At 43.6% G+C, this 72,089-nt stretch overlaps 3 protein-coding genes and 1 long non-coding RNA gene across 6 annotated transcripts; all 4 read left to right on the top strand.

Annotated features, from left to right (window-relative positions):
- Positions 1 to 8,080: 8,080 nt before the first annotated feature.
- Positions 8,081 to 31,025, top strand: LOC132454149 (sphingosine kinase 1). Of its 2 annotated transcripts, XR_009524881.1 has the most exons (6): positions 8,081 to 8,540; positions 18,213 to 18,362; positions 21,931 to 22,025; positions 23,379 to 23,494; positions 26,865 to 28,063; positions 28,171 to 31,025. XR_009524881.1 is itself a non-coding variant. In XM_060047356.1 (5 exons), exons 1-5 carry the CDS (start codon positions 8,111 to 8,113, stop codon positions 27,664 to 27,666), a joined length of 1,593 nt encoding a protein of 530 aa, XP_059903339.1. In that variant the 5' UTR covers positions 8,081 to 8,110; the 3' UTR covers positions 27,667 to 31,025. The 2 variants fall into 2 exon arrangements, 1 of the variants encoding a protein (XP_059903339.1); XM_060047356.1 differs by having other exon boundaries at positions 26,865 to 31,025.
- A 2,132-nt stretch (positions 31,026 to 33,157) lies between these two features.
- Positions 33,158 to 39,196, top strand: LOC132454150 (HEPACAM family member 2-like). Of its 2 annotated transcripts, none has more exons than XM_060047357.1 (9): positions 33,158 to 33,734; positions 33,949 to 34,044; positions 34,785 to 35,156; positions 35,317 to 35,532; positions 35,670 to 35,927; positions 36,112 to 36,217; positions 36,304 to 36,361; positions 36,908 to 37,143; positions 37,229 to 39,196. In XM_060047357.1, the coding sequence occupies exons 1-9, from the start codon at positions 33,689 to 33,691 to the stop codon at positions 37,308 to 37,310; spliced, it is 1,470 nt and encodes a 489-aa protein (XP_059903340.1). In that variant the 5' UTR covers positions 33,158 to 33,688; the 3' UTR covers positions 37,311 to 39,196. The 2 variants fall into 2 exon arrangements, with proteins under 2 accessions (XP_059903340.1, XP_059903341.1); XM_060047358.1 differs by having other exon boundaries at positions 33,952 to 34,044.
- A 7,101-nt stretch (positions 39,197 to 46,297) lies between these two features.
- Positions 46,298 to 48,489, top strand: LOC132454155 (uncharacterized). Its single transcript, XR_009524883.1, has 2 exons — positions 46,298 to 47,628; positions 47,814 to 48,489. It is a non-coding gene; the product is annotated as an uncharacterized LOC132454155 (long non-coding RNA).
- Positions 48,490 to 52,195: 3,706 nt separating this feature from the next.
- LOC132453738 (sialoadhesin-like) lies at positions 52,196 to 58,120 on the top strand. The gene is made up of 6 exons (XM_060046683.1): positions 52,196 to 52,400; positions 53,525 to 53,908; positions 54,064 to 54,279; positions 54,412 to 54,831; positions 56,935 to 56,986; positions 57,997 to 58,120. The coding sequence occupies exons 1-6, from the start codon at positions 52,346 to 52,348 to the stop codon at positions 58,118 to 58,120; spliced, it is 1,251 nt and encodes a 416-aa protein (XP_059902666.1). The 5' UTR covers positions 52,196 to 52,345.
- Positions 58,121 to 72,089: the final 13,969 nt, after the last annotated feature.

The following is a 72,089-nucleotide window of genomic DNA, read 5'->3' on the forward strand; positions in this document are numbered from 1 at the left end:
CTTTACTGATTTGTTTCCCTCAGTAAAAAACCCTCACAATTTACTTCTGTGACAGTCTCACTCCATGTCGAGCATTTGGGTTCACTCAATCTACTTCCTTAACATATGTAGTTTTAAACCCCCCCATCATTTCACTTCTGTATCAACATAAATACTATCCTTATCATTGAAAGGGCCGGCACACTCTGTGAAAGAATCCGATTTTATTTTCTCAGTAATAATGGCCTCTTTGTCCTGTAAATGAACTGCAGCCGGCTGGAGCAAGCCTATTTACAGCACTGGCTGCAAGCTCTGTGGGTTGAGATAATAAATAAAAACATCAACTAATAAAGTAAGTTATGATCATAAATAAACGTTAGTTATAAAATGTTATATGAAAATTCAGAAGTTCTGACATTTTTGCCATTTAGCCGTTGCTTCCTTCTTTTTTCACTGCAAAACCGTCCCGGTTTAATTGAAACATAAACCCGCCCACAGATTGTTCTTCACAGCCGAGAGAGCGAAGAATTACAACTTGTTCTTATTGGCTGTTCAAAGGGATTTTCGTGTCTAAATCCTACAGGTAGTCCATCTAACTGCCCGCCTGATGGGAGTAAGGCTGATGCTCTAAATCAGGCCAGAATTATCTGGTGGGGCAGAGGGGTAAGCGATAGAAGTTGTTTGTATCAGATTATTGTTTTAATTAATTTCTATACATTTTTGTACTGCCTGTACAAATTAAAGTTGCATTGATCTATCTGACTAAAGACGTGTTGAATAAAAAAAAATACTCTTTATGAAAATGTGCTTCCTAATGTAGTACTTTATAACCAAGAAAATTACTAGTGGTGCAATAAAAATGTTTGGGCTACAAGGGGCTGCCATATATTTTCAGCTGGGGAAAAATGTTATCAAGGACCGGCTCAGATCATAAGCTACCTATCATTTTTTGGCATATTTATGGTCTTTAGTGCATTGCGAAAGCATTATGCATGCAAATCTGTTCTCTTTGTCAATAAATAGCCTTATGAATCCTCCATTATCTACACGCTGCCAAAACTCACAAAAAAGTGGCAAGGCCATACACCTTGCTGTCGGTCTGGGTAACTATTTGGTTTCTATTTTAGGAAGCCTGCCCACCTTTCTGTCTGTCAGAGACTCACAGAGAGGAGCAGAAACTGGGAGACAAACTAGGCTGGCTAAATATTTTATTAAGCAACCTCCGTGTTGTGACCTGAGGTAAACAGAACCCTAGACACTCTAAATCATGAATGCCTTCATTTGTCATTTCGTCCTTTCATCTTCTGTTTGTTGCAAATCCTGTTCACACACACACACACACACACACACACACACACACACACACACACACACACACACACACACACACACACACACACACACACACACACACACACACACACACACACACTATAGAATATGGTGAGATGATCACAGTATTTTGCGTTGCTTTGTGGGTGTGTGTTCATGGGTTTGCTTGTCATTTTCCGAGTGGCTGTGTTTTGATACACCTAGGGCACTATTAAGCTTTTCATGTTTGACTTTTCTCTTTAGAAATACCCAGTAAATGAGCTTCTGATTGGCTGCCAAAATAATATATCAACAGAAATTCTGTTGTGTCCTATTTGTTATCAAATTACATGTTTTTCATGCATTCATGACACAAAAAGGATAGCAAGACAAACAACAGCAAACAAATAATAAAAAATGCTGAAATATTTACTATAATATCAAATATGGTAGGTTTGTAGGTCAATATATTTCCGTTAAACGAACTGAAGAGAGTTCTAAAATTTGAAAGTGTGATGAAAATCAACCGATTATTTTCAATATCAGTGATGAAAACCCCTTGGACTGGAGCAGCATTGACCAGGAGGAGATCTACGTTTCCCTTGTGACATGGGGCTTCGACTACTTCGACGCTGTGATAAAGTGGCCACAAGCACCTCTCAGGTTCTGGCCTTGGTTGCATTCAAAGATTCTGCTTTTTTACAATATTTTTTTTACAATATTCTTTACAATAAACCAAGTTGTTATTTTAGTTATGGTCAAATTTTCTAACAATAAATCTCCATACAAACAGTGCTATATCCAGTGCAAAACAGACTACTTCACATCTAGTACCGACGCGCACATGATGGGACTGCAGAGGCATATTCATGATCACGGGCACGCTCACGAGCGCGCTCACGTGCACGCTCACATTCACGCACAGGGACCAAAGTCTCCAGACAATCCTCTGTTATTTCCTGCCTGATTAAATATGTGATTCAATTCCTTCTTGATATTGTTGTTGTTTTGCTGCGGTTGCCCTGGGGATAATGCTGTGCTTCTCCAATGCCCCGTCCGCAGGGACCGAGGCCGGAGCGCCGCACACTAGTTTCACCCCAAAAAAAAAAAAGAAGAGGAACAGAAAACCCAACCTCTGTGACGGGAATTCTGCACGGTGCAATATGCATCCACTCTATTAGGAAGTCTGTTATTACAAATGGCTTGTTGTTTGCCATCGCAACCGCTGTGTACACAATCCCCTCGCACCTTGGTCCGCTCTGGCAGAGGACGCGGGAACGTAATGAAGCTAATATGTCTCCAGGGTTCTTGCCTCAGTGTGCCAGCCACCCACTCTGAATCCACCTGTGTAATAAAACGAGTGAATAGGACACAAAGCATGCACAACAGCACATAATAGTTTGGGATGAAAACACATCTCTGCTTTGCCCCTGGCCACCGATGATGAGGGCCACGTATGCCCCATAACCAGGTGGAGGGGCAGCTTCAATGCGCTGGGTTGAAGTGGGTTATAATGAGTAGGATCTTTCTTCTCGGCGCAGGGCAGCACTAGCTATTCATTGTGTCCACTTAACTCCTTAATGAGGACTCCCCGGAACAGAACACCTGAAGACCTTGGCCAAGGATAATAAGAGATAAAAGCAATATGACGGGACCTTTCTTCTGCGTTGATTCTGCAGTGACGGTTAAGATTCTTATTGGTGCGCGGAAAGTGAAAATGAAAGTGGCGGAGCGTCTATGGACATTAGACTTCGGGTCAATGTCACAGTTGCTGTTGTGAAAGCATTCTTCATATAGCACTGTAGCATGCAGGTAACATGCTTGTTTCTTTCAGGGTTTCTTTTAATGGACTGGATGGAAAAATGAACACATACACTCAGAGAACACCTGCTTTGTTTTGAAAGTTCGAAGGAATCAAATCATGTTCATTCCACACCTACCTTTTTACTTAGGAGGGGGGCATACTTAGAATATGAATGTATTATTGAGTAAAAAATGTTAACCGTGTTGCAAGAATATCATATCCATTTAGGAGCCACTTCCGCCCAACCTGCCCACGGATCCCCCACCTCTCGCTATTGGCTCGGCGGCAGCCCCCCCGTCCCCCGCTGCCCTATGGAGAGATTATCAGGACTTTGAATATTGTGATCGGCCGGGAACTCCCCAGCCAGCCAGCCAGAGAGCAGCACAGAGCCAGCAGGCGAGGGCCTCCTGCCAGGACTGGGGAATACTGATAGGATGGCATCAGGACGGCTATTAGTGCCCACCAGCAACAAACAACCAAGCCCTTTCGCTGAGAATAAAATCACCGCAAAACCAATGAGAAGCTCTACTGGGCAGACTTTAAGATAAAATAGATTATTCAAGCTAAGATAGATTTAAACTCTCAGAAATATCTTTGCATAATTTAACATATGATACGCTTGAGGTATGTTCAATGGACAATTGCTTAGGTGCACCTAAACATTGTTATTGTCATTGAGAAATCATGTCACACAGGCATTTCGTTTGGAGGCAACCCTTGCATATGATTTGCATACATTTCAATAATGGCATGTGACACGTTCTACCTGTGATGTTATAAGGTGTGCTTGCATATAGACATCCCCATTTGGAAAAGTAATGCAACTATAACGACTTTTGCTGTACAATCATCTGTTATATTCTTGGTGTGATCTGGTGGACACCAGTTTGTGGCGCATAACAGACAAAGGTGAAACCTCAGGAACAGCATAAAGTCGAGTCCATTAAAAGGAAGAGATTGATGGCTCATATCTCCATGGATACATAATGAACCCCGCTGGCTGTGTCACTGGATCATCATTGGAAGCATTTCTTCATGCAAATCCAAAACAAAGCAGCAAGACCTCCCTGATGAACGCACTGACGCGGGCCGCCCCGTTCAAGGCACTTTAAGCAGACTTATGCGGACGACAGCTCACAGGCCGGCAAACAAAGAAGCGCCGACCTAATGAATGAATTGACCCCCCCCATAAACACCAAACCCACTGAGTCATGCAGTGATCTGCCCACTGGATCGCGCATTTCTGCGGCTGGGTCAACCGTGCCGCATCTCAGGAGTTAAATGGAGTCCCCCTAACCGGGACGGGCACGTTGGCTGAGCCGTTACTGGAGGCTGGCTACATACCACTGCACATATCAATCTGCCCGCTGGCGTCTCCCCTCCCAACCCAGCCGTCAGTCACGCCAACTATCCATGGGGCACTACCCTGGTCTGGAGTGGGCGGGGAGTTGACATAATGCTGTGCACATAACCCCCCCCCCCCCCACACACACACACACACACACACACACCCACACACACACACACACACCCACACATAACCCCCCCCCCCCACACACACACACACACACACACACACACACACACACACACACACACACACACACACACACACATAATCCCCCCCTCATACACACACTCCTACACACATGCACACACCAAACACACAGACAACCCCCACACACATACACACATCACTGCCTGAGGGCTAATCATGCTTATTGCCGAGATCGCCATAACGCCGAAAGATGGAGATGGGGGTTTTGAGGTAAACATGCAGCTTGAATCACAAATATTGTGCTAGATAATAAGCCGATTAGGCTCCCAAAAGCCGGCCAACATTGCATACCTATTATATAGAGTATGTAACTACTTTTTTGGACTACTTTGCTTTGTAACACCAAAAGAGCATATAATATGAAGATGACTATTATATGACAATTAAATTTGCTCAAAGATTGAATTAAAAGATTTGTGACGTTTCTTCTACTGCTAGCATCTTCCACCATTGTCCTTTATGAAACACTTTCATCCACAGGGACCCACATTAATGTGTAGATACATGTCCCTGACAGGCGAGTAAAGAGGCCTTTACGGAGAAGGCCTAAAGGTGTACCGCGCACCTTGGGTATTGTGTTCTCCAGCCAATATTCTGAACCAGCATGAGGGATGAGGTTGCATTGCAACACAGCTCTACCCCACATCTTACTGCTGCCACTTGGCCGGGGGAAAGATTTAGCAGCCCAAATCTGACTGCAAGTTCTCCCTGGAGAGGCTTTTTATGACGGCAACACAAGATGCTGTTCCCAGGTACACGGAGTAGGCAACAAGGTATTATTATATCATAATGTTGTGTATTTCTATTTCAATGAATAATATTGCACATTATTGTGCAAGTATACGTTTCTGTGTGTGAGTGAGTGTGTGTCTTTGAGAATGTGTGTACATATATTTCATATGATTGGTTTATAAAGGTAACGGACCAAGCAGTGTCAGTTTACGGCTCTTGGTATGTAACCCTAGTTAGCCTACAAGTCTAACTGATTTGACCATACTGATCAGCCCTGAGAAAACATACATACAGTGATGTTCTTGAAATGGTTTTGTTATGGCCCATACGTTAATCAGATAAAACCAGATGGCAGGAAAGACAACGGAATTGAATTGACATGCGAAACGATGCCGTGCGCACATACAGTTGTGTTAACTTCCTTGTAAAAGTATGTTTCTCAGGGGCCCTAAGAGAGCGCTCAGCGCTGCGTGGGCGTGTCTCTGGCCCCGTGGACTGAAGTGTCTTCTATTGATGGCCTTCCTATATCCACTCTGAAGTACCGAGAGAAGGACACACAGCTGGAGAATATTGGAAGTGAAAGCCGGTCGCCGTTTTCAACTCCTCTCCTCAGCTGTGCCGTTTTAAATCAATAGCGTTTAGGAAATCCACATCTACCCTCCCGCACTGCATGAAAAGGGGGCTTTTGTTGGGAGTTCAAGAGAGTCAGCCATGATCTGTCGCCTACAGCCACGCGCTCGATAAACAGCCATTTCCCCTGCGCCCCATTCTGTAGCGGGCTTTTCAGGCGTATGAAAGTAGCACAGGACTCGCATGTGAATAATATCACTTGGTTTGGCTTCTGGGCCCAGGTGTTTACTGGGACTGCTAATTACCATCTGCATATAGTTGACGATGCTAACCTCCTCCATAACCTCCCACTCCTGCGCTTTTCTGCTCGGCGGATCTTGTGTGCCAATGCCTAAAGCCAGAACACACATTGAGTGTAAAAAAAAACATCAACATAGCAACACACAGAACTCACTTTAACGTGAATCCAAGGATGACCCCATTTAGGCCTACTTATTCTGGTAAGTATCCCATCACATTAAATCCTTACTAGAGCGGCAAACAGTAGGTCTATGCTTTGCAAAAATCACTCGCACCCCTCATTTAATTACTCGGTTATTTAATACAGGTTACAAATCTAACTTGGTCTGTCGACTGCTCTGCGCCACCACCGTAGGCTATTAATTAATTTCAAGGTAATACGCTATGATCCCATCGCCTTTACTTATACATGAGCATAGGCCTATATATAGTACATTACCGCCATCTGTCGGTTGTTTTTATACAGCCATACTTTTCTATCACGTACAATAAAAAAATGATAAGCTTCATTTATATTGCTAATAAGTAGGAAGGCGTTTAAAAAGTCTTTGCAAAGTGTATAGACTGAAAGGCACAATGAAATATATATAGCATATCCATGAGAAAATTAATAAAAGCAATGGCCACTGAAGGCAGGGAAACGACGATATATAGGCTACATAAATAACATATAGTGACGTAGGAATATAAAATATAAAATAAATACAAGTTAAAACTACACTAAAAAACAGCATGAAAGTAAATGAAATTAAGCATGAAAAAATATTTCCGAATAAATTAGCATTTCGAAACGTAGCCTATGAGCAAATACTACCATTACTAATATATTCTTAAACTATGTTGTTGTTTTTTTGGTTCAATAATATAGGCCTACGTTCTTTGTAATCTTTCATAATGTTAATATACAATTGCCAAGAAAGATCATAACGATGACTTCATCAGATTAATTGTGTAATTCAATTGTATTTGTATTGCCCCATTAGTCACAGGTACAGGTCTCGAAGGGCTTAAAAGGCCATATATATATAGACCCTAGCCCACCAGAGGGCAATACTAGGCTACTCCCATAGCAGCAAGGAAGAAATCTTGAGCAGGGACGCAGAGTGGGGAATCCCTCCTTCCAGGGATTATCATGAGTGCAATGGGTGCCATAATTGACGTACATGCAAAACATTTGAAATGTTTAGTTTATAAAAGTGATGTATATTATTACCAAACATTCAGTTGCAGTCACTGCTGCGACATGCCAGGCATCCAGTTGGAGTCCCCGCAAGACGCTAAAACAGACAGAATAATTAATTAGAAGGGGTAAGTCCATACAGATGTAGATAGTTTACCACGACAACTTGAGCGCTTGCATTAATTGTTGGAGCCATGATACTTGCTCTCTGGACCCTCAGAACTAGCATCACCTGCTCTATGGATCGTTTGTGGGGGCGCATGTTGGCTGGTGATGACCACCAGCGCGCCCAGAGCTACGGATGGACTGCTGGTTCATCGTTGAAGTCAGTTCCAAAACATGTTATTTTGAAGCGCACATTATCCTGCTACCCCATTACCCCTAAAGAATATATCCACATTTTTTAATGAGGTACAAAATATTTGGATTTGTAACTGCAACGAAGAAAATAATAAATTATTTCTTTATTCTCATCTACTCGGCAATTCTTCCATTGGGCCACTAGAGAGCGACATTTGCTATCTTTACACACGAGCAACCCAAATGCTGAACGGCGGTGGAGCTCCTAAATGCAGTTGTGCACGCTGCTGCTTTGTTGAGTCTGACATCCTAGGCGCTCGGCTGGTATATGAGCGTGTGCGCAACGGTCCGCGGATCGTCTCCCCGTCCGCTCAAGATGGAACCGAAGAAGGTAGACCCGTCTTTAATCAACGACAGCAGCCAGGTGGTACTGTACGGGGAATTCCTCGCCGCGGACAACCCAAAAGTCAAGTTCGTCGTCAGCTTGACCGAGACGGACCTCGCGGTCCAAAAGCTCCTCGCGCCCTCACCTGTCCTCGGGCGGAGCAGGCAAACGTTCAATTTAAAGGACTGCGTCGGTGCTCGTTCTTACCGGGAAGATGACAACGAAGACTCGGGGGCATACTTTTCGGTCTACTTTTATCCTCTGAAGAAGCGGTGGATGTCCACCGGTGTTTCGAGGCAGCGGGTGGAGCAGTGTTTCCAGGTCGCGTCGGTCCAGGACCCGCGCGCTAACCTGGAAGAGGCGGATAAATGGGCTCGAGCGATCCAACAGCGTATGGGACTCCTGCAGCCCTCCAGAGACGGTGTGTAACCTGTTTAAGGTCAAAGTAACACTATGTTATTGTTCATTGGGTTTATTAAGACCTAAATGATGGCCAAAGGAGGTCCTAGTTTGTTGCATTAAGGCACTCTACTTTTTGCGCAGTTTTCCATTTGTATTATTAGGTGTATTCTGCTCTTTTCAATTGACTGTTTTTAAAGGTAACTCTATCCTATTCAGTAACTAGGTTAATGGATCTTTTGGAACTGGTTGCTAGACTTTAGCTTAAACCCTAACGCATCTCTCGAATGGTTTCCTTTTACTCATCTCTTATGAATGAAACATTCGACCCGGACATACAAGGAATCGCATCATTAAAGCATGATGCACACTAGCCGGTTATCACTCTCAAGACGAAAACAATAGCCCATACAAATGTGCTTTGATAATGACAGACCTGTCCAATGACAATCATCACTCATAGTCTAATTGAGGGGGTTAGATAAGGAATCTCATGTATGGTTTTTTTCTGTACAAACTTATTCTTGACTTGATGGCATTATGTTGAGGACACGTGATGACCTTCATAGCATTTCCCCGTTTTGTAGAAATACATTTGATATTTAAGGGTTAGGGTAAACAGGTTTTCTAATCCATTTGCTTTGGCACACTCAAACCATACATCATACATGACCACTTTCCTGGCCCTGAGCAGCTAAAGGCATTCCCTTCACACGCCCATGTTTTTTAAATGTGGTGGCTTCCAGTGGAGAATATATTTTGCATTATGTTGCTAATAGGGAGATTAGCCTATTCCTACATTTAATTCAATCCTATCCATGACCCTGCAGTTCTTGGAATTTGACATTTTTCCAGGAGGGAAAACGGTATACCCAAATATTCCCCAAAGTCAGCTTTTGATACAAATGGTGGGAAACACAATCAAGGGGTCAATCCCCATAGTGAACTGTTGATGGAACCATATCTGTATGAATTGATTACCTGCTTGACCTGCTTACTCCCTACGGTTTGGTTTGAATATACCTTCCCCGAACAAGTCCTCCTGTCCTGGTGTTACCTTACACTTGACCTGCTGCACAGTGTCTCTAAACAGCTCCACCTTTGTGTGGATAGCCTTTCCTCCTTGTGCAACAAGTGCTTGAGTGCTTGAAGTGCACAACATGTTACACTTGTTTTTATTTTCACCAAGTCAAACACAATGCAGACCTCTTTTTGGATTAACACCTTCCGTAAACATTTGTCTCGCTCAGATAGCTATTGCACGCACGCACGCACTCACAGAAAAGCCAGTTTCATGATGTTTGCCAAGACTTACTAATGAAGGTCTAAAGGCCTCTGGCCTATGAGCCATGAAAACCATTTAGAATGTAACACACTGTGCATCATCTTCAAATTGCAGATGATGAGGACATCCGCTTTATGTTGAAATATACAATACACCATTATATTACCACTGAATGCGGTGATACCACTGAATGCGGCTGTGATCAAATCAGAAATGAGCTGCATACTTAATGTCGAGCCAGGATCAAAAGAGCCCAGAATGGATGTCAGTCCTTGGCTAGAGAGCATTACATGAAGATGCCATCGGCCGCGGCTGACGGGTGGTTATTGATCTCAGAACAATAGGGCCAACAACATACAACCTGCACAAGCCAGGGCAGACCTACCTCTAGTAATTAATTAAACAACCGTGTGTGTGTGTGTGTGTGTGTGTGTGTGTGTGTGTGTGTGTGTGTGTGTGTGTGTGTGTGTGTGTGTGTGTGTGTGTGTGTGTGTGTGTGTGTGTGTGTGTGTGTGTGTGTGTGTGTGTGTGTGTGTGTGTGTGTTTTTTCTTTTTTTCTCTTTGTATCACAGGATGGCCAAAACATTAATTTACTCTGCTTCAATCCCCATCCCCAATGGATATAAATGACAATTGTGAGGCAAAGCTCAAGCTTTGTGGAGAGTGCCAGAGGTGTCTGTGTCACTGGTGTGGGACCCGTTTCATTAAATTCTGTCTCCTTTCTATCGCTCTGTAACTCCAAATTACATTTTCAACCTTGTCAGACTTCTCTCTCTCTGTTTCTGTCTGTATTTGTATCTCTGTCATTCATCTTCTGAAGGAGAACACTGCTGTCGCACTTGGAAAACACTACAACTCCAAATCAAAGAAAATGCCCACTGATACTATGCCATATTCAGTCAGTCAGACAGGCTTATGTTACATTTCTTCCCCAGTTGAAACGGCCTAATATGGTATTTCAACTTACACTGTTACACTGCTGCTGCGTTCATTCGTCTTTGCTATACAGATATTGACATGGTCACATGTATTGCGTAGCCGTGTAGAAAAATGCTGCAGAGCGTGCTTCACTCTGAAGCGCTCGCCTATGATAAGACAATCCATTCACCGACAGGCGGAGGCCACTGATTGGCCACTGGGTCTCTCAAAGGGAGTCCCGGGGTTCCTCCTCAGGGAGGGAAATGTGGTTGTGGTCGTATCTCACGGTGGGCAGTCCATTTCCTGCCCATGAAGTCAGAGGTTCATTTTAAGTGTCTGCGTTGGCCTCCTTCACTGCTGTGTTTGGTTCACAGAGGGTGTGATGCATGTGTGCAGAGCCAAGAGCCAAAAGTAGACTTATACAGGGGAAAACTGAAGAGGCTGGTTAGAACGACACAGTGCCGTAGTTCAGTAAGCAGCACAACGAAAGGGGAACAAATGAGACGGCAGGTCGCTTCATCTCTTTCATCAGTAATCCAGTCAGTCTGTCGGCGCATCCGTTCGTCCCACTGTATGTCTATTTGTTTATCAGTTAGACCGATGGGCTTTTGCAGTTAGCGATGAGTCTTCGGTCTCATCTTATATTAAACTGACTTGCAACGCCCACAAACTCTTCTTTCTTGTTGCGCTAGTCTCGCCCTTCATTTTCTTCTCAATATAGCTCTGCAGACAGTTTACCACAACCTCCCGACTCCTGCTCCGTCTGCTCCTCCTCCTCCCCCCCCCTCTGTGGTTCAGCTCAGTCAAGAACAGGGCAAAAACACACAACACCGCTTAAACATACACCCAGAAATTCACCGTTACAAAAAGATAAGGTATCATTTTACTGTAGGTAAAATACTTTACTGAAGCAAATCTTTAGGAACGAATTATAGGATTTTCCCTGCAATATGTGCTTTGAATTGTGCAATACTGCATTATCTATGATGTTGTCAAGGTTAGCCTGGTGAGAAAGTTTGAATGTGAGCTACTCCAGCACTGTAATATGGTATTGTTTGAAAATGCTATAATGCATTTAATGTAATGCTATTGGAGCATTTTATACAATTGTTCAAGTAAAACAGGGTTGCCATGTTGAATTGGTAATAGGTTGGTTGTGTACATGCAACTTGAGTAAGGGGTTTGTTGCTCCATCATGGCTCATCAGTAGCACTTCAACCTAATTCCCAAGAATGTGAAACTAATTTGAAGTGTTTATCATGCCATTGGTTGTTCAGTGACATTCTTCCATTGACAGTTGTGAGTAATGCTAAACTCTCAGTACGGTCGATATCAGTGCGATCAGTGCTTAATTTATTTTTTTGTGCTTTTAATCAAAATGGCCGTTATAGGACCAGTACTCCCTCTTGTGTATCTAGCATAGGCCTATGTCATCAAGTTGTTGCCAGTGGAAGTGTTAAAAGGTTTTTAAATAGCATAATTGATGTTGGTGGTAGTTAAGTTAAGTTGTAGTCCAGTTTGTTTTAAACAATTGTGTGTTTTAAAGCTGCTGGTCTGTTATTTTACGTCACTGTTTAATACTACAAACAGGTTATCTAACTATGTCACAGCCTCAGGCATGACACCTGAATATCTTTGTCAATACACAGACCACCTGGTTTAAAATGAACTGAGAGTGGACAGCAAGGGGAAGTGGATTTTTCAGTAATCATTTAGTAAGGTTAGGGGCAAAGGAGGTTGGGAATTTCTGTACTGACACACGCATGCACACACGCACGCACGCACACACTCAAATTAAGTGCTCAAATCAGTTAGCACACATTAAACTCCACATGGGCCCCATAGCAAGTCAGAGAGCAAACGGCCCCAAGAGTTTTATAATGACAACAGCTGAGCGGCCTATTGAAGCTGGTGAAGCAAGCCATAGCACTTCATACAGCCCCCAATTACCACAGCTATATAATCTCAGACAATACACCCGCGTTCCTCATTTACCATCAAGCTTGAAACAGCACAAGGCACTCAGCCTTTGTGGAAGCACAAGTTGACCGATCACTGTGAGGATACGCCCTTCTAAAGACGTACCTATTTCTGAGGCCCCTGATGCTATCTCCATTGACAATGAATGACAAAACGTCACCTACAAGTCATTAGTCTGCTAGGATGGACGTTTTGATTGATATGCCGTGTTTCCCCCAGCATTGTATGGTTAAGGCGCCTGCCTTAACAACAATAGGGCCCCGCATTGACTACCAATGTATAAAAAAAGAAATATATACATATATACTTTCTTTGTACAAAACTCTCGTAGGGTTCCCCCCGCTCCTCAAACACCTTGACTAAGACATTTCCTGGTGGAAACACTGATATGATATATCAGTGTTTATATATCCAACAGGAATAATGACAAGCATGCTATTGGTATGTTTTATGGTGATGGAGATGTACTGTTCTGTTGGTACTTTGTTCTGCTTTGTGTGCGAATTGAGATTGCCTAAGTCTTCATAGAGCATTGGTCCGAATTTGAGCAACGAATAAGGATCCAGGGGAAAATAATATCAATGCATAATTCAATGAATCCCAAATGAGAAACTTAGTGGTTTCTGGACTACTGTCCCAGCCAATCAGAAGACTGTACAGTTAGTTTATACATTGGAAAATGTTATTATGTTCAATTACATCCAAACAAAGCGACATGCATTCAAACCTAGACCGAAAATCGAACCTAAAAAGTACAACAATTATTAGACTACATACAATTGATCGAATAAGCAAATAGCTTTAAGTGCTGCAATATAAACAAGAGATTAAGTGCTAACTTTATTTTGCATATGCATCGAATCCGTTGTTATTTTTTCTTAATCTCGCCTTCCCATTGACTGCGGGCATTGAATCAGCTCCTCAAGCTGCACTTTTCCTCCAGATATCTGGTCATGTCAGCAGAATAGGGCTGCTTGTTTTTGTCACATTGTCCCAAAGTGAGGCAGCTATTACCACACACCACCACCACAGGCCATGGGTGTATTTCCAGAGTTTTCCCAGATTCCCCCCCCCCCCCCCCCGCCCCCATCCCCTTTTAATTTGAGCGGCTGTTTCCTTTGCTGGGAGAGCCACACGGTCATTACTCCATTAAGATCTCTGCAGTGCTTCCCAGAGCCCAAGCTCCCAAGGCTAGAAACGGGACACCTGTGACGGGAGCGTTGAAAGACTGGTACCGCTCAGGTGTGTTTTGAGGTGTGGAGCTCAGTGGCGCTTCATCTCACTAGCCTGTCATTGTGTCTCGCCGAGATGCCCACGCAGTGGGTTATGATGTTCCGAGGTGCTACTTTGTTGGGTAATCGGGACAGGTTTTACGTAGCGTTGGAAACCCCCCTGTCGTTAAACCAGATATGTTCCAACGCTCCTGACAGTTTGTCAGGAGCGAAACACATAAATCATATTCTCCGTTACGGCCGCCCTGAATGGCTTTCAAGCAATTATTATTATTATATATTTTTTTTATATCTCAGGATTTCAATAGTGACCCAGCCATCACCGTAGTAACTGATTACCAAAGAAAAACAGCCCTACCTTCTTCTGTAAGAAAAATAATAAAAAGATTGCCGTATGCCCTTATATGGTTAACAGCATATCTCTACTCAAAAGTTTAAACAGAGTCACCGGCCACCCTGAGCTAGAGTTATAGCTCCCCAGGCCATTCCACATCGATTGCAGTGTCCTGTCCACGTTTCCGTCTGGTCACAATAAAGTTGACTTGCACCTTCCTGTTTTGGCTCATGTCTGGCTTTATCTGTGATGAAGTGAACGTCACACTTGGAATTAATCGATTGAAAACCCAAAGCCCCGGCAGAAACTGAAGATGAAAAGCCCTTCTGCAATGAGATCCGGACGGGTGTCCATTAATTGGCATTGTATCAAAGGAGTACGCCACAGACCGTGAGGTCCGAACTCTGTGCTGAACCCGGGGCGACGGGATACATAACAGATCCACCAGGGTGGATTGAACGCTGTTTGTCTAGGCTCAGATGGTGTTGGAAGATTTAGAAACAAAACGCAAGAACCGCAAAAAATGCTTGGTTTTGTCTGTGTCTCTCTATTCTCTATAAACACACCTATCCAGTCGGTACATTTTCTAGACAGTGTCAGTCAGTTGCATGGTCTTGTATTTAAACCGTATCGTATCCCGTTGTGAAAAGGGGGCATGTTTGAATGCGTGTGTTTCTATCAAGATTACACTAACCGTGAGACCAGTGGTGGAATTGGGCCGGTGCTCAGCGATTCTACGGAGGCCTAGAGCTACCATGGTGCAACAATGATCCCGTCTAAAACACTTGAGCTGTAGTTCATCAAATAAAAGAATGGCCTTCCAGCTTATTGTACAATGTCATTTGACGTTGTTTACTCAGGCGTCCTCTCCGCCCTGGCTTTGTCTTTCACCAGTATTACTTCACTACTTCACCTCTTCAACCATCAGTGGTTGAAACTGATTACTGATAACATTACTGGTGATTGTCACCTAAATTAAAAGTGTGGGTGTGGGTCGGGGGGGTGGGGGTTGGTGCTTCATTAACTGGACATGTCCCTGCATGTGCATTTTGTGAAGAAAATTTGAGGTTTCTGGGTTGGACTTGTCATTTAATGAAAAATGGGGCTGATTGTTTTTTTTGTCTTCAAAGGGGTACTTTACTTTTTAGAGACATGCGGTTTCTTTACGTGTACCAACTTTGACAACTCTGATTCGTTCTCCTTCAAAATGGTTGAAGTCAGCATTTTTTCCCCCAATTTTTTTCCATTCTAAAAAATAATTAAGCCTTGCCCTTTTGGCAACTCAAATGACGCCACTGTTTGGATGACTCATCCCCATGTTTCACCCTGAACATTAACTTCATTAAGTTAATGTTAAATGCTTTGTGGTTATAGCAAAAGCTTTACTCATTTTTGAGGAGATAAGATAACATTTACCCGTGATTTATCTTCTTTCAATACCTTAAAACCTGATTGCCAGACTACTGCTGACCTCCTGATACACCTTTTGGATCTATCATTACCAAAAATAAAACAATCAGTTAAACCTTAAACAACCTTAATCTTAAATTGACATAAGCACACACCATTGCGTCACGTAATATGATTTGTGATTCTGACGATGTATCCAACATAGGAATCCAAGCTTAGCTCAGGATTTGGGCTTTTTTTCTTTTGTTATCCTTCTCAAGGTCAGACCAGAGCAGTGAGACAATCATAGATCGGTGTTTGATCTGAATCTAAGTTCTTCCTCCCTGGGGACGTGCGCAATGATACAGGTAGCCCTGGACAATAACCGCACAACTGATTTGAAAAAGCGGATGAAGAAAGTTATTTGGAACCAAATAGTGTTGCCTTAACTGCTTGATAAATAAGCCAAATTCTCGTTTTGGAAGTCATCATTTTAACATAGTTTATTACAGCTACACAAACGGTTATTGATTCATGTTTGTGTTATCTCAAAGATGTTTTAAGTTGAGTTTTGAAGCTTATGCTCTTGACACTTGGGAATTTACATCAGCCCGGTAATGCTTGCCGCCGTCGGGTTCATATGGGGGGGATCTCTAAACCTATCAAACAATAACGATGCCTCCCTGCTCTGACCGCGACACAGAACATCGGAGGCCAAACATCCAAAAGCCTGTTCCCAACACCAATCTGACGGCTGTTTACGGGTTTGAACAGAGGATCTGAGAGACGCCGCCCTGTGCCTCAGGTGGTTCAGAGGAGCATCGACTGCCTCTATTGTCGTAAACGCGGCCCTGGGATGTGTGCTTGTCGCCAGAGAGAAACGTGGACCTCCAGTATCGCTGTTAGCTCCCTAAAGCCATTAAAATGGGAGCCTGCATCAAAAACCTGCAAGTCAGGAATAAGCTCAACTGTCTACAGTTGACTCATTTTTCTGCACTATTGTCCATTCTATACCACAAAAAACAGTAGTACAAGGTCCAGCCCATTAGGTTTCTCACTTTGTACAGCTTCCCTACTTTCTGCTTACAATCTCCAGGAAGTGTTAAACTAAACCTATTTATCAAACTAGGATCGTGCACCAGCCAACAGCTCTGTTGTATTTGAAATTTTTATGATTTTTTTTTATGTACCTAAGTACTTTACTGTCACAAACGCACCCTCATTGCAAGAATGAGTTTTTACTTTATCCTTTCACATTGTGTTTAACACCTGGTTGGTCTGTATTCAAGTTCCTTGGCTCCCTGTAAGGGCTTAGTCTGCATTGTCACCGTGGTTTCTGAACAACTGCTTCTCATTTTTCATGGGATTGTTCCGGAAAGAATCGGTGGGTTGTATTGGATCTCTTTAATACACTTCTGTGTATTTAATACTTGGTATCTATTGTGATCACTGCCCATGGGTTCCACCCACATTCCTGTGTGTGTGTGTGTGTGTGTGTGTGTGTGTGTGTGTGTTCCTAGCCGTCGCTGCGACAGAGTTGCTAGGCAATGTGGCTGATGGGAGGACTGAGGGAAATGCAGGGGTTAAAGTTGATCAGTATTCAACAGGTGATGGTTTGGCCGCTTGTATAACTGAAACTTGAGATTATACCGCCTTGATTCTCGGCGTCTTCTTACACGCACGCAAGCATGCTCTTACCTATTGTTGCCCATTCTGTCCCTACGCGGTAGATCTTAGGTGGGGCACAGAGAATCAAGCCCGACCCGACCCGAGCCCGTGCACGTTCTGTCCGAGCCCGGCCCGGCCCGACACATTAATTGTAATTATGAGTCCGAGCCCGATTTCAACCCGACATTATTTTTAAAACATGGGCTGTTATATCTGACGTTCTCAAATACAATTCGGAGTTGTTTGAACTACAGAAATCTGTTAGGAATTATCTAATAAATAATGCAACAAGGACGAAGCATGTAACTGCTCTGTTTGTTTATTAAAAACTAGTTGCACAGCAAAGCAGGCCCGTTGTGATGCGTGTGAGTGGAGGAGACACGTGAGCTGCAACATGTGTGGCGTTTTTTTAATCAATTTTTTTTACTTTGTGTAACTTTGTACACATTTGTTACTTAGGCCTACTCTGCTAAATACGGGCCTATAATATTTCTGTTCATGGCATAGATTTCTCCTCAGATTAGGCCAATAAAGCAATGATTTAAATAAAACACAATCGCTCGATCAAAGGCCCGACCCGGCCCGACCCGGCCCGACCCGGCCCGACCCGGCCCGACCCGGCCCGACCCGGCCCGACCCGGCCCGACCCGGCCCGACCCGGCCCGACCCGGCCCGACCCGGCCCGACCCGGCCCGGCCCGACCCGGCCCGACCCGGCCCGACCCGGCCCGACCCGGCCCGACCCGGCCCGACCCGGCCCGACCCGGCCCGAGGATAGTGCTGGGAAATATCGGTCCGACCCGACTCGTGTCCATGTCCACCACTCTACTACGCAGCAGCCTCTCCATAGCTGTATTTTTGATGCGTCTCTCTCTGTGCGGCGTTGTAGGGGTGTTGCTGAGCGAGGTACGGCGGCCATGCAGGGTCATGCTCCTGGTGAATCCGCAGAGCGGGAAGGGCCAGGCCCTGGCGCTGTACAACGGACCCGTCCAGCGCATGCTCCACGAGGCCGGGGTCCCACACACACTCTTCGTCACCGGTGAGTTGACACGCATGCATGCACGCACTCACGCACACAGACGTTGATCTCTTGTTCACCACAATAGATCTGCTCTCAGGTTTGTGCAGCGAGAAACCTGATCACAGTGACTCTGAAAACGTGAACCAACCAGAAATGCATCCATGGGCTTAAGATCTCAAACGACTAATCAACTAAATGGATGCTTTTGGAATGAACACAGAAGCTACTAAATGTATCATAGCGATGGGGTGGGGGGGAAAGAGAAATGTGAGTATTTGATTCTTTGCTTGAATAATACTTGGACCACCAAGTTGCCGCAAACATTTGCATTATTTCAAGTGAAGAACGCACATAATAGCACAGACAGTGACACTCAAGGTGTCACTGTGCACACAAAGCAGTCGGCTGTGTATTAATGTCTCTCTCTCATGTCACTCACAGATTAACCATCACGCGTGCGCACACTTGCCACATCCGATAACATGTTTGCCGGTTAAATCCTAACCCTAACCCTTTGCTGCTGTTGGACTCATTAGTCTGATCAAGTGTTGCTGACCAACATGCATGCAGAGGTCTTACACTCTTGCATATGCCCTTCATGATCAACTATAACTTGTCTAGTCTTCTGAGTATGCTGTTAGGCATCATTAAGCATCATTCCTAGCAGGAAAGAGGAGTATCATGGGATAGTGAAGTGACGAGGCATGCATCATTTATGAGAGAGAGAGAAAGAGAGAATTCCAAATCTAGGTTCTAGCCAGGCAATGAATCCAATGCTATGCTTGAACCTACATTCAATCCTCCAATCTACATGCAGTTCAAAGCACTTCCCTTCAGAGTCAGGTGGTCCATATGAACAACTATCTCTCAGAGAAAGATTACATCCTGTTCCAATATTTCCCAACAACATTACACATAGTCGGGGACAGTTGAAACAAGCTGTAACATATCTGGATTCACTCCCAGAGAGAGGGAGCCCCTGAATGGGACGAGAGGTCCCTTGCCACCACTACCACCCAAACCACCCGAGGGATGAAACCTTTATAGATCAGGTACACTCTATATATCCCCAAGGGGGGGGAAACCGGGTTGCTACACAATCCCTTGTGCACAAGCAAACCACCTTAAAGACAGATGTACACTACATCACATTCCAAGAGGGCACTTATCGCTCAGTACACAACACATGTCACATGACATCATCATAAAAAGTTCAACTCTGATTAAAAATGGTCCGTCCGTCATAAAAAGGTACAAGTGCGCAATGAACGGCAGGGCTACCGGATCCTAGATTAAGAAGATTCACGGTTGCTTTATATAGTGACCCTCCTGTTGAGGGAGATGTTTAATGTTAAGGAAATGTGGGAGGCACCACGCGTCATGGTCGTGTCTCCCACAGTTCATGTCGCCTACAGTTCAAGAGAACAAATCAGATTTTTCCTGATTGATTGGTGGCGTTGTTCCATCTTGTATTATGATCTTCACTCTAAGGCGGCTGAGGCAGTCGAAAGGTATGAGGCAGATATCCGAAGCATGTGAAGTAAAGGTGAACTCCTTAAGTACCGACTGAATGAATGTTTGTGCGCCACCAATCACGCAACCAAATGCTAACGATATCCCCAACAGGGCAAAATCAAACGCACTGACATGAGTGTAAAAAGAAGCAGTTCAGCGTGGTTACACAAGTGTCAGCAGAATGCCGTCACTCAGGCTATTCATGACGGCCCTCAGGCCAGGGAGGACACATTTTCCGCCGAAAAGAAACCCATAACCCCAGAAATGCAGTGAACAAGGGGAATTCCAATGGGAGTTGGGCGTTTCACAAAATCACATGAATCCCATCGGCCAATAAGGTAGGCTAACCCTGGGGCTACGACCGTCTCTCCTGCGCTAAAGACAGAGCACCCAACAGACCACAGCAACTGCCCACATACTTTAGCCTGCTCAGCCTCGATGGCTCGTACCGATGTGTCCCGAGCTCGGCCCATTCTAACCCTCTTCAACAGGAAGTGGTCGTGTGCGACCGCTGGCTGGCGGCGAGCCAACCCTAGACTACAGCTGTTTGAGAGCGGTCCAGAAAAGCCATTACTGTCGAGCAAGATGAATCGGTTCAGACCACAACGCACCGAGACCGGGGCTCTGTCGCGCTGATCCTTAGGTTAGATATAGAAAAAGGCAGTACTTAGTAGAGGACAGTGGTAGAACACCAAACACACATACACACACAAACACGCACATCTCCCTACGTTTCCCTTCTGCCCTCATTCTCAGGATCAACACAACCATCACTGTAATGCTGCCTCTGTAATGCATCCTCCACTCACAATGATAATGCAGCCATACAGGGCATCCAATAGCACGGCAAGACCTGGCTACACTACCAGAACAACCAGCCAATCAGCCTGCAAGGGGCTTCATTAATATTAATAAATGCCCACAAAACAACCTCTCTGCGTCCAAGTTGGTAGATATTAAAGTAGGAGGGGTCACGTGAGGTCACTCACATTCAAAGCGGCCCTCTTGATGCTAACTCGCCTTTGGTCGAGAGGTACCGAGATGAGAGGCATTAGATTCTTTGATGAAACTTCCGATCACATGATTGAAATCCTGCTGTAAAAAAGACGCCGCTATCACTTTTGTAAGAGGGGAGTGGATGGAGGTGTACTGTTGGGGCTATCTGTCCGACAGCAACGGAGAAGGTTTACAAAAAGAGAGGGAGAGAAATGGAGGGAGAGAGAGTTGTGACGGATGCAGTTATGGTCTGGTGCACACGACTGGCAGAATGCCCTCTTCACCTTGAGACGAAAAGAAGACGAGAGGATAGACAAAGGGAGGTAACCCCCGAGAGACGCCGCCACAAAACAAAACACCCCGCAGGCCCTAAGACAAACATAGGAACGCACACACTCAAAGCTGTTCAGTGTGAGTGTCAGCTCACGCACTGTTGGGTGTATTGAGTGTTCGATTTCCGTGAGTATACAAACAAATAGTAAAATGCAGTTAAAGTAATGCAATTGTAAAATGCTTAAAACTGTTGTGTGTGTGTGTGTGTGTGTGTGTGTGTGTGTGTGTGTGTGTGTGTGTGTGTGTGTGTGTGTGTGTGTGTGTGTGTGTGTGTGTGTGTGTGTGTGTGTGTGTGTGTGTGTGTGTGTGTGTGTGTGTGTGTGTGTGTGTGTGTGTGCGTGTGTGTGTATGTGTGGCTTGCGTATCTCATGTTGCCTGTGAAGGTGATGGTTGCACTTGATTTGCGGCGTATCTGCATAGTTGAGAGCCTTCCAGCGGATCAGCCGTTGTGCAGCGGGCTCATTTGACTGAGTGCTGTGGGATAATTCAGGAGTGGAACACAGTGATCTTATTGGCAGTGTGATCACTCACTTCATCAGGAGGGGTGTCCACTTTCTCGCCTGGGGGCCTTTTTCATTATCTAACTGATTGGTCTGGTGTGCCTGTGTGGGGAAAAAAATCAATAGGCCTAAAGAAATAAGACGTATTTAAACGTGAATGTTTTGCATGCATGGAGCGCATTGACTGCAAAAAAAGGTTCCACATAAAGTGTGTGTGTGTGTGTGTGTGTGCTTGTGTGCAGAGCGGAAGAACCATGCCAGAGAGCTGGTACGGGAGGCTGACCTCAGCCAGTGGGACGCCCTGGTCATCATCTCAGGAGACGGATTACTGTACGAGGTACACAGACTTGTAGACAAAGACGCAGACACACAGACGCATGCGCGCATGCATGTGGGTCCACTTATACACGCGCGCGCATGCATGTGGGTCCACTTATACACGCACACACATGCATGCTTTTGGGTCCACCTACACACGCACACGCATGCATTTGGGTCCACACACGCATGCTTGTGGGTCCACACACACGCACACCCCAAGGCATGCATGGATAAACAATCACACACTAGGGGGGGAACTTTTTATTATTCTTTTATCTTAACCAAGCCAGGGAAGGCTCACTTCAGCATCAAATGCTCCATTTCTTGTCTTTTTTTCTCATGCCCTTACATGAATGAACTTCCTTTATGCCATTGTATATCTTCCTTTAAAAAATAAAGGAGATAAGAAACATGATGCACCATGAACCAATAGACCTGACACTGGTCCCATCCTGATCCCCCATGTTGATGCGTGATATGGCCGAACCATTTCGTCGCCTCATAGTCGGGTTTATAGGGGTCTATTTCATTATTTCACTTTTGCAACCAATTCATGTAAATGTTTGACTTTAATTGCTGAGATTACCAGTGTACTTCAAAGCGTAATGTTCACTTGTTTGTGGCTGTAACCAGGGGTCACCCACCTTATTTACCAAGGGCTACTTGTTTGATAAAAACTTCCTGATGAACAAAGTTGCACGGTTCACCTTTAATGATAATTATATATTATAGACGGAGCTCCATGGTGACTGGTGCTATTTTAAGACCATGCCCTGCGGGCCTCTCACCTGGTCCCTGTGGGCAGCCAGGTTGGCTACCCTGCTCCTGCTGTAGACGATATGAGCAGAGCCAAGCCTTTAGTGGTTTCCTTGTTTCAATCTGAGTTACATGTTCCCTGAGGGCTGAAGGGAGAGTTGGTAAGTTGCTCGCGTTGGCCCTCGCCAGAGTTAAATCTGGCCGGCGTTGCCGTAAACAGCTTGACACTTCGGAGGGGCTCCCTCTTGTGTGCGTGTGATGTGCAGCGAGGGCCTTTGCTGATCACTCATCACTTTTGTAACCATGGCATTTGTCCACGCGGAATCCTAGCGTTGCCTAAATGGGGCAGGTGGAACTAAGACCTGCCCCGCCCTCTCTGCTCGTCATCCTCCACCTTCATGTTCTCGACTGACCAGCAGGCCACTCGCAGCACAATCACTGACCTTATCATAGTACACACACACGCACGCACGCACGCACGCACGCACACAAGCATGCACGCGCGGAAGCTCCATTGCACGTCTTAGAATGGGGATCTACCGGTATTTCCAGTTTCTATGGGGTTTTGACTGTTTGTCGTGGTCCCTGAACTGTCCCTGTGTGTTTGTGTCAGGTTGTAAACGGTCTGCTGGAGAGGGAGGACTGGGAGCAGGCCATCCACACCCCTCTGGGGATCCTGCCCGGGGGCTCAGGGAACGCACTGGCGGCCTCCATCCACCACTACTCTGGGTAGGTCACACGCTAGCACGTGGACACAAGCTAGCACGCGGACACAAGCTAGCACGCGGACACAAGCTAGCACGCCGACACAAGCTAGCACGCCGACACAAGCTAGCACGCCGACTCAATCCCTCATCGGCGATGGATTAAAATGGACACTGAACCGCCATAAAACCCAGCTCCGCCAGATAGAAGTACTCCGTCGTGACTTGTAGTATAAAAGTCATGACGGCACCAATGTAAAATATGTGTTGTGTCTGTATATACCAGGGGTCAGCAACCTTTTCCACATGCAGTGCCAGTTTGACATTTTCTTGTGACACGCGTGCCTAGGGTTGCAGACCCCTGGTATATATAATTTAACCTACGATATATAAAGTAGGCCTAATCCAATTAAATGACTCTTACACAAATATGTCACTCTGATTGATTATCAAACTTAATTTATTCATAATCACAGATATAAATGTGTTGGTTCTGTTTGTCTGAAACCAACCAAATATATTACATTTTTCAGAAACAAATAATTCAAATTCATTAGGCTGCAATATAAAACGAAATACTGTGTGTGTGTGTGTGTGTGTGTGTGTGTGTGTGTGTGTGTGTGTGTGTGTGTGTGTGTGTGTGTGTGTGTGTGTGTGTGTGTGTGTGTGTGTGTGTGTGTGTGTGTGTGTGTGTGTGTGTGTGTGTGTGTGTGTGTGTGTGTTGTTATGTCGGACACACATCTAGTTCGTTCATACAGTTATTATACCAATGTTGACCTGTCCCTCAAGCGATTACGGCCGTCTAATTTTCCAAAATAGCCGATACAACTGATATAGGCTATAACTAATTGTATGGGTTATGGTTTCAGACACGCATATCACACATGGTGTGGAGTAATGAACCGCGTGAGTTGTTCCTATTAATTCTTTCATACAATTATAAAGAAATAAAATACATTTGATCCCACACGGGCAGGCCCAGGCTGAATATATATATCTTGCCAGGATTATTATCTCAACAAATTCAACGTCCATCATGTCAATGTTAACAGAAACTCCAGTGGAGTAAATGGGGTGTTGATGTGTTCGGATAGCTGCTGTTCTATCGAACGCACACACATAGGCACTGGGTAAAAACCAGTCCAACCAGTACTGCAGGCCGCTCCAGGTATGCAATAATTTACAAATGCCAAGTGTTGGTTCAGTAGCATTTTCACCTGGGTTGGAAGTCTGCGTCTGGGAGCCGCCCCCCAATGAATCACTTGCATTCCATGATAGCAGATACCTCTTTTGTTCTTACTAGAGGACGGCATACGCTGCATGGGAGTGGTTGCTGATGCATACTTGACTTTTTCTACCTGAGTGAGAAATGCACTCCATGGATCTCATTGCCACTTAATGTACCCTAACAAAATGTTTGACAGTTTGAGTTTCTGTAGGATTGGGTGATGATGGGGAAGCTCCATCTATGAACTGTCTTGCTACTTTAAACGGGCTAAAGTCTACGTCAGCAGGAGGTATTAGATGGACGAGGGTAATGGTAAACAAACAAACAATTGAACAAAATGGTTTACACGGATCGTTTCATACGTCCATGTCCTAAACAATCAACCGACACACTTGTTTCTGAGTGATCTACTGGTGCTTCAAAACATTCAGAAATACAGATGCACATGATACTACCAGGCTAGTGCCAGCAGTGCCTCCAGATCATGTTGCTAAAGGACCCCACAATGCAGCCTTTCCTTAATGGAGCTGGTAGTTTCTTTAGCAACGCGGTGTGTTTGGTAGGAGAAGGTAGCACGATCCACGTGTTGGCATCACACAAAGATCCTCTTGCTAGAGCTGCCACAACAATGAGGGGAAGGGGCCAGAGTCACTATTGTTTAGCTAGCTCTGTCTCTCTCTCTCTGCCTCTCTCCCTCTCTGTCTGTCTGTCTGTCTCTCTGTCTGTCTCTCTATCCCTCTCTCTGTCTCTCTTTGTCTCTTTCTCTGTCTCTGCCTCTCTGTCTCTCGTTCTCTCTCTCTTTCTATCTCTCTGTGTCTCGTTCGATCTCTTTGTCGTTCAATCTCTTTCTCCCCTATTCATCTTTGTTTAATTATCTATCTTCTTTCTGGCTAATTCTCTGTCTAAATATCTATACCTACCTATCTAGTTATCTATCCCATACACTCTCACACCCACATATTCTGGATCCCCCTGGTGTGAGTGTGTGTTTGTGTGTGTGTGTCTGTGTGATTTGCAGCTTGTCCGGAGGTAGCCCTAGAGCTAGAATGGATCTGGTATTATTCTCTGCTGAATGATGTAGAAGTTCACTGAGTCTATACGCTGTTTGTAGATCAAATGACCTAGAAAGTTACCGTGCACACTGTACAGAACGCCAGCGTCCATTGTGGCAACAATGGTTTGTAAGCCGTATTGGGTGGGACCTGGAATGATGAGGGGTCTGAGTCTCCACTGACAGGGTTTCTTAAGTTGGCCCAGGCCAGTGTTTGCAGGAAGTACAGGGGGGACTCTGCTGAGTTGGTGAATGGCTCCCCCTGCTGGTTGCTGATCAACATTGCAACATAACTAAGTAGGGAGAAGGAGAAACAATGAAGCATTAACATACAATGTTCATACCAGGATATCTAGTCCCAGGTCATGATATCACCCAGATAGATAAGTAGATCCAAAGTGTACATCTGTTGGAATAATGTATTAATTATAAGAATCTATCACATGTGACGTGTGATTATCCTGATGTATTATAATAGGAAAAGGAAGGTGAGGTAGTCCATATTTTGTGTGATTTATTTTCTTAACTCAACAGTTCCTTGGATGGAAATCCAGTTGACATCTTTGTAAAAGTTTTGAAAAGGGAGCGGTGAAAGTCTAGGGAATATTGATGTAGAGGTTGAGACGGACACGTGGACGTGTGTGCGCGCGCGTGCATCATGAAGATGGATTTGGATGGGGGTTGTCCGTCTGAAATCTCACCCCAAACTCCATCCACCAGATGGGGCTCCCTGACTACCCTGTCCTGCCTCATGCATCCCACTGGAGACTCCCAGAACCTACTTCAGCATCCTAACTCCAAACCCACAATCACACAAACAGAGCACCACCTGGATACATTGATGAATAAATATCAATAAATGGCCCTGCATCCCACTCCACCCCACCTGCCTACTTCATAGTCTAATAATATCATCATAATAATGTCTATCATTTGTACGATGATATCAGATACTTTATGAGATTTGATAAAAATCAGTTTTTTAGATTTTTTAAGTGGATATTTGGTTCATACAACACCGAAATGCTTTGTTTAATGCCTCTTGACTCTGTCTCTCGCTCTCTGTTCCTTCTCCCTCTGCCTCCTGCCCTCTCCCTCTCTCTCCTGCTCCTCCAGAGGCCCGCTGGTGTCCAGCGAGGAGCTGCTGGTCAGCTGTGGCGTCATCCTGTGTAAGGGCCTGGTGTCCCGCATGGACCTGACCTCGGTCCACCTGGGCTCGGGCCAGCGCCTCTTCTCCTTCCTCTCCCTGGCCTGGGGCTTCGTGGCCGACGTGGACGTGGAGAGCGAGAAGTACCGGCACGTGGGCGCGGCTCGCTTTACCGTGGGCACGCTGGTGAGGCTGGCCTCGCTGCGCGTCTACCGCGGCCGGCTCTCCTACCTCCCGGCGGACGACGGCGGGGACGCCGGCGCCGAGAGGGGAGCCATCCCCACCGGCGGCGGAGAGCACACCTTCCGCAACACCTGCAGCTCCAACAACGCCCTCAACACAAAGAGGAGGGAGACCCCCTCGCTCTACGGCCCCGCCGACTCCCTTTTGCCCCCCGCCGACGGGCCCGTGCCCGGCGACTGGGCGGTGGTCCCGGAGGAGGACTTTGTGCTCATGCTGGCCATGTACCAGTCGTGCCTGGCCGAGGACCTGCTGGCCGCCCCCGACGCCGCCTTGGACCAGGGCGTCATCCACCTCATGTACGTCAAGGCGGGGATATCGCGCGCCTCGCTGCTCAAGCTGTTCCTGGCCATGGAGAAGGGCACTCACCTGGCCACCGGCTGCCCGCACCTGGTGTACCGCCGGGTGCGGGCCCTGCGGCTTGAGCCCTACGCCGCGAAGGGCCTGATCACTGTGGACGGGGAGGCGGTGGAGTACGGGCCGGTGCAGGCGCAGGTGCACCGCGGTCTGGCTAGGATGATCACTGGATAACTAAGCTAACGGCTAGGCTAATGGCTAGCGGTACTATGACGGGCTCTTGGAGTGCAACAAATCTTTTTTTTATGCAATATATTGGGTATCTGATTAGTGGTTGAAGGTTTGTCTAGAAAACAAGTGACCCGTACAATGTGTGTAGTCTGTGTGTTAATAAGACGCTCTACCCCGTGTGACAGTCCAGGGTATACCTTCATGCTTTTAAAGAACACAATACACCAAAAAATGAAATGCGTCAATGGCACGCTTGCGTACTACTTCAAAATGTACAATGTACTATGTGGTCAAGCCCCCATATCACCATGACTCTCTTCTCATGGTCTCTGATGTAACACAGAGGAATCAGACTCATGCCTTTTGCTGTGTGTGTGTGTGTGTGTGTGTGTGTGTGTGTGTGTGTGTGTGTGTGTGTGTGTGTGTGTGTGTGTGTGTGTGTGTGTGTGTGTGTGTGTGTGTGTGTGTGTGTGTGTGTGTGTGTGTGTGTGTGTGTGTGTGTGTGAGTGATTTGTTTTGCACATTTGTGTGATGCGGGCACGCTCATGTCCTAGTGCTACGGGCATGTGCGGCAGCGACTTGTCGCGTCATTCACATGTTTATCGCTGGATCTTTTGCACCAGTGTTCCACCTGAAGGCATCTGTGGGACAGTTTGTTGGGAGGTCAACCGGAGGCCCCTAGTGCCATGCTCAAGGTCAACGACGCTCCAGCCACCCCCTACGGCTAATGGGGAAGAGCACGGCTGTAACTCCAGTGGAGTGGTTAATGCCTTTTGATCAGGCTGCATCACAATTATGCACAAAGCTTTTCAAATGTATTTTCATATTGTGATACACCGAGTCCGTCAGAATTAATTATGATATTATGAGAATACACCCCAAGAGAATAAATGTATTTTTCATCTTTAGATGAACTGGGTTGATCAACCCATCGACTCAACAAGCAAAAGTTTACGAGACATGGCTAAATGTCTTGAAACCTCCGAATGTAACATTGAAACTGTGAACCAAATGAATATATCTAATTTATAAAAGGATCATTTATCATATTTGTTTTGTGTTTGTGTTAACCGTTATTTCCTTTTTGTGCACAAATAATCTGCTGCATTTCCCTTGTGGCCTTCCACCATGACGGCGTCCTTGCATGTCCGTTTACCAGAGCTTCCTTCTGAAAACCAAATATGGTCGTTGACCAGATGTCGTGACCCCTGGAGATGACCTGTGACAGTCGGGGACAAACGTTCTATCTGACATGCCTTGAATCCTCCTCGAGTTCCCCAGAGTAGGAGAGGTTTTTAAAGTTTGGTTGTTGTATTTTTCCTCAAGCAACTTAAAGGGGTAGTTCAGAGTTTTGGACATAGGGCCTGATTCCCAAGTTAGCCTTGGTGTTCTTTATCATTGGAGACAGTTTTCAACACATTTCATTCAGTCCTTCTAGTTGCAGAGTTTGCTTGTGCTAGGCTAGCGCACGGCAACGGGCAATACTAGCCTGCTAATAAAACAGTCTTACCCACTCCAAGGCAAATCCACTATAACGCCAGACAGTCAATGTAAATGTCTGTTGATAGAATAATGTTAGAAATATAACCAACCTTGCATTGCATTTTGAGGGACTTGCTGTGTCTCAGCAGCAGTGTTATATTCCTGGTAGTAGGCTACGGCAGTGGCAGACTTATACCTATGGTTAAATTCCGCTGCTGCTGAGAAAGTAGTCCCCTAGAATGTAAAGATTCATGCGATGCGAGGTTAGTTTTATTTCTTACCTTATTCTATCAACACAGACATTTACATCTATAGCCTGGCGTTGTAATTGATTTACCTCGGGTGTACTTTGGAGTTGGTAAGACTGTTTTATTAGCAGGCTAGTATTGCCCGTTGCCGTGCGCTAGCCTAGCACGAGCGAACTCTGCAACTAGAAGGACTGAATGAAATGTGTTAAACTGTCTGCAATGATAAAGAACACCAAGGCTAACTTGGGAATCGGGCCCTATGTCCAAAACCCCGAACTACCCCTTTAAGCTTTTAAAAGAAACACTCCAATTTTCAAATACACATTCAATGGAAGAGGTCATACTTTGAACTCTGCTATTTGGATCTATCCCCCATGTAAGTGCTCCTAATAGCAAAAGCAACAATTCCTAAGCAGAGGTTTAAATTGATTACATTTATTTGCAGAAAGATGGAGTTAACATCTGTTTTGTCAGGGCCTTCATAAACAGACACAGTGGTCCTCGTTGTCTTGTTAAAACACAATGGAAGGACTGTTGTCTTGTGTGACCTTTCTGAGGGGCAGCCCCATGGTTGTGGTGTTCTTATCGCTGCAAAAAACCATAGCACAAACTCATGCAGACTTGGATAGTGCACCCTTGCTCCTATGTGTGTGTGTGTGCGCTTGCATGCAGAATCACACAAACACACATTCCTTCATCCCTGCTCTAGAGTATAGACATGTTCAATGTTGAGTAGGCGTCTTCCTTCTGCAAATCACCACAGAAGGCCCCTTGGGGACCACTAACCAGCATTAGCTGCTAGCCTGCCACTGGAAACTGAAGTCTGAATGAGACTGCAAGCCGCTTCCTTTATTTCTATTGGCCTATAACATAACCTCGCTAATGCTGCTCTGGAGGAGGTACTTATTCACTATCATGACCTCACTTTTTTGAAGATACATTCCGTCCTTTAGTTGAGGGGCCGGTCTGTTATGGTTATAAAATGTGGACGACTTAAGTGGGCCTAAAGGGTTCTGTTTTACGGCCCACAACATCATTACGAAAAGTGTCCTTACGTTTGTCATCTGATTTATATTTCTAGTTTCTATCGGTTTCTATTTATCGAAAGCAAAATCGTTAATTATTTTGTCAATATAAATTATTTTAATTATGGATTTTTCTTAAATCCCTGCTTCTGTTTGAAGTGCCTTGATCACTAGTATCTCTTATAAATCATCTGGATACATGCATGTATTTGATTTCAAGAGCTAAGAGAGGTGAATTGAAGTAACGTTTATTTTCTTCCCATAGCAAGGGCTCTTGGGGTCAACAAGATTTGCCTGTTTGCTTAGGGGAGTTTATCACTGTACATGAAAACAATGTCATGGGTCAAGTGATACACTGTACTTCTATTGAACAGACGTCATGAACAGACATGGCGTTCTCTTCAGCTACAGAAATGAGGTCGTTCTGACACATCGTGTGTGCGTTTTAACGATCTGTGTATGCAGCGAAACGATAAACTGACGATTGATTGTCAAATGCATTTGAATTGCTGCAGAGATATCTATTTTTCCACATGAATGTACTTTTCTATTGCTATGATTCTATCCTTTGCTAATGATTAAGAAATAAAGACAAACTTGAATTTGACCGGACTGTTCAGAGTTTTTCTTACACATACACTATTTTGTTGGACTTTTATGGATCTTTATGACATCACATGTTTGTATAGGCCTAATGAAAGCAAGTATTTCATAAAAGGCCTATCACCAGTAACTAGATGAGAAGTAAGCAAATTTGCAGAGGGGACCTGGAGACAGGGCTGCACGGTTGACCAAAATTATGATTGCGATCATTTTGCCCGACATTTTTATTTATTTTTTTTAAGATATTCTTCCCTGTTTTCGGTGGACGCTCACTTCAGTCCTGCACTTTGGTGCAAAACTGGTAGATATTAAAAGAGTTTGCTTTTTGACAGAGCTACAATGGAAGAAGATGGGAAACGGTCAAAGGGACTGTTTATTTTGTGGTAACTTAGTCTCCTGGAGCACATTCAAATTCTGTCCCTGTTCTACATACTGTCTATTTCCTGAACCAGATGTAGGTAAAGCCAACACATACTGTGTCTATACAAATGTACTTCCTCTGGAAAGTACATTTGTTGATTCTAAATTACAAGAAAAGTAAGAGATCATGTGTCTTTCTTATCAGGAAAAGGAAGGATTATTCTGTTTGTGTTCAGACTACAAGAAAACCCTGGACTAAGGGGCGGGTCTAAAAGGGGGGCGGGTGGTGCCAATGTAGTAAACTGGAAAAACCTAGAGGTGAGTAGGTGAAAGCAAGCACTTAGACACCCATGCGTCAGGGTCATAATGCCACCTGCCTCTGCAGCAGAGTGCAACGCTCCCAAAGTGATTTGGGGAGACTATGTGCTAAGAGGGAAAACACTGCAAAAGCAACTGCATCTGTTAGTTGCAGACTGACAGATAGTACTTCCAGTCAGGACGAGGCATCATCGTCCAATACGTACCTACCTCTAAAAAATAAAGATCTGTGCCGTTCGTAACGGAAACCAACTTTCTCCGGAAGCATTATGGACAAATTTGAGCAAATTGGCTGCTGAATTGGAGGGGGGCCGAGGATTCATCAGTGTTATAGTTATTCTTCGGCCAAGTCATCGTACATTAACAAAGTCTGAAGGAATTAAAGTCAGCTGTTGGTGATCTGATTAGCTAACTTTAAAGGGGACACGTCATACCACCAGGTGTGAGTGTGATAAGCCATTACAAGCAGGTTTGAAAATGTGCAGCATTGTGACAACACAGGTGGGCGTGTCCACCTAGATGTGTGCTGGATAGATCAGTCTACCAGCCTACCCAGTGGACTGTAGCAAACGTCGCTCATCTATTCGTCACACATCTAGGTGGACACGGCTTGTTATGGCTAATCACACTCACACCTGGTGGTATGATATGTCCACTTTAATAACGCTGAAGCAACTCAGCTGTCCTGCTGACTCCAAATTTCACATTGTTCGTTTTGAATCGTTCATCATGATACTTGATACACTCGAAGCACCAGTGATAAAGCCTAGCCCTCGACTTGGAATAACTATTGAAACAGACCCAGCCAGTGTCTGAATTGATATCTGTATTTTCCTGGAGCACATTCAAATTCTGTCCCTGCTCTACATACTGTCCATTTCCTGAACCAGATGTAGGTAAAGCCAACACATACTGTGTCTATACAAATGTACCTTCTCTGGAGCGTACATTTTTCGATTCTGAATTTCAAGAAAAGTAAGCCCTAGCATTGGAATAACTATTGTTATGCACCTCCTCTGTTCTCGGAGGAGGTGGAGGGGGATAGGAATGAAGACTTTTGAGTAGACTATCCTTTACCAGTATCCTAATAGAAGAAGTCTTACCAGGACAGTCTCTGCGTAGGACCTGTGTTGACCCAATCTAAAGCTGATGTGTAAGACTAAACTATCATGGTGCAGGTCATGTTCCTACCCTCCGCCATGATCACCAGATAATGTTACCGGTCATTCTATTTTCCTATTGTATGGTCAACAGATAATGGCAGAAAATTGGATTTCAGATACAAACATGTTCTATTTTCTCTGGCAACCCTAGGCTGCCCGAAAACACACTTGATTTTACCACCGGTTAGCAAAAGGTTTGATAAATTAACCAAAAATATTTAGATGTTAACGTTGGAGCTTCCATACTTATGGAGTGGCAAAAATAATAGGGGGGGGCAATACTAATAAATAAATTTTCAGCGTCTACAGACAGACAGTCATTGTGTGACCATTTCTTTGCTGTTATTTGCAAAGGTGCATTATACCCACTACAGATATTCAGAAAATACATTCATACAATTATAGAATTGTCCATGAGTGTTTTAAAATAATACACATGATTAGAAAGAAGTACCAGGGTGTAGTAGTTCTCTTAGGAAAGGAACACAATTCGTCTACTCAGGCCACTCCCATATCAACCATATCCCTAATCACACAGTACACCTCACCCTCACTTCGAGATGATGTCAAGCAAACATTAGCCAGCTTAACCAACTAGTTTGCTGTGTAGAACTGTTTAACAGTTGTATGTTGCAGCTGAAAATAAGATTTCATCCTGTTTTGTAAATTAACTATGAAAAAAGGTCTAAATATAAAGTAAGTACAGAAAGCTCTAAAAAAAATGGAAGAAAAATAAGAGAAGTAGAAAAAGGTAAAATAGCAGTTAGAACAAGAAGGAACTTTGTGCCATTGTGATCTTAAGGTGAATCAATGCTCCAGGCCTGCAATGCTGGCCAGGCCAGGCCTTCTTGTTAATACTGCTGCTAATTATGGTAAGAAAAGGAAGGTTTGAAAGTTTTCCTTTTTTTGTTTGGCTTAATGTATGTTGAACTAACCCCTCTTCTACAGTAAAACCATGTATTTGGTTTTTACTTTAATTTCACTGTTGAACTAATTTTATTAATATGTAGATGATTACAAATCTTATTAAGATAAGTATCGTGGTTTTCCCGGTTAAAATTTCATTAACAATGTTATTTTCACCAGCAGGTTTGTTTAAATGTCTCTCAAGAACAAAGTGGAAGAGGACAGGACTTAGAGTTATGAATTTGCCATTTCTAGCTATCCTTCTGTCATTACCAGGTACATTTACATTGTGAACATTTAGTTTAACCATATCAATGAGTACCATGAGAACCAAGCAACTTGAATAAGAAGAGGGTGAAAGCACAGCATGTTGGTAATAGATGTGACGACTAAAAAGCAATCTCTTGAACACTGTGTTTGGTTACGATGACTCATAGAATAGAGAAAGGTCCACTTTATATATTTTAAGTTAGGTAATTAGTCTTTGATGTGGATAACACATCAATGCAAGTTGCATACAGCCTCTTGTAGTAATATAAATGATGTTTTTGAGATCATAAAACTACAACGTGAATTATTTGAAAGAATATATATTTAAATTCCGGATACAAGACATATTGTAGGCCATTTCCTGGTTGCTAGGTGATCCTGAATTATTTACAAAATTGATATAATTCAGTTTATCTATTTTTGCATGCAGCATCAAATCTGAAGTTCAGAAGCCAACATGGTATCCTATTTGAAAAATATTTTCCCTTTTACTAGCTTGATAACTATTTTTTCATAGCTGTTGATCTTTAGATGTATTGCTACCTGTATCCCTAGCTGTATAATATTGGTTTCATGATGTCCTGGAACGTTACCCTCACAGCTCAGTGGTCTGCATGTGTCTGTAGTTTCCAGTTCCACCCAACAGCCCCCCATCTCTTTGTGTATCTTGTCATCATGTATTTCATCAGTTGAGCCTCTGTGTCTTGTTCATTCTCAATGAGATATTTTTTCTTTTTTTTTTCCAGCGCTAAATGGTAGTGAGAACTATGCAGTTACTTACACATCTGCTGATGTCTGCGCATTAAGAGAATCAACGGTTGACATCCACTGCACCTATAAATTCCCTTATAACGACCATTACAACGTCACAACACTGTGGTTTACTAAAGGACCGATCGATATGCCAGTTAATCTGATAAATGATACTGACCACGCATGTCGTGTTGAAACCAGCTGCGGAACGATAGAATGTAATTCGTCCAGCTGTAATGCAACATGTACCTTGAGAATCAAAGACTTGAGACAGAGTGACTCTGCTGAGTACAAGTTCAGGTTCATGACAAACATAAAAGGTGGGAAGTGGAGTGGCGTCCCTGGAGTGATGTTATCTGTGACAGGTAAACTTTAATAACTCATTTTTGTGTGAGTGTGTGTGTGTGTTTCTGTGTGTCTGTCTGTGTGTCTGTTTGTGTGTATTTTTGTCGCTTTTTGTGTTCTTGCAGGATTGTCTTGAGTGTAATCTTAATTACTGTTATTAACTCTGTATTTCATTCTCAGACCAGGTGAAGGTGTCCTTTCCTTCCTCTACTGATCCTACCAGGGCAAACATGACATGTCGCAGTATGTGTAGTCTAGCTGGTGGTTTTACCTACATCTGGTTCAGGAATGGACAGTATGTAGAACAGGGGATCTACTACAAAGGCAACATTAGTTCTGAAGACAACTATTCATGTGCTGTTGAAGGATACAAACATCTCCACTCTCCTTTAGTGTGTAAGTCAACTCCACAGTACACTGACATGATACCAGATGTAATGGTCCTTTTAGGGTACAGAACTATATGTAGATGTAGACTATGATGGACTCAAACTGTTGGCATTTTATATTTAAATTAATTTAACTTCTAACAGACGCTCCAAAGACCCCCGTAGTTACCGTGAGTCCCTCTGGTAAAATAGAGGCGGGAAGCTCAGTGACTCTGAGCTGCAGCAGTGATGCCAACCCAGCAGCTAACTACACCTGGTTCAAACATGGAGACTCAGTGGGACAATCAGGACAGAACTACACCATCACTAATATCACATCTGAGCTTGGAGGAAGCTATTACTGCCAACCCCGTAATGCAATTGGATGTCATAATTCCACCTTTTTGTTCATTCGTGTGAAAGGTAATTGCCCTTTTAAAACACGCACACACACACACACACACACACACACACACACACACACACACACACACACACACACACACAGAGTATCAATAGGCCAAGTCTTAATATTTCGCCAACAATGGGCACACAGTTCATGATTGGCCTATTCATTTAGCTGTTTGTTATCAATGTTTGAATTCAGAAGACAATGTTCCAGAAATGACATCATCATCACAGACAACAGCAGTAGCAGTAGGAACAATTGGTGTCTTACTTGCCACCACACTCCTAGTCTTTCTCTGGAAGAGGTAAGATACTCTCCTCTTTCTTTCTTTCTTTTTGAAATTCATTCACTTCTCCTGTTGCTTCTTTATATTTCGGTTCTCTTCCCCAGAACAAGGAGGGCCTCCAGAAACAGTGCACAGGGAGGAAGGCCAAATACCGTGGAGGAGGTGAGACACAGGAAGCCATTTATCACTAACCCATCCTTTACTAAGACCCACAGTGGAATTTACCGGACCAAAACACAAGACCACACAAGAGTCGTCAAGTTGTTTCCTTAGCAAGTATCCTTTTTTGTTGTTGTAGCCCTCTAGGAGATACTTTAAATCCACCATCACCAATGTGTTCAGTCTTGGTTGCATACTTCTGTGGAGCAGTGTTGCCATGCCACGTGTCGACTATGGTATGGTGTGGCCAAATGAAAATAGAAACCTCAGTTTAATCAATATGAGTCTCTTAAGTTAAGAGTCACGTCCTGACAATAATAATAATAATAATAATAATCAATATCTTGTTGAAAGACAGAAGGTCTTACCACCCGTTGGAGGAAACATTGTAGGAAGGACTTGAAGTGCAGCCTACAGCAGCCTGCATGGTGGTACCACTAGTCAGCACCATGGGTCTCTCAATGAGCCAGAAACACATGGCCTTCAGGACTGTCTTCAGAAGTCTAAAGTGTCTACTTAATGTACTATTCTGTGCTCACTCCCCATCAGAAATGTCCTGTTCCGTTGTCTGACAACGTCTCAGCTCTGACCATTCGCTCAGCTCCTGCAGCACAGAGAGAACCAATAGAAGATCAGGATGACCTTCACTATGCCAGCGTCCACATCTCTCACTCAAAGAACCAGGAAGTGCCTCGCTGTTTGGCTGGCTCCTGTGTCCAATCAGATCAGCCAGAAGGGGTCCTTTACTCTGCGGTCAACTTTAAAACACACAGCACTGTGCCTGAGTAAGCTTCTGTTGGTATTTCTGAAGAGAAAGTAGACAAACAAGGTGGCCAAAGTAAGTTCATATGTCCTCTGTCTTCTTTACAGGGCCTGTGACCAGAGAGTGACTGGAGAAACCTCAGATTTGTACAGCACTGTCAAGAAAACACCCCAGGGAGTGAACCAGTAGCGGCAGTAGGGTTTAAATAGCGGGATAACGGATAGTGTCTCGTTCAATATGTTTAAACAGGAAAATACGCTGGCTGATTGTTTGCATCATATCCTATGGTGCTTAATATCCTGTGCTGAATACCTACCACCACTGCTTGATCAATGCACGATCTGACGATTCTTGAATTCATTCTATTTATTTACTTGATCGTTTATGTTCCTCTTGTGGAGGCCGTCAGCGAGGCCACCATCTTATCCAGGGCCTGCGTGCTCTGGTGGACGTTACTCTGCTTCATCGCTGCTCTCTGCTGGTGACCTGAATGTACTGCACCTGTAAGGGTCTAAAATGACAATAATAATAATAATATAGATTTAATTTGAAGGCGCCTTTCTCGGCACTCAAGGACACCGTACAAAGATACACAAAAGTCATTAAAAAGAAAAGACAATAAGAAAAATAAAAACAATAGTCAGAGCAATTGGCATCAGATGGACTAGGCAGTTTTAAGCAGATGTGTTTTGAGTTGGGATTTGAAATGGGGAATGAATCGATTTCGGTAATGAATTCCAGAGACGGGGAGCAGAGCGGCTGAATGCTCTGCGCCCCGTGGCGGTGAGACGGCACAGGGGACAGACAGGTGTGTGGAGGAAGTGGATCTGAGGGAGCAGGAGGGAGTGGGAACATGGAGGAGGTCGGACAGATATGGTGTGGCGAGGTTGTGAATGTCCTTGAGCGCTAAACGGGAGGACTTTTAAATGGATACGGACCTGAACCGGAAGCCAGCGGAGCTGTTGGGGGAGAGGTGTGATTTGGTGGATAGAGGGGGTTCATGTTATGATGTGGGCATGTGAATTCTGGACCAGTCTCACTTTATGGAGGGATTTGTGACGGAGGCCTAAAAGGAGAGAGTTACAGTAATCCAGACGGCAAGGGAAGAGGCTGTGGACAAGGATGGCAGCAGTGTGGGGAGTAAGGGAGGAGCAGAGGTGATTGGTGTTTCGTAGGTGGAAGTAGGCAGACGTGTAGGATAATGTTATGAACAATCATGGAAAAAGACACTGAAGTTAAATGGGCGACAAACCAACTTTAAGCTGGACACTGGTGCGGAGGTGATAGCCATGTCGCCTTTAATCTACTCAGAAAAACAGCATGGCATACTAACCAGGGCCCGGTTTCCCGATAACGTTCTCTCTTAGCACGTTACGTAGACTCCTACGTTTAGACTTCTCAAAGTTGTTTACCTCTATAGGCGTGGTGTTCCGAACGGTGCCTTAGGAGTCTTCTTAGGTAACACTCCTTTCGTCGTTCGTAAACGGCGCTGTCCAGAAAGAACGTGCTGAAATCGATTGCTCAGAGATCGACTTTCCATTTCATGCGCAGGTGCATTACAGCGTTCTAAAATATATTGCAGTCTTTGCGAATAAAACATTGCTCAAAATCCTTCTAGCAGGCCCAAACATTAATTTAACCATGGGCGAACATAGCATAGCTTACACTGATTTATAAAAAAATATATAGAAAAATCGACATTTTGAAATGAAAACTAAATTCTTAATAGTTTATTTAGCTTATTATATAACTGTTGTTTTTGCTGAGACTGCTTTTGCTAACACTAGGGGTCTGTGTGCGGGCTTTGCGCACCGCCCGGCCAGTGTGTGTTTGTCAGGTGAAAACTAAATGTCAAGGAACAGAGGCGGTGGTTGAAAAAAGTCTTTCTACCACTTAATACGTTCACTCATTTCTTATAAAGGTTTATTCATTACTTATTATAATTTCCTTCATTTGGAAGACAGTATTGTTCTTTTTTGATTTGTAAAATCATTGTGATAATAATATAATAATAATGAAATGATTGGAGCTGACCTCGCCTTGCTGTACCGACGGCCCAAATAAAGAACCGCCGAGACAACATCCTTAATTCAAACATGGCGTTTCATTTGTCCTCAATTGGCTACGGATGCGAACTGTTTCCCGAACCCTTCTTAAAGCCTTCTTAACTACGTCATTCGTAACCTCTTCTTTAAGTTATTCACGTGTTTCCCGAAACGTTCTTTGCTACGAATCTCTTTCGTACGTCGTTCGTTGGTAAGGTCGGTCTGAAGCGCTCGTAGAACCTTCTTAGCTCTACCATAGTGATGGTTCAGCTCCTGCTCCTGCTAGTCGCCACCACTGTACCTTTAGGAATCCCTGTTGCGCATGGAACTGCCACATTGACAGTAGCCACGTTTACATGGACACTTCTGATCCGATTCCTATTCCTATCACGCAATCCGAATGTAGGCCTGCTGTAGATATTGTATTTACAAAAGATGTAAGCGTACGTCTGTATGTCTCTCACGCACAACCGTTATGTTGGTCTGGACTTAAATTATAGGCCTATATGTAAGGGATAATGTTGTACAGAATGCAGGTCATTATCGGGAAAATAAGCCCCGACAGGGCGAACCGGACCCCGACGCGAAGGGGCCTAAAGGGTATTATTTTCGATAACGACCGGCGACGTTCTATACATTATCCCGCTCATTACACGGTTCCTTGCCAAAACAAAACAGTATCTTCACACGGTATGTATTTTTACAATTACCATTCCTAGTGTTGATCAGCAGAGAAATAGTCCACCAAAGATGTTGACGTCACTTAGCAACCGGACACGCTGGGGTTGATGAGTTACTGGACTACTTACGGAGTGGTAAGAAAGACGTGAATCAGGCAAAAACAACCACTTTCCTTGACAGCGGTCTAGTTAGTCTCGCAAAGCCAGACCAAACTACAGCAAGTAGAATGGTCTGGAGCCACGCTACCTCGAGCCGTCTATCCGTGGGGAAACTGGGCGGGCCTGTTTTTATTTCTTTAAACCAATCACAATCGTCTAGGGCGGGGCTAAGCCCGGGAAGCAGCAGCGGTGTCCATGCAAACTTCTTGACGTTCAGAGGCTGTCAGAAATGGCTCAATCCCAAACGCCACAAAAAACCATTAACGATGTATGTCGCCTATGTGGAGATAATTTTATAGATAAAAAGAACAAACATTGTTTGATTCTTTGTCACGATGATTTCAAGCCACCATACACTTTGGCCCTTGAGGAGCTCACGGGACCTATAAAAACGAACGACGTTTTAACATTTATATGTGGTTCTTGTAGAACACTACTAAAGAAATACCGTAGGAACTATTGTGAAGTGGAACGGATCGGTTCATTGGTTAAATCCATGTCAAACGCTCATGCCGCTGTCAGAGTGAAACGATGCGCCAAATCCACACCAACCGGCGATAGTCGTGACCGCAAACGCATCGTCCCCGGGGAGAATCCTGCCAGACGGAGTCTCCAAGGTAATGTCAAAATAGGCTATGTTGTGGTCCTACCATTGTAATGAAATCAGATAGTCAGTAATCAGTAATTACATTATATTAAAATTAAACAAGATTGGATGTCTAGTTCCACAAACAATTTTGAAAACTTGTCTGTAGGCCTATAGCCATTTACCACCAACTGCTATTCATGTGTCTCTTTGGAAAACAATGTTATACTGTCCAGAGATGTGTCCACGGAAAGAGCCAAACATGCCAACTTTACAGCGCCGTCAAAGTCCTCTTCAAAACTCGCCATACTGCCTAGTTTTCGAGTTTGAGGGGGAGCACAATACGGTAACGCCAGCAACCGGAAGGGGAGGAGTCGCGGCCAAATCGGCTGCTAAGCAATAGACGCTGTCCACTTCCGTTCAGCCAGACTAGTCTAGTTTGGTGTGCATAAAAGTACAGACGGACCAATTGCAAACTGCTGCAACTGCTGATGCCATCTCTAAGTTAAAAACTAGCCGCACCCAGCCCAAACCAATCTGAATAATTGTATAGGCCTACATGTCGATTATAGCGGACCACATCACCTCTTCTATTCTGCATGGAGTTATATTCCGATCAGAGAATTGTATTCCGATTGAGGCGTATATATGATCATTTTTTATTCCGGTTGAGCTGTTCTTCCACTTCTTATCGGATCAGAAGTGTCCATTTAAACGCTGCTACTGCAAGCCGAAGCTGAAGCAGGGAGCCAAGCCCTATGCTTTGTCACTGATCACAGAAGTGCCCACACCTAAAGATGTTGCTGATGTTTTTTTGGGCATAAGTTAAGTATGTGAGAAAGTTTTTGCCACATTTCGCTGAGCTCTCACAGCCGATAACAGAACTCCTCAAAGCATACGATGACTGGGCCTGGGGGAGCATGCAGCAGCGGGCCTTCGAGGAGCTGCATCGAAAACTGAGCTCACCCGCTGTCTGAGCAGAGTACTGCCCGAACAGAGACACAAAGGTCACAGCAGATGCTTCCTCATTTGGGCTCGGAGGAGTTGCGTCCAGTTGCCTTTATCTCCCGCAGCATGACTGAAGCAGAGCGTAGATACGCCCAGATTGAAAAAGAAGCACTTGCGTTGACCTGGGCGTGTGAACGCTCTCAGTCTTATCTAGTTTGGATGGACTTTCTCACACAGAAAGAACACAAACACCTCATCTCCCTAATGGGCAGCAGAGCCCTTGACAATTGACAAAGTTTGAGAACCACTGACGTACAGGATTGAACACGTGCCGGGGAAAAATCTTGTCACAGCAGACGCCCTTTCCAGGGCACCTATCCAAACCCCACCTACAGAGGAGGATGCAGCTGGAGACAGATGTCAGGTTGTACATCAACAACATAGTTGGAAACTTGCCTGCATCAGAGGGTAGACTGGTTCAGATCAGGGCCACACAGGACACAGATAATATCTGCAAAAGACTAAAAAACATGGTGCAGACTGGATGGCCTAACAGAATGGCTCGCCGACCAGAACTTCAACAGTACTGGCAGTATCGCCAGGATCTGCTGGTAGCAGACGGTCTGCTAATGAAGGGTAACAGACTTGTCATCCCCGTTACTATGCAAGAGGAAATGCTCAACAAGATTCATGATGGTCACCAGGGCATGACAAAATGTATCGCCAGAGCACAGCAGTCTGTATGTCGGCCGGGTCTGACCAAACATATAAAACAGAAAGTGGAAAACTGATATGTGCAAAGGAAGTTCACAATGCACCAGAACCACTGCTGATGATGCCATAACCTGCTAGACCAGGGGTCGGCAACCCTGGGCACGCGTGCCACCACTGGAACATGGCAGCATAATCATTGGCACACTTGGGGAAAAAAATAATCGTAATTTTTTTATAATTATAAATTTTTATTATTAAAAAATGTCAACGCACAATGCGGAAGCAGGACGATGGCTACCGATTTTTTTTGCACTTTATTCTGTTTTGGGCATTTCCTCCCAGTGAAAATATGTTTCAATGAGTTACTGAAAGCAGTGTTCTGAAATGGGATCAATTAACAGTTTTTAAACCGATGTTGTGAGTAATAGAGAAGAAAATATTGAAATAATTGTGGCCTGTTACATGGCCTTGACATGGTTTTGCAAAGATGTACATGTCTTAAAGATATTGATGTGGATGGTTCCAACATTCTCATGTAATGTCTCTGTTTCTTACATTTCTCACAGTGCAAATATGTTTTTGAATGAGATTCTGAAACTACTGTTTTAAGATGGGACATATGTAGTTATAATATGTAAGCCCATGCTGCAAATATAACAAAAAAAAAAACTTTTAAATGTTCATGCATGATTGTGGACTATATGGAAATGATTAATTTCCAGGTCTCCTGGAAATGTTTTTATAATTCAGTTTACTATTTAATATATTGTTGCTTAAGGCGCTCTCATTAACGAGAAAATGTCAAACTGGAACTGCATGTTGAAAAGGTTGCTGACCCCTGTGCTAGACCATGATAGCGCGTTGCAGCAGATCCTTTTTCAGTGGAAAAGCGCAAAGTACCTTGTGGTTATTGACTACTTCTCACGCTACATTTAAATAGCTAACCTCACCTCAACTACCACAGCCCATGTAAAGGAAAAGTTGAAGTTCATATTCGCACGCCATCGAGTCCCAGACACTGTCGTCTCTGACAACAGCCCCCAATTCTCTGCAACCGAGTTTGCGGACTTCGCCGGGGAATACGACTTCAGCCACGTGACCAGCAGCCCCAGTTATCTGCAGAGCAACAGGGAAGCCAAAAGAGCTGTGCCGACGGTGAATTCTCTCTCGGGTAAGAGAGAGGATCCACACAAGGCCTTCTTGTCTTACAGGGCTATTCCGTTTTCACATGGTTCATCCCACGCACAGCTATTGATGGGTCGGCGTATCAGAACACCTTTGCCTATAAGCCAGGAGAAACTACAGCCAAATTTGCCTAACCTCCAGGCTTTCAAAAGGAAGGATCAAGACATGAAGGAGAAACGATCTTCTTAATTCAATAAAAGACTCTGAACAAAAGAAAGACAAGAGCTCAGACCAGGACAAGGGTCTGGGTGAAAAACCCCACTCTGAGTCTGGAACTGTCAGAGGCCCAGCTCCAACACCAAGATCTTAAAACGTTGACCTACCCTCGTGGAGTCTACGAAGAAATAGACTCCACATCAGGGTCATTTCAGAGGCTCCTACTGTGACCAGATAAGGGGGGGGTGATAGTTTAAATATCTTGGCCTTTGGCTCGACTCCCAACTCACTTTCAGACCTCATATTGATTCCATAATTAAAAAAATGAAACTTCGTCTTAAGAATGTTATATTGCTGAATTAATTGTTTTACAAAACAGTTTAGATTACAAATTATTACTCAAATTATATTGCCGATAATTGATTATGCGGCTGTTGTTTATCAGAACACAGCCAAAACCAATCTCAAACCTCTGAATGTGATTGATAATATTTTCTGCAGATTTGTTTTGAGGTGTCCATTCAGAACTCATCACTGTCATATGTATCAGTCTTTGAACCAGTTTCACTGGTTACACTTTGTTCAGAAATGCATTTTTTTCCATGCATTTCTGAATGCATGGAAAAAATGCAATGTTCAAAAGGGATGCGCATTTTATTCCATATCGTTCATCCCAAGAAATACAGACTTTTCTTTCCTTCTTTTCTTTTTTGTTCAAAGAATAGCCGAAGAAATTGGGGGGAGAGCCTTTACATTTAAAGCTTGCTCTACTTGGAATGGCTTACCTAGGTCTCTTAGAGCCATTTCCTCTTTCAACAGTTTAGTGGTCTCTTCTTAATCATTTGCATACAAGCTGCAACTGTTTTCCTCATGCTGGACATGAATGACCCTAACTGTAACTGCTTATTGTCTAATAACCAATGGTTGGTATGGGGAGGATATGGGTGGTTTTGGTATGACTGAAAGCTTTTGTCCGTCTGTATGTTTGTAATGTATGTTTTTTTCTTTGTGAGGTCCCCTCGAAAACGAGATGGTTTATCTGAAGGGGTTTCCTCTGAATAAAATTGAAATGATAAGAAACCCAACTAGAATGGACTTGATATAAAGTACCCAAGACTACACCGGCTACACAAGTGTCTCCGTTTATTAAACCTGCACAGAATATAAACAATCCTGTTACAGTCAGCCTTCCACAGAATATAGCCTTTATTCAATTATAATAAATTAAATTGTGATTGGGGAGGGCCGCATGTCAATAGGCTCATTTTAATAACTATCATCAAGGTACCTTCTGGTGCTCTAGTCGCACAAGCACCAAGGCCTACTGAGATCTTTGGCATGCTATCAAGACAGTTGCTTGTGAAGACCGCCAAGGGACTTGCGGAGTATCTTTTTCGACAGCTACGCCGACTGCCATGATGAGGAGAGAGAGCAAGAGAGCGATGGTGCATCTTCAGAGGCAGTAGATGGGACATTGTGGAAAGAAGGGCAGGGTGAGAATTGAATTGAATAAATAGATAGGTAGCCTAAGTTGCCATGAGTTCAATGCAATGCTGATGTTGCGGCGGAGTGTTTGGGCTTTTTTAAATGCATTAATGCAATTTCAATTCAGGCGATCGTTTTACATAGGCCTATGGCCCTGTCTTTTTGCAGTGCACAGTTTTACATTTTTGTGGGTTGTTTTCGTTACTTTATTTGAACTTGTATGCGTTTAAAAGAGAAATATGCCTGCCCAATAAAGAAATATTTTGTTAACTTTGAGTGATTATTGCAGTTTGCTGCTGCTTACAAATCTCAACAGCGACAGAATGCATTCAGTTTAACAGAATGGTTTGGGAATCATTCAATGGTTTACTTTAAAGGTCCCATGGCATGATACCTTATGGATGTTTTAATATAGATATTAAAGGGCCCCTACTAGAGCCCGACCGATATATCCGCAGGCCGATATTAGGCATTTTTCAAACTATTCGGTATCGGCATTGATAATGGCCGATAAATGAGTAAAAAAAACAAAAAAAAAAAACTAACCCAGCCAGAGTTAGGCAGAGTGAATGACGGAGATCGACGGAGATCATCGGTGTTGTTCATGTGTGCAAGTGTGTTCATGGTAAGTTGGCAACTGTCACGAGACATACATTGCTTGAATAACAATTAAAAGAACATCCCCATCAATTCTCTAAAGACGATAAGCATGACTTAATTCATGACTACCATGTCCAGTTATGCTGTTGTTACGTGTAAGCTGAGAGTGAAAAGGATTTAAAGGATAACTACAAATAACCAATGTTAGGGAAATCTGTTTGTTTTGTTGCGTGTTTCTGGATTTTTTTTTAATATATATATATATATATATATACCGGCATATATATCGGCATATCGGATTTTTAAATCACAAAATATTCGTATCGTATTGGCCTTTAAAATCCTATATCGGTCGGGCTCTCCCTACCACAGTATTTGAAGACGTTCCCGAAATTCAGCCTTGGTGCAGAATTACAGCCACTACAATCCAGTCGCACATTGAGCTTTCCCCAAACGCGTCGTTTCGGTGTCTGTAGCTTTAATGCAACTGAGGAGGAAAGAGGCTGGTCAAGTAGGAGTGTGGGGTGCGGCCCGGAGCAGCTTGCGGCCACAGAACCATGCGCTGTTTACAGTGGATGTATCGTGATGGCGAGGCGCAGGAGCGTCGCTAGCAATAGGGTGTATGCACTAAGCTGTGTGACGTACTTCCTGTTTCAAATAATACAGCTCGGTTGCTTCCGGTCTGTGTGTTTATCGCGCTAGCCTGCTGACTTTGATACCGTAAACATGGATCAAGACCGCAAACATCTAAAAACTGGACATTTTCAGAGGCAGGAGACAACCTACGCAGAGCACTGATGTGTCCCCCACTGTACAGCGTCAGCAAAATTCAACGGGGTATTAAGTTTTCATGGCTTTCCGAGCCAAACTGACGTGAGGAGTCGATGGATTGTGAACATACGCCGGGATGCATATGTCATCACCACTCACTCCAAGGTCTGTAGCAGACACTTTAGTCCCGACAAGTTGATTGAGCCAACTACTCCTCAGGGTCGAAGGAGACTTGCAAAAGGTGCCGAAGCGACCCTTTTTGAGTGGAACCAGTATACAGTCGAAACCCCAAGGCGCGGCGTGTGGGAGAGAGTTGATCGGTTCGTCGAAACTGCCCCTCCGGAAGATGAAGTTGATCTCCTATTCAACGATCAAGACTACTGCTCTCTCTGAACCGACTGCCATGGATATGTCCGCATCCGCTGCTGAAAGCGTCTCAAATGAAGTACAGGAGCTGAGAAAGGAGCTACAGGAGTTACGTCTCCAGCGAGAGTTTGGACTGCAGCGGTTTGCTGGCTCCGACGCAGACATCCGAATTTACACAAGGGAAGTCACTTTTTCACAGTCACATTTTTTGTACTAGTCTTTTATTAGCCTAGTCCCTACGTGACGGGGATATGTGTCAGTCAGGGACATTGTTGGTTAGAAAATAGCTTTACGTTACAGATTAATTTATAGTACTGTACCAAATTTTTTCTTAATAGGTCTGTGAATGATTAATAGGACACAAGTAGTGGCATGTTGAGAGATGGTGTAATTGGAGTTTGGAGACCACACCAATAGTACAAAAACAAACATTTATAATACAGATTTGTGTAAAGACTTACAGAGACGTGTTTCCAGTTCAAGTCTACAAAAGTTTATTTTTAAATGGTTGAAAAAAGTCATGTTATTATTCTATGAGATGAAAATAGGAGCACTGAAGCGCCAGCGCCAGAATGTGACCGTCTCCAACTCCACCAATGCTGGTCCTAGAAAAAAATACTATTAATAAACAATTGTAAAAATGTATGAATTGAGCAGGTAACACCCTACTTATCTACATGCAAGTACACGGCAAACCACCAAACCGCGCCTCCCAAAGATACGGCCCGGACAAGAACACTACTCTAAAAAGAGAGCACAGAGAACACATTAGGGCATTGGATATCCACACACATCAGGTTGTCTTACAGGAAGTTGGTGCAGTTATTGAACTGCACCCAAAGAGGAAACTAAACAAACCTGTCAGCTGAGTGCCAGGGATTAGTTACGACGCCATCCGTTGCATAGTGGCACAAGTGGATGGGAGAAATACAGGTCACCCTGCTACATAAATAAATATATATATATTATATATACGATAAAATCTTAATCTTAGTAGTTACTGTTGACATTATTTTGGTAACAATGTATACTTTTGATGTACACTTCTAATTGAACATTTTTATGCGATGTCTTTTGTGAATAGATTTGCCAGCTACAACCATCTGATAGCTTTTTGGTCTTTGATTGAGCCTTCTCTACAAGATGGTCCGTGTTTCCAGAGCCAAATCAGCTGCCCAGAAAAAAGAAGTGGTCGCACCTGCACGTGCATCAACAGTACTTTATAAGTAGTTACAGATGTAATTATACGTAATGCCATTGCATTTGTATTGGTTGTTTTTGAGCTATACTTTTTTTCTTTTCCTCTCAGAGACAGCTGCTCCAGCCCATAGATTAACTCTTTCTTTTTTCATCCCTTGGCTGATGAATCACAAAGCTTGATCTAAGAGAAAAAGGTAAATCATTAGAAATATAACCTCAGCATCATGGGTGTAAAAAACAACTTGTTTCTTATGAAGGTAAGTACTTCAACTGTGCTAGAAAAAGCCTACCACCCTGAATGCTTACTGTTATATTCTCTTCCTCTTAAAATAAAGATGTGTTTTTTTTTTTAAAGCGGACTCCAAGAATCACAATTATTCCAATGTACCTGTACTTCTGCTGTGCAAACGACAATAAATGTCTTGTTTATTGAAAAGTTGTAGCCTTGTACTCATTACCTTGACTATATTAAATTGTGTGTGAAAAACAGGGAGACATGAAAAACATTCAAGTTGGTGGCCCTTGAGGACTACATTTAGCTACTGCTTAACCGAACAAACACCACTGAACAGGGATGAACACAGCTTCCTGCCTAGACTCTAAAACTGTGGTGCCTCGCTCTTCCCCATCGACCTGTAGCACAAGGCTCTCACGCTGACCTGCACTGTCAGCTTGTCTTTATTGGACACTGAATGAAACACATACAAATTCATTAAGCTTCAATTGTACTGGGTTACTCGCATCATCACATCTATAACATGTTACTACATGGAAAGAAACGTTAGGTAGCTAAGTAATGTTACTTTTATATACACAAAACCGTGGCTGTACTTAAACTATTATTACTCAACACAACAGGCAAACATCAAGGCTGATATAAAACACTTGTTAAGAAATCTTGTTGGCGTTTGCTGTTCCTGCGTCGTAATACACGTTCGACAGTGACAGTTAACTGACAGATTAGACTTTGACAGTAGCTAGCGTCTGTTAGATGTTGTTTTCTTACCTTCGTAGCTGTGAATGTAGTTAATAATAATAATTCATAATAATAATTCATACTTTATTGTCATTGTGCAAACTTGTACAATGAAATTGGGGGTGGTGCTCACTACCCATAGTGCAAAATAAAACAGTGCAAAAATACAAACACAAACAACAGCAATAGGCACAATAAATATAAATATGCAGTCATAACATATAAGTGTCTTTTTTTTTAAATAAATAAATATGGTAGAGGATTTCACATGTCCATTGGGGGGGGGGGGGGCGGGGGGTCAGGCGTTAAGTAGACGAATTGCCCAGGGGTAGAAGGTATTCCTCAGCCTGTTTGTCCGGCTCCCAAGGGACCTGTATCTCCTACCCGAAGGGAGGAGTTGGAAGAAGCCATGGCCGGGGTGTGATGGGTCACTCATAATTCTTTTTGCCCTATTCAGCCCCCGGGAGGTGGCAATGTTCTCCAGGGAGGGCAGGGGGCAGCCGATGATTTTTCCTGCCGTCTTAATAACCCCCTGCAGGGTTTTCCTGTCTTTGGCTGTGCAGTTTGCGTACCACACCGTAATGCCATACACCAGTACACTTTCAACAGCAGAGTGGTAAAAGGTCTGCAGCAGCTTTGTCCCCACCTAGTTCGAACCATACAGCCTAAACCCCTTCTCCAATTTGCTTGTCGGAGTTTTTGTTTCCCGACATAAACGATGCACATCTGTGATATTTATAGTCGGCAGCTCCTGTAAACACCGGGTGTAGAACGTTGCCATCTTGGAACCGGAAGCTGATGAGCTGTATTACGGCGAATCAGGAAGTGCTTGTGCAAGTAGCCTATTGAAAACCTTCGGGGCTGAAGCCCAGAAGTAAGAGTCCTCTTGAAATGGGGGTTCGGGTGTTTCTCCTGGGCTGACAAAGATGCAATTGTAACGTAGTTTGTGAAGTAAAGTAAAGACCAATCGTCATGTCTGACTCATGTCAGGGCAGGCCTACTGAGTAGGTTAATGTTTACGCTAAGGATAGGAAAGTGCACCACATAGGCTACACCAGCAGCCCAAATGAGACATTAGAAAAGCCTGTGGCCAAGAACAGTGGTTGAGTGCAGTAGAGGCAATATATGATATGAAAAGGTTCACGTTTATACTGAGGGTGCAAGGGGGGAAGCTTGACTCGAGATGGGTGAAATGGATTGAGTATAAGAGAGAGGAACAAATGAAACGTTTATAGGACACCGCACGACCATGAAGCCTGCAAGAGATGTTATATAAATAAGGAGTAGCCCACATGTCACACTGTCGACTCGATCGATAATACAAGGTTTATTGACGGCCTGCCTATATGTGGTTGGAGATGCGTGTGAAACAGTTATGGCCGGGCCCATAGGCTCCGGCCTTAACTGGGGTGTGGGGAGAAAACAGCCGTCTTTAGTAAAGAGGTGTTTCTCGCTGTCACACGCTTCTCCCTCGCCCTGTAATAGCCGGCGCTTGTGGGGCGGGCTCATGCCCCATGAGCCCGCTGCCAGAGGCCTTTGACGGCTCCTCGCCGCAGCCTGCGATGGAGGCGGGCGGGGCTGGTAAGCCGGGCGAGGTTGTCTTTTTAAAAGTAATGTAGGGCTGGCTCGATCAATAATACAAGGCTTATTGACGGCCTGCCTATATGTAGCGGTGTGAAACAGTTATGACCGAGCCGATAGGCTCCAGCGTTAACTGAGGTGTGGGGAGAAAACAGCCGTCTTTAGTAAAGAGGCGTTTCTCGCTGTCACACGCTTCTCCCTCGCCCCGTAATTGCCTTCGCCGGCGCTTGTGGGGCGGGACATTGCCCCATGAGCCCGCTGCCCGGTGGCATTCGCTGGCCGCTCGCCGCAGCCTGCGATGGAGGTGGGCGGGGCTGGTAAGCCGGGGGGCCAGGAGGAGGAGCTGCCGGCGGCGCCTTGACAGTGGCTGTCGAGGCCAATGGTGGCGCCGGGAGCCTGGAGCGGAGCGCTGCTGCCCGGGTGGAGGCGGGGGGCGGGAGACGTGTCTCCGGAATTTCTCTGCCTCCTCGGAAGCGGCCTGCATTTCATCCACCATAGATGACAGACGGGGCCCGAACAGCCCGTCCGGGCTGATGGGGCACTCCGGTAACTGTCGCCTCATCGGCTCAAGGATGCCCGGGGTCTGCTGCAGCCACAGGTTCCTCTGTATGAGGTGCTGCCATGCCGCGGTCCGGGCCGCTGCCACCGCACCGGTGGAACAGAGGCAGAGGATGGCACAGGCGGTTTTCGCCATGTCGACTGCCCGTTCGGCCAGACGATGAGGGTCAGCCGCCATGGTGGAGATATCATGTGCCAGCAGGGCCATGTTATTCATAACAGCCTCTTGCTGCATCATACACTGACGCGCTCTGTCTGTAAGCTTGGCCGTCAGCTGGTCTTTGGGTGTGGGGCAGCGGCCGCTGTGACCGCGAAGCGTGTGACAGCGAAGCGTGTGATAGCGAGAAACAACTTCAAGATCGTCCTGAAGAAAATGGGAGCAGTTTATATGTGCGGAATGCGGACGTGATTGAGGCCCATGCTGTTGTTGGGCTGGGATTACAAATTTCTCAGTGCTACGGCTCGCGCCTAGGGAAAAGCCAATAGCGAGTTCTGCCATTGGGGCCAGGGACTGGCCCCCGCTTAGATGGCAGAAGTGGACGACGTGACATGAAGTTGATGTGTTCGACTTGGCCACTATTTATTGTCCCATAAAATGGGCCTGTGGAGCCCTTTGAGACTAACTGTGATTAGGAGCAATACTAATTAATTGATATTATGAAAGAAGACATGAAAAAGTTAACAAAAATAAAGAAAAGTAGGCTTCTGTTTTTGAGGGACCACAAATTTACAGTGAATGGTTAGGGACCATCACAAGATATCATCCCAGAACCATCTGTTACTGGGTGACCTGCAGGTTGCATTTGTACGCGTGTGCACGAAGCACAGGAAGATAAGAAGATTAATAGAAAATAAAGTAAATATAGAAAACAAGAAGGAACCTTGTACTGGTCATTGTGGTCTCAAACTTCTCTGCACCCCACTAGTTCCCAGTAAGTCATGCGGCTGATAGGGGCAAAAGAAGAAGGAAGTCTTCTTACATTTTTTTTAATTCTTCAACTAGCTTTTAGAAACGGACATGACACAGACTTTGTCAGACCAGCTCTCTCTTCTACAGTAAGATGTTTTATCTCCTTAACTTTCATTCCATTGCTTAACACAATTATATAATCAATTTTATTTCTTATTTGTATGCACTTTTTACGTTTATTTTACCTCCAGGTGTGTTGAAATATCTCCCTACAACAGCCAATTGATAGAGGACAGGACTAACTATGAATTCAAGATCAGCAGCCAGAGGATTTCTAGCTTTCCTTCTATCATTACCAGGTTGGGAACATGCAGTTTAACTGTTTCACTGATTAACATGAAAACCAAACAACTGCAATGAGGAGAGAGGGGAACCCAATCCTTTTGTAATGTGATTCTGTTTTGTTTATTGTCAAAATAGTGTGTGAACATTTTGATTGAATATATATATATTTGTATTTTACATCACATTAAAGATTGTTTGCCATTTTCTGGTTGCCAGGCAAATCTGAAATATTTACAACAGTTATAAAAAATATTCAAATATTTCCATCCTGAAAGGTGAAATTAATTTCGCGATACAATCTCAAAAAAAGGATACATCAAACCAAAGCTAAATTATTCTATTGATACACAGAATTTTTGGAAAGCTATTGCACAAATTTAATTTACAGCTATGTGTAACCTACTCAGTTGATATTGATATTTGATATAACTTTGAATACCCTTACAAAAGTACAAAACAAAGGATATTGAAGAATGCCAGTTATGACTAGAATAGGTTTGGATGTCTAAGCTGAATATTTAAAAAATTATCGTGTTTTTTTGGTTTAAAAGGATATTTATGGATTTATTGTGATTTCCATCAAATTGTGAGTAACTTTATGGACAAAACGAAGATTGTGGAAGTAGAATAGAAATCGTCCAAATACAATTCAATAATATACATGTCCTATCTTGATATTTTTGGTAAAACAATGTAAATATCTATTTTGAGTCATTTCATATCATAAAATCAATATTTTCAAATATATTTTCATTGAAATTAATAATATTAGGCTTGGCCATTGTTTGTCTTGATGATATAATTGCATTCCCATAGTTCCATAATGAGCCCATCCACGCTTGCACCAAATTTTTAATTTTTAATGTCAATGAACAAAGCATGTATCTTACTGTACATCTCTAAATTACCGATCGCTCTGCTTGGTTATCATTAGCTGTATTACTAGCTCTATCAGTAGCTGTATAATGTTGGGCTCATGATTCTCTAAACGTTCCTCTCAAAGCTCAGTGGTCAAGAATCGGTGGATTGCCGCTCCACCCAACAACCTCCATCTCTTTGTGTACTTTGTGATCATGCATTTTATCAGTTAAACCTCTGTGTCGTTTTCTTTCTCAATGACATGTGTTTTTTTTCCCAGCACTAAAGGGTGAACCCGGCTGGGCAGTTACTTACACATCTATGGATGTCTGCGCTTTGAGAAAATCAACGGTTGACATCAACTGCACCTTTCAATTCCCGAACCTCCCGAACAACGTCCCCCCCGTGAATTACACAACACTGTGGTACACTAAAGGCAAGACAGATGAGCCAGCTAATCTGAAAGATGATTTAGCCTATAGAGGTCGTATTGAATACATCTGTGAAGGGTTAAGTTGTGCCTCGTCCAGCTGTAATGGAATGTGTACCCTGAGAATCAAAGAACTGAGAAAAGAAGACTCTGAAAACTACAAGTTCAGGTTCATAACAAACATAAAATGGGGGAAATATAGTGGCGTCCCAGGAGTGACGTTATCTGTGACAGGTAAACTTGAATTACTAATGTGTGTGTGTGTGTGTGTGTGTGTGTGTGTGGAGGGGGAGGGGGGGGTTGTGTGCGTGCATGTGTGGGTGTGTTCTTGGAGGTTTGTTTTGTGTGCTATCTTAATTAATGTTATCAACTCTGTCTTTCATTCTCAGACCAGGTGAAGGTGTCCTTTCCTTCCTCTACTGATCCTACCAGGGCAAACATGACATGTCGCAGTATGTGTAGTCTAGCTGGTGGTTTTACCTACATCTGGTTCAGGAATGGACAGTATGTAGAACAGGGGATCTACTACAAAGGCAACATTAGTTCTGAAGACAACTATTCATGTGCTGTTGAAGGATACAAACAACTCCGCTCTCCTTTAGTGTGTAAGTCAACTCCACAGTACGCTGACATGCTACCAGATGTAATGGTCCTTTTAGGGTACAGAACTACATGTAGATGTACTATGGCTGCACTCAAACTGTCGAGTTTTGATTAATTACTTTAACTTCTAACAGACGCTCCAAAGACCCCCTCAGTGACCGTGAGTCCCTCTGGTGAAATAGAGGAGGGCAGCTCAGTGACTCTGAGCTGCACCAGTGATGCCAACCCAGCAGCTAACTACACCTGGTTCAAGGACCATGATGACTCAGTGGGACAATCAGGACAGAACTACACCATCACTAATATCACATCTGAACTGGGAGGAAACTATTACTGCCAAGCTCATAATGCAATTGGACGTCGTAATTCCACCTCTTTGTTAATTAATGCGACAGGTAATTGTTTTAAAACACACACACACACACACACACACACACACACACACACACACACACACACACACACACACACACACACACACACACACACACACACACACACACACACACACACACACACACACACACACACACACACACACTTTGCCACTGAAAGTATTATATTTTCATAGAGCAGGGCATATGCTCCTGAAAATAAATGTGTGCGACCTCAAAATATAATTTCCAGCATTTGTGAGTGTAAATAATATGCTACCATCACCAGTTTTTAGGGATGTTCCCAGAGTAATGTGCCATTTTGGTCTTGAATTAATTTTTTATAATTGATTTATTGTTATCGTTGAGCATGTGTAGAATATGCTAGCATCTTGCGGTGAGGTTGCAGATTGTAACCAATTGGACACTTATGTATAATGAATGTCTTCTTCGACTACGTCATCATACATTTAAATATTTCCGCGACCTAGGGCCATACAAGACACGTTACATAACAAAGGTGATTGCAAAGCCTGCAGGAAGTAACTGGTCAGATCATCAACAGCTGACTTTAATGAAGCTGAAGCAACTCAGCTGTCCTGCTCATTCCAAATTTCACATTGTTCCTTCATCATGATAATTGATACACTTGAAGCTCCAGTGATCAACTCTAGAATAACTAAGCATTAGAATAACTATTTAAAGTCATCCAGCGTCTGAATTCATATCTATTTTTTTCAGAGACATCATCATCACTGACATCAGTCATTGTCAGAATCGTTGTGGTTTCAATACTAGTATTGGCCACAATACTGCTTGTTTTTCTCTTCATGAGGTGAATATTCAATCACCTCTCTCGAGCTAGCGCTCTATCTGTCTTGCTAACTCTCTCTTGCTCTCTGTCACTCTCTGGGCCCTATTTTGACGGTCTGAAACACAAGTATGAAATGCGAAACTAATTTAAAATGGGTTGGTCTGAATACCTGTCGGTGTGTTTTGGGCATAACATGCAATGAACCAATGTGAGTTCCATCTCCCATCCCCTTTAAGAGCAATTGGCGCATTTGAACTTGACAAGGAGATATTTTGTCAGTGCGTTTACACACTCCGCTGAGACAGATGCATGACCACAGGAATTTCAAACTTCAAATGGCTCAGTTTATGGCCAAATAATATGGCCTAATTCAAACATGGAATAGCGTTTTATTCGACAACATCAGAAACACTGAGTCGTCATGTAAATTTCGGCAAAGAGAACTTAACACATATATGATATGTGACCCTGTGGCCGCAACTGTGGGTCTATTTAATGATATGCGGCAATACATTAACAAACATTGTTTGTTACCAGCATTGTATACATTATCATTATCGACTTGTGTTCATAATATGCATGTGTCCCACCGTATACATTGCCATGGACTGCATTGTGCGTTACCTGTTTAGTTTGCCTGTGTTTAAACAGATGGGTGCATACATATAGTTGAACTGCGCACCAAACATCATTCATTCTTACTCGCTGTAAAACAATGTTTTCTCACGATCAAATACTCATCACAGTCCTAAAAGCTATAGGCTTGTACACGATGTCTGTGTCAAGAAAATATGTGTTTGCTGTACGGTGTTTGCAGATGCATTGTTTTAAAAGTAAAACTTCTTACCGCTGTATCAGCTGTTCTTTCCCAAATCAATGATAACCAATGTTATCATTTACCCTAAAACGAGATTTAGTTTTGGGATATATTTTAAGACAGGGATATACTTTGCCCGTGTTTATTATTGTTATTATTATTATTTCAACGCATGGCATATTACTACAGTGTTCATTCATGCAGCCCCTCCACAATTCACTTCATCATAATATTTCAATTCGGGGCTTATCGTTTGCATGTTCATGCTGTGTGTAGCCTATGTGTTTGAATGCTTATGTTGCAGTTCCGACCTGCCATGGCATGTCAGAATAGCAACACCAACTGCGCTATCCGCTAATGCATTTAGACCAGGTATTGTCAGTGGCGCAACTGCTTTTTAGATCACTAAAGTAGCACCATGTATCATTTGCACCGGAACCCGCCTCTCCTTCTCGCAGACACGCCTCTCGGGGCGCAAGTGTAGGGGCGCGAGTTTGCTGCGGGGGAAAAATCTGCTTTACGCCGGGTGCAAAATAGCAACGATGCATGCGCTGGTTGCAAGATAGGGCCCTCTCTCTCCGTGTGCCTCTCTCTTCCTCTTTGTCGTTTTCCATTCACTTCTGTTTCTTCTTTCTCTCTGTTCTCTTACCAGAAATACAAGGGCCTCCAGAGAAGCATCGGGCCTGGGGGAGGCACCAGAGAAGGTTGGTGAGGTGGAGGAGGAGGTGAGGGACAGGAATGAAGACGTTTGACTCAACCATCTTTTTACTAATCCACCCACTAGAATAAGTCTCACCAGACCAGTCTCTGTGTGGCACCTGTGTTGACCCAAAACTAAAACTGATGTATACGACTAAACTATTATGGTACAGGTCCTGTTCTTCCCCTCCCCTATGGTCACCAGACAATATAGACCAGGGTTTTTTAAATGTGTGAGAGTGAGCCCCCCCCTTAGAGAACAAATAAACAGCTGTGACCCCCCCCCCCCCCCCCCCGTTTTTTAAAAGATCTTTTAATTATTTTACACATATTAAACATCTATATTGAACCATTATAAAAATTTCTGTGACTTATTAAACATCTTTTTATTCCTTAACACATGGTGACACATGGTCACCAAAAAATGTTTCAGGTCATTCTATGTTCCTCCCCTATGGTCACCAGATAATGGTACAGGTCATTCTATGTTCCTCCCCTATGGTCACCAGAAAGTGGTACAGGTCATTCGTTCTTCATCCCCTATGGTCACCAGATAATGGTACAGGTCATTCTATGTCCCTCCCCTATGGTCACCAGATAATGGTACAGGTCATTCTATGTTCCTCCCCTATGGTCACCAGATAATGGTACAGGTCATTCTATGTTCCTCCCCTATGGTCACCAGAAAGTGGTACAGGTCATTCGTTCTTCATCCCCTATGGTCACCAGATAATGGTACAGGTCATTCTATGTCCCTCCCCTATGGTCACCAGATAATGGTAGAGGTCATTCTATATTCCTCCCGTATGGTCACCAGATGATATGGCCGACAGAATCGGATTTCAGGGGCCAACAAGTTTTGTTTCCCTGGCAACTCTAGGCTGTGTGAAAACACACAGATGTCACCACAAGGTTTGACAAATTAACCAAAAACCAAAATGTACTCTTGTTTCCTCTCACCTGCTCAGACACTTCCTGTTCCTGTGTATGAAAATATTTGAGCTCTAACCAATAGCTCCGGCCCTTCAGCACAGAGAGAACCAATAGAGCCCCCTGGAACTGCCTTGTCCAATCGGATCAAACAGAAGGTCCTGTACTCTGTGGTCAACTGTAAAAGACGCAACGCTGTGGCTGAGTAAGCTTCTTTTGGGTGTATAGAGTATACAAGTGGTTTTCAAAGTGTGAGAGAGTGAGCTCCCCCCTCAGAGAACAAATTAAGAGCTGCTCCCCCCCCCGAAATATTATTTTCTGATTTGTTTTTGTTCTTTTACACATTTTAAACACATTTTTAAACATTTCAAACACCTCTGTTGTTGTTTTTTAAAGCTATTTTTGTTATTTTACACATTTTAAACACTCTGTGCATTTGTAAAGATATTTTTATTCTTTTACACATTCAAAACACATTTTCAAAATTGTTAACGTCTTTATTTGTGTAAATAATCGATCTGTGAACTGCCAGTTTAGCCTCCTTTTTGGCTCACCACTACTTTAGTGGGAGCAATGAGTTTGCGTCTTTGCTACGCTCAGGCACCCCCCCCACCCTGGTATAGACTATAGAGAGTTCATACTCCCAGGGGGACTGAAGCTCATGTCTTCTTTGAAGATAAATTTACATGACAGATAAAGAAAGCATCTCAGCATTGTACACCACATCCAATAATGTACTGTCTGCATAGTGGTATTGAGCCTGAAACTTTAGCTTGGAAGGTCCTCACTCAACCATAGAAGGAAGTCAACCTGAATGAGTTACCCTCCATCATTAGCAATAAAAATAAGCTCATACAGAGACCGGCAAGAGTTAGCCTACCGTCAGCTCTGATGCTAAAGAAGAGTTTTTTAGGTCTGATATGGAGAACCATATGCAGTGAGATTGTATACATGTGATGGTTTTATGCATATCTTACGTCGCTTCATTTCTTTATGTACTGAATACCTCCCACCGAAGACTTTTGATTTTTTATGTTCCACTCTCATTCATTTCTCATAACGTAACGTAAATATTGTGATATTTGCATGTTAACATTGGAGTTGCCAGATTTATAAGCCAGTATTTCAATTTCTAAAACATGGGCATTTGAGACTCACTGTGATTAAGAGCGATATCAATAAATATTTTTTCAGTGTTGGCAGACAGACTTTTCATTTTTATGACAATTGATTTGCTGTTAATTGTAGGTGCATTATACCAACTAAAGATATTCTGACATGCATTCATATTATTTAATAATTGTTTGAGGGAGATAAAGTTGAAGTGATGATTTAAAAATAATAGACACGCTTTGAGAGAAGTACCAGGGTGAGGAAGTTCTCTAAGGAAAGTAACACTTATCATTCTACTCCGGCCTGTGTTGATAGCTCAGTAGAAAACTATTTAAAAGTTGTATGCTGCTAGCTGAAAACACAATTTCATCCTCTCTTGTAAGCAAACGATTACAAATAATTGAGAATAAAGTAAAAAAAAAAAAGGAAGAATAATAAGAGAAGTAGTTAAAGATAAAATAGCCGAAGATAAAATTAGAAGGAACTGTGTGCCATTGTGGTCTTAATTCAATGAAATACTGCATACAGATTCACAAAAGAATGAGTTTGTCCGTTTTTATAGAAGAGGGCTGGATCAAATGCACTTAAATGCCATCTAACATGGCTAGATGGGTCAATAAAGAAAATAGGTTAATCTTCAGAGTAATAACATCATCAGATGAGACCGAAACCGCAATTGTGGAGGTGTATGCTTTTACAAAAAAGGAAAACATAAAGGATCTTTGTAATTTTTAAGTTATATGCAAGATTGCAGATGGTGAAGAGTGCACTCTTTTAGGTGGACCATTTATGCTTATTTTCATGCAGGGTGTCAGACTGTTGCCCTGCAGCCTGATATATACACAGAAATTGAAGTTTGAAATATTTTAAACATTCACATTTGAAAAAAATATAAACATTTTTTGGACGTCATAGTTAAAGGGGAACTATGCAACTGTTTTGGCTTAATTTACCTTAATATAACAGATTAAGAGTCATAATGATGGTTCTATAACACTTTTTGGTTTGATTAGTCGCAGTTTCGACTCCCCCAGCCAGGGCCGTGCAGAGACCCTTTGAGGGGCAGGGGCTCAAATTAAAAAAAGGGCACATGTGTGTTCATGAACTCATCAGAAGTGGTTTGGTGTTGATATCTATAAAAACAATTAAGCTATTACAAAATAAAAGCCTTGAATACGAATTAGCCTAACTATACACAATGTATACGTGTGACTTTTAATTTTTTCATGTTTTTCTATTAAACACAGGGTGGTGGGAACTCCACAATGAGTTTATGAACGAATCAGAAGTGGTTTGTTGTTGATATCTATAAAAACAAGTGAGCTATTAAAAATAAAGCCTTAAATATGGATGCAATACATGCACTGAAAACTTTTGCATTTTTTAAAAACAATTAAAAGTCTTTCTTTAGAATGAGTTTTAAAGAATTGAAAAAAATTACGTTGCACTTTTTTGACGGTCCCTAAGCACTTGACGCTATTACAGATACAACCCCGGAAAATCGACGAATGTCGAATATAAAACCAATTTCACCCCGTTCTGCCAGAGACACTGAGACAGAGTAGACATGAAACGGATTTGGCCATGTCATGTGGCCAAGTAGTTACTACAGAGTATACAGATTAAATATAACGATGTATGCTTTCCCTTTGCAATTTCAAAAGGTTTCCCAGATAGGTTAGCTGTATAGCTAGATGGTAGGCTATAGAAAATAAACCGAGTGGTAGCCACTTTCACAGGTCAGTTAAAACGATGCTTGTTGAAAAGCTTTTGCTGGCAAACATAGGCCTATACTTCAAAATGAGACTACAAAACTAGATAACTGTAACAGTTTATTTAGCATTATCAACTTTATGGTTTTGGAAACAACTGTCTGTGTCTGACTCTGTAGTGATCTTACCCTGCGTTGTACCGTCTCTTAAAACAACAAGCGCATCTTGCAGGCAGGCAAATTGTGAAAGGTCACGTTGATAGCCTATGACGTCACCCAGCGGCAGCAGCGCACTGAGCGCCGGTAAACAAGGCTACAAAGTACAAACTTTACTTCTATATCATTACCGTTGAAGTTTTCATACTCGAATAATTGATTCACATGTTAACGTTTAATTGTTCATGTGTAATTTTACAAAGCATTGACAATTTAAACGACCACTCAAAAAGGCACTTTGGTCCTTCAGAGGGAAAAGGGCAGGGGCTCGGGCACCCATAGCCCCCCCCCTCTGCACGTGCCTGCCCCCAGCACATCTTGGCGAAGAAAGTGAATATGCAATTTTCTGCCGGCGACCCGCCTCCCACTCTCACGAGAGTCTCGGGTCTCATGAAGTAACGAATTGCTCTACGGTACTCCAGACCCACAAACACGGAACTGGCATGATATAAACACAAGTAGCGAAGGGATTGTTACATCCAAGTTTGCGAGTTAACAGTTCAATAAAAAACCCAGCACAATCAAACACAGGCGATAGCAAAAAAAAAAAAAAGATTTAGTTTCATAGCCCGTTTTCCTCCTTCCCCGTTACTTCATGAGACGTACACGATTGAACACGTGCCGGGGAAAAATCTTGTCACGGCAGACGCACTTTCCAGGGCTCCTATCCAAACCCCACCTACAGAGGAGGATGCAGCTGGAGACAGATGTCAGGTTGTACATCAACAACATAGTTGGAAACTTGCCTGCATCAGAGGGTAGACTGGTTCAGATCAGGGCCACACAGGACACAGATAATATCTGCAAAAGACTAAAAAACATGGTGCAGACTGGATGGCCTAACAGAAGGGCTCGCCGACCAGAACTTCAACAGTACTGGCAGTATTGCCAGGATCTGCTGGTAGCAGACGGTCTGCTAATGAAGGGTAACAGACTTGTCATCCCTGTTACTATGCAAGAGGAAATGCTCAACAAGATTCATGAAGGTCACCAGGCCATGACAAAATGTATCGCCAGAGCACAGCAGTCTGTATGTCGGCCGGGGCTGACCAAACATATAAAACAGAAAGTGGAAAACTGATACGTGCAAAGGAAGTTCACAATGCACCAGAACCACTGCTGATGATGCCATAACCTGCTAGACCAGGGGTCGGCAACCCTGGGCACGCGTGCCACCACTGGAACATGGCAGCATAATCATTGGCACACTTGGGGAAAAAAATAATCGTAATTTTTTTATAATTATAAATTTTTATTATTAAAAAATGTCAACGCACAATGCGGAAGCAGGACGATGGCTACCGATTTTTTTTGCACTTTATTCTGTTTTGGGCATTTCCTCCCAGTGAAAATGTGTTTCAATGAGAGACTGAAAGCAGTGTTCTGAAATGGGATCAATTAACAGTTTTTAAACCGATGTTGTGAGTAATAGAGAAGAAAATATTGAAATAATTGTGGCCTGTTACATGGCCTTGACATGGTTTTGCAAAGATGTACATGTCTTAAAGATATTGATGTGGATGGTTCCAACATTCTCATGTAATGTCTCTGTTTCTTACATTTCTCACAGTGCAAATATGTTTTTGAATGAGATTCTGAAACTACTGTTTTAAGATGGGACACATGTAGTTATAATATGTAAGCCCATGCTGCAAATATAACAAAAAAAAAAAACTTTTAAATGTTCATGCATGATTGTGGACTATATGGAAATAATTCATTTCCAGGTCTCCTGGAAATGTTTTTATAATTCAGTTTACTATTTAATATATTGTTGCTTAAGGCGCACTCATTAACGAGAAAATGTCAAACTGGAACTGCATGTTGAAAAGGTTGCTGACCCCTGTGCTAGACCATGATAGCGCGTTGCAGCAGATCCTTTTTCAGTGGAAAAGCGCAATGTACCTTGTGGTTATTGACTACTTCTCAAGCTACATTTAAATAGCTAACCTCACCTCAACTACCACAGCCCATGTAAAGGAGAAGTTGAAGTCCATATTCGCACGCCATGGAGTCCAAGACACTGTCGTCTCTGACAACAGCCCCCAATTCTCTGCAACTGAGTTTGCGGACTTCGCCGGGGAATACGACTTCAGCCACGTGACCAGCAGCCCCCGTTATCTGCAGAGCAACAGAGAAGCCAAAAGAGCTGTGCCGACGGTGAAATCTCTCCCGGGTAAGAGAGAGGATCCACACAAGGCATTCTTGTCTTACAGGGCTATTCCGTTTTCACATGGTTCATCCCAAGCACAGCTATTGATGGGTTGGCATATCAGAACACCTTTGCCTGTAAGCCAAGAGAAATTACAGCCAAAGTTGCCTAACCTCCAGGCTTTCAAAAGGAAGGATCAAGACATGAAGGGGAAACGATCTTCCTAATTCAATAAAAGACACTGACAAAAGAAAGACAAGAGCTCAGACCAGGACAAAGGGTCTGGGTGAAAAAACCCCACTCCAAGTCTGGAACTGTCAGAGGCCCACCTCCAACACCAAGATCATACAACACTGACCTACCCTCGTGGAGTCTACGAAGAAATTGGAGTCTACGAAGAAAAAAGACTCCACATCAGGGTCATTCCAGAGGCTCTTACCGTGACCAGATCAGGGGGGGTTGTATATAGTTTAAATATGTCCATATTGTCCATGATTTTTTTAGTTAATATAATTTGTGTTTGAAATTGTAAATAATTATACTTGAAGAAAATACTTTTGTGTTGAGAATTGCCTTTGGCTCGACTCCCAACTCACTTTCAGACCTCATATTGATTCCATAATTTAAAAAATAAACTGCAGCTTAAGAATGTTATATCGCTCAATTAATTGTTTTACAAAACCGTTTGGATAACAAATTATTACTCAAATTCTATTGCCTATAATTGATTATGCGGATGTTCTTTATCAGAACACAGCCAAAACCAATTTCAAACCTCCGATTGTGATTTAGAATATTTTCTGCAGATTTGTTTTGAGGTGTCCATTCAGAACTCATCACTGTCATATGTATCAGTCTTTGAACCAGTTTCACTGGTTCAAAGACTTTGTTCATTTTATTCCATATTGTTCATCCCGAGAAATACGGACCATCAGGTCGGCTGCGCGAAAGGGCCGTGACGTATTTTTGTACGCGACGCAAACAACACCTACGCAACCCACACATGGACAGAACCCACATAACAACAATGGAGGACATCGATGCGATGGTATTCGTGTTCGTATTATTAGCTGGCATGTTGAAGAAGTTGAAGAAGTGTAATATATTGGCTGCGCCGCTGCTATGGCTGTTACCAGCATGGTTGCCATGTTGCTCTCGTGACTTCGTCACACTCTCTGGCCAATCAGTGGCCGGCCGTCTGCCGACGTCACCTTTTAGCATTGGCTCAGCTCGCTTGGAACCTAGAGCGAGGCGGTACTAAAAAAAGCAACCACTTCAGGTACCAGATACTATGTTTTTGCGGTGGAAACGCCAAAAATGCGAGCTGAGTCGAGTCGAGTCGAGCGGATACCATGCAGTGGAAAAGCGGCAGCCATTTCCTCTTATCACCAGTTTTACTGGTCTCTTCTTAATCATTTGCATACAAGCTGCAACTGTTTTCCTCATGCTTTGTTTTTGTGTGTTTATTTGTTTCTTTCCTTTTCTGTGACCATGTGTACATGAATGACCCTAACTGTAACTGTTTATTGTCTAATAACTAGTGGTTGGTATGGGGAGGATATGGGTGGTTATGGTGTGACTGAAAGCTTTTTTCTGTCTGTATGTTTGTAAAGTATGGTTTATCTCAAGGGGTTTCCTCTGAATACAATTTAAGAATGGACTTGATATGAAGTGCCCAAGACTACACCGGCTACACAAGTGTCTCCGTTTATTAAACCTGCACAGAATATAAATATCCTGCTACAGTCAGCCTTCCACAGAATTGAGCCTTTATTCAATTATTATTAGTTAAATTGTGATTGGGAAGGGGCCGCATGTCAATAGGCTCATTTTAATAACTATCATCAAGGTACCTTCGGGTGCTCTAGTCGCACAAGCACCAATGCCTACTGAGATCTTCGGCATGCCATCAAGACAGATTCTTGTGAAGACCGCAAATGGACTTTCGGAGCATCTTTTTGCCAGCTACGCCCACTGCCATGATGAGGAGAGAGAGCAAGAGAGCGATGGTGCATCTTCAGCGGCAGTAGATGGGACATTGTCGAGTGCGCAAGGGGAAGCTCCGTGCCCTAATGAAGAAGAGGTCTCGACTCGAGTGAAAGTGACCTAGCTTTAGATCTGTAGCAGGCCATTTCAATGACCACTCAGCCATCGTCAGAAGAAATGAAAGACGGTGACTTCATGAACATTCTAACCAAAGAGTATTCCTTCTTCGGGGCCACCAACAGGAGACCATCCCACCTGCAACAGTTGTTTGACGCTCCTAGTACTATTCAGGCTACACCAATGGAGGTGGAGAGAGCGTTTCCTATCTGCGGCCAATTCGTCACGATAATCCAAAACTGCCGGAGCACAGAGTCAATCAATGCTCTCTGCTTCTTGAAAGCACACTTCTGAGAAAAAAATACAGAAGGGCAGGGTGAGAATTGAATTGTAAACTAAAATAAATAGGTAGCCTAAGTTGTCACGAGTTCAATGCAATGCTGATATTGTGGCAGAGTTAGGCTTTTTGTTTTATTAAAGTAATAAATGTAATTTCAATTCAGGCTATTGTTTTACATTGGCCTATGGCCCTGTCTTTTTTGTGGTGCAAAGTTGTACAAAGAAATATTTGGTTAACTTTGAGTGATTATTCCTGTTGATGTTTAGGTTTTTTTTTTTTTATTAAAGATCCCATGGCATTTAAATGTCACTTTATGAGGTTTTCTAACATTAATGAGTTCCCCTAGCCTACCTATGCTCCCCCAGTAGCTAGAAATGTCGTTGGGTGTAAAACGAGCACTAGGCATTCTGCTCCGCCTTTGAAAAAACGAAGCTCTGACGCGCCGTATTGGAATTTCCCCGTATGTCGTCATAAGGGGAGATGCCACCTCCCCTTTCTCTGCCTTGCCAGCCCAGAGAATTTGGTCTGCCAATGAGATACGACCTTGCAAGCGCCACATCTGTGTGTATGAGTGTGTGTGTATGATTACAAACACTGTAACGCAAGTGTTGTACGCTCCTTTGCTATTCGGATAAACATTCTGCTCTTGGTGTTATGGCGCATAACACGTCTGTTCTTTGACGTCTCTAGTATTTCCACAACAAGACTTTATTTGGGGTTATCTCAGCCATGGTTGAGAAAGAATTGGGGGATAGGAACTTTGGCAGCGAGCGGTTTAGTCTACTTCAGATTGATGTGGAAGTGGAAGAACCAGAGACGTTTGTGATTCATAATGTCATCTGGAGGCACACAGAGGTTTTGGCCTTGATAATATGTATTACATGATATTATTTAGATATAGAGCTCCTGGACTGTAAGGCAAGTGTTGTACACTTCTTTGTTATTTGGATAACCGTTCTGCTGTTGGTGTTTTGGCGCATAACATGTCGAACTCTCGTCTCTGGTATTTCCACATCGAGGCTCGTAGGGGCGGTTATCTCAGCCATGGTTGAGAAGGAATTGGGGGAAAGGAACTTTGGCTTTGTCTCCCTGAAGTACATGAACCACGACATGGAGGAGAAAGGGATTGTTGCCCTCAAATGTCTCCCGCTTGAGCCCCGCTTCCCGCTGCCCGCTGCCGAGGGACCACCGCCTCGGCGCTGCCAGCTGCAGGAGGCGGCGGTGCCTAAGCTCTGCCCGCTGCCGAGGCGGCTGTCCCTCAGCAGTGAGGCTCCGGTGGGAGACAACCGCGGTCAACAATCCCCTTCTCCTCCATGTCGTTGTTCAGTCTACTTCAGATTGATGTGGACGTGGAAGAACCAGAGACGTCGGAGTACCCGACGCAGTCATTTGTGGTTTATGATATCTTCTGGAGGCACACAGCTTTATATGATATAGATTAGATATTTATGCATTATATGATATCATTTATATATAGAGCTCCTGGACTGTAACGCAAGTGTTGTACACTTCTTTGTTATTTGGATAACCGTTCTGCTGTTAGTGTTATGGCGTATAACACGTCGGACTCTCGTCTCTGGTATTTCCACAACGAGACTCGTAATGGGGGTTATCTCAGCCATGGTTGAGAAGGAATTGGGGGAAAGGAACTTTGGCTTTGATTCCCTGAAGTACATGAACCACGACCTGGAGGAGGAAGGGATTGTTGCCTGCGAATGTCTCCCAAGAATTTCTCCCGCTTCCCGCTGCCGAGGGACCACCGAGGGACCATCTGCGCTGCCCGCTGCTGGAAGCGGTGGTGCTTTAAGTACTGCCCGCTGCCAAGGCGGTGGTCCCTCGGCATCGCGGGCAATAATCCCTTGCTCCTCCATGTCGTGGTTCAGTCTACTTCAGATTGATGTGGACGTGGAAGAACCAGAGACGCAGTCGTTTGTGATTCATAATATCGTCTTTTGGCCGTGATAATACAATTATAAGATATAGATATCTATGTTTAATATGATATTATTTAGATATAGAGCTCCAGGACTCCCGCCGGCGCACCCGGAGTGTTCTAGAATATTTACAGAACACGGCTAAGGGCTGTGTGCGCCTCGCCATTGCGATACATCCACTGTAAACAGCCCATGGTACCGTGGCCGCAACCTGCTCAGGGCCACACCCCCACCCTCCTCCTTGACCCGCCTCCCACCTCCTCATTTGCATTAAAGCTACAGACACGAAACGGTGCGTTTGGGGAAAGCTCAATGTGCGAATGGCTCGTAGTGGCTGTAATTCTGCACCACGGTTGAATTTCGGGAACTTCTCAAATGGTGTGTTAGGGGCCCACTAATAACTACATTAAAGCATCCATAAAGTAGCATGCCATGCAACCTTTAATGTGATTAATGCAATTTCAATTTAGGCTATCGTTTCACATAGGCCTATGGCCCTGCCTTTTTGCAATACACAGTTCTACATTTCTGTGGATAATGTTCTTTAGTTTAGTTGAACTTGTATGCGTTTAAAAGAGATATATGCCTGCCCTGCCCAAGAAAGAAATATTAGGTTAACTTTGAGTGATTATTCCCGTTTGCAGCTGCTCACAAATCTCAACAGCCAAATAATGGATTTAGTATGAATGTTTAGGAATCATTTAATGGTTTACTTTAACAGATTTCGTCATTGGTTTTAAAAGGGTTGCATAGATTTTTAGAAGACAAGTGACAGACAATCCACCTGATCCATTGATCATTGCAAACTGTGTTGATGGACATGAACTATGTTATTTTGCCCTAATAATGATACAAATAATATAAAATATGTCAGTTTGAGCGAATATTTGAATGATACATTAGGCTTACTTGGGCAAAAAAATATACATATTTATTTCCCGGGAAATGGGTCATGTTTACCCGGGGTCTGATTCATCTAATTTTTGGGAAAAATATTAAACCCTATCTGGTACCCCAACGAGCACATGAAGGGAGACAACCCAGTCAAACTCCAAGAGGACAGGTTGGCATTGGTAACGCAATGAAGCGCAGACTCCATCTCCTGATTAGCCCTATCTGAATGTCCATTGGTTTGCGGCGACCAGAAGAGAGGTTAACAGTGGCTCCCAGTGCCGCACAGAATGCTTAACATACCTGGGATATAAAATGAGGACCGGGGTCAGAGACGATGTCTGTAGGGATGTCGCATTGGTCCGCTTAGTGTAAAGTCTAATGCCTCTTTTGAGGCATCTAGTGACACAAGTGTTGAAGGCGGTCTTCCATTCTTACGGATGTGGACCAGTTGGTAGGCGTTACATTGATCCAATTTGAAGAACACAGTGACTGCAGGAGACTGCTCGGCAGGGGGGAGCCGACACCAGGAAAGAGGTCTATGGCACAGTCATAGGGGCAGTCTAACTTATTTAGTACCAAACTTAAGTCTTGATAAACCTCCGGCAGGGAGGACTAGTCAGGGGGGTCCAGCATGGACCTAGACTCGGAAGCGGCTGGAGTTTGGGCAGACAGCAGACAAAGAGAATGACAGTAAGTGCTCCATGCAGTAATACCCGCAACTCTCCAATTGATCTGGGGGTTAGGCAAATGAGGCCTGCCCTCGGGGTCTGACCGGGCCAAGTTTCGGGCAGGAAGGGCCCCCCCTTCCTGCCCTCGGGGTCCGACCGGGCCAAGTTTCGGAGCCGAGGTCCAAGTTAGGCCCTAGAATAAGGCATTAAAATTTCAGGGCGGTTGGACCTTCCTATCTCAAAAACTGTTTTTCCACCACATTCTGAACCATTAGGTCTTGCAGGCTACACTTCTGAGGGGCTTTGTCCAAATGACACTCCATTTGGGAAAACTTTTTTTCTCTAAGGGCTAGAACTCCAAATCTCGGATATGTCGTACACGGGGCCCCGGGAAATGTGTGTAAACATTTTAGCATCCCTAGCTATCTCGAAAAGGTCGGCAAAGGGGCGTGACCTCCAACAGTACAGTAAATGTACGTAAGACAGAGGTTAGTTTCTAGTCCCCATTTTTTGTGGGATGGAGGTGTACATTTGTGGCTAAAGGTGTGTAGACACAGCTGGCCTGTGGCCACGTTTTTGAAGTCGGGGGTCAAAAGGTCAAAAGGAACCGGCACCACGCCGCTTATGAGATAACAAAAAGTTAATGTGTGTTTCTCTCATAACCTTTTGTCATTATTAAAGAGAGGCCTGATTCTCAGATATGCATGTTGGATGGCTATGGGTGTAGGTCTGGGAAGAACTTCAGGCCAAAATCTTGCAAGCGAGCCGCTGGGTGCAGGTGCAACGAGATGGAGCACTTGCTGAGCCTGGACTTTCATAATCTTCGCTCTGTGAATGTAAAGGATGTTTGGTCGGATGTTACGACGAAGAATCATAATGTGAATGGGAATATTCTATAAATCTCTTGATATCATCTTTCGTCTCAACACTTCTGCTGCAGCCACTTAAAGTCTCACTCCGAGAACCTTCAAATATGAATCAATCCATTAGAAGTATGAAAATATCTTCCCGGTGGTGCAACAGAGCAAACAAGGTGTCCTTTGACATCTACGTTTCGAGACGATTGCAACAGTGCCACACATGATCATATTTGAATATGTTTCGGGGTAGTAATTAGCTGTCGATTTTGGAGGCCTTTATCAATAATGACCAGCTATAGATTTGCTTCCCGATGGAGATTTTTGACAAATTACATGTTAATTAGCATCTACACGTTAAGCTGAGTCCAATGAGATCAAGCTCGGCCTCTTGCTACACCGAGATCATGTCCTAGACCTAGGTGTACCATGTAAAATACATGTTACCATTAGCTAGAGTGTCGTTCTTGGTGTCATTGGACTCAGCTCAACGTGTAGATGCTAAATAACATGTCATTTGTGACTAATCTTTATCGGGAAGCAAATCAATAGCTGCTCAGTATTGATTAAGGCCTCCAATTTCGACAGCTAATTACTACCATTAAACATGTTCGAATATGCTCATGTGTGGCACCGTTGCAATCGCCTGGAAGCGTAGATGTTGAAGGACACCTTGTTCGTCCTCTTACGCCACCGTGAAGATATTTACATGCTTCTGATTGACTAATGAATTGATTCAGCTATTCCCCCAGAAGTCTGGGGTCAAAAGGTCAAAAGGAGACGGCACTGTCACGTTAAAATTGTACCGGGGGCGAAAATTGTACCGGCCTACGTCATCGTTTGTTTACATCCTGACAACCTGCCCGGCAACAGACGACGAGATGCAGAAAACATGTTTCCAAACGACGAAATAACATAATACAGATAGCGGATCGCTATCTGTATTATGATAGATAGCGATAACACTTGTTTTTACTTTATATTTGTATTGTATTTAATTGTTTAATCGAAACAATAAAAAAAATTGCCCGCGAAACGGGCGATCGCGTCAAATGACAAATGTTTTGCCCGCGAAACGGGCGATCGCGTCAAATGACGTAGGAGGGTTCTTGAAACATAATACAGATAACGGATCGCTAGAAAACACTTGTTTTTACTTTATATTTGCATTGTATTGAATTGTTTAATCGAATTTAGCTAGTAAACTGAGTGTTTTAAGCAGGTTTCATAGTCTAGAATGTTCAAGAACCTTCCTACGTGATTTGACGCGTCATTTGACGCGATCGCCCGTTTCGCGGTCAATTTTCTTTATTGTTTCGATTAAACAATTAAATAATATACAAATATAAAGTAAAAACAAGTGTTATCGCTATATATCATAATTCAGATGGCGATCCGCTATCTGTATTATGTTATTTCGTCGTTTGGAAACATGTTTTCTGCATCGCGTCGTCTGTTGCAGGGCAGGTTGTCAGGTTGTCAGGATGTAAACAAACGATGACGTAGGCCGGTACAATTTTCGCCCCCGGTACAATTTTAACGTGACAGCACCACGCCGGGGTGGATCCAGATCTCGGGCAACAGCGCAGGGTTGCCAGGTCCTGCAAAAAACGTGCCCCCCACATACCGTTCAAAATCCACCCAAAATGTCCTAGAAGCATCCCAAATAAAAAATGATATTATTGGCCATTTTGGCCAACGTTTTGAAAGTAATACTATTTGAGGGAATATTTTTTTGTTGTTGTTTTAGCAGCGAAATGCACCGTGTGCGTGTGTGTGTGTGTGTGTGTCTGTGTCTGTGTGTCTGTGCGTGCGTGTGTGTGCTTGTATGTGCTTGTGTGTGTGTGTGTCTGTGCGTGTGCGTGCGTGTGTGTGTGTGTATAACACGCTATTTTATGTTGAAATGCGACGTAATCCAGTGTTCACGAAACGTACACTGTCAACGTAGGTATGCTTTTGGCGACTGGGCAGATATACGTGTTTCTAACAAGATGATATCATTAAAAGTTACATAAAGTAACAGTTTAATAACACAAACGCAGGAAGCACGTGAGCTGCTAGTTTAGCGAAAGCAACCTGACGTCGTTGAAACATGCGAGCGAGCCGATCAAATCCTAATTACTATAAAACTAAAGATCAGACACAATCACTGACTGAAGATTATGCAAGTAAAAAGTATATTTCTCGCTAGAAATGTTATTAGAAACACGTTTAACGGTGAATCGGTCCTAAAATATTGCATTTCCCATT

Source organism: Gadus macrocephalus, chromosome 3 (assembly GCF_031168955.1).
Source record: "Gadus macrocephalus chromosome 3, ASM3116895v1".
In the NCBI taxonomy this organism is placed as follows: Eukaryota; Metazoa; Chordata; class Actinopteri; order Gadiformes; family Gadidae; genus Gadus; species Gadus macrocephalus.

Excerpts from the sequence above, each read along its gene's own strand:
- LOC132453738 (XM_060046683.1), top strand. The coding sequence starts at position 52,346 with ATGAATTCAAGATCAGCAGCCAGAGGATTTCTAGCTTTCCTTCTATCA. Across the intron at positions 52,401-53,524 it reads TTTCCTTCTATCATTACCAG|CACTAAAGGGTGAACCCGGC; the intron begins GTTGGGAACATG and ends TTTTTTTCCCAG. Across the intron at positions 54,832-56,934 it reads CACACACTTTGCCACTGAAA|AAATACAAGGGCCTCCAGAG; the intron begins GTATTATATTTT and ends TTCTCTTACCAG.
- LOC132454149 (XM_060047356.1), top strand. The coding sequence starts at position 8,111 with ATGGAACCGAAGAAGGTAGACCCGTCTTTAATCAACGACAGCAGCCAG. Across the intron at positions 8,541-18,212 it reads CCTGCAGCCCTCCAGAGACG|GGGTGTTGCTGAGCGAGGTA; the intron begins GTGTGTAACCTG and ends GCGGCGTTGTAG. Across the intron at positions 18,363-21,930 it reads ACACACACTCTTCGTCACCG|AGCGGAAGAACCATGCCAGA; the intron begins GTGAGTTGACAC and ends GCTTGTGTGCAG.
- LOC132454150 (XM_060047357.1), top strand. The coding sequence starts at position 33,689 with ATGCTGGCCAGGCCAGGCCTTCTTGTTAATACTGCTGCTAATTATG. Across the intron at positions 35,928-36,111 it reads TTTGTTCATTCGTGTGAAAG|AAGACAATGTTCCAGAAATG; the intron begins GTAATTGCCCTT and ends GTTTGAATTCAG. Across the intron at positions 36,218-36,303 it reads CTAGTCTTTCTCTGGAAGAG|AACAAGGAGGGCCTCCAGAA; the intron begins GTAAGATACTCT and ends TCTCTTCCCCAG.